The sequence below is a fragment of the Rhinopithecus roxellana genome, chromosome 10, assembly GCF_007565055.1.
Source record: "Rhinopithecus roxellana isolate Shanxi Qingling chromosome 10, ASM756505v1, whole genome shotgun sequence".
NCBI lineage: Eukaryota > Metazoa > Chordata > Mammalia > Primates > Cercopithecidae > Rhinopithecus > Rhinopithecus roxellana.
This window is the reverse complement of record NC_044558.1, coordinates 77,583,964-77,639,411: the sequence shown is the minus strand read 5'-3', so window position 1 is coordinate 77,639,411 and position 55,448 is coordinate 77,583,964. Positions and strand designations below refer to the sequence as shown.

Sequence of the window (55,448 nt, the reverse complement as noted above, 5' to 3'; positions counted from 1 at the left end):
TCTTTCACGGTGGTGTGAGAAGAACCTGGCTTTTAGCTGAACTAAAAAGAAAGGCCTCCTACAAATGGGGTCACTGTTACAGAGAGATGCTCTTAGATGCCATGCATTTAATGAGCAAGAAGTTTAGTCTTGTATAGGTTGGTCCACCCATACATTTCCCAGAATCCCTAGAGGGACTTACGGGTATCACCTTAATCACCTTACATTTCTCTGAGACGTCTTGAGATTTTACATCCTAGGTCCAGTTTTTCTGTAGGTCCAGGGGATCAACAGCCCCTTTATGCCTTGGGCCAGGATTTCACAATATCCCCCCAAGTCCACCTCCCTGTGAATCTGCGAAGTGAGTGTGTGTTACCAAATCTGTAACATAACCGATATAAGGCTCAGCTCATATCCAGCCAGGAAATCTGTTTACATTTACAGTGATAGAAAATGCATCAGCATAAATGGCCGACAATAGATTTAATAAGAACTCTTTTTTTTTTTGAGGTAGAGTTTTGCTCTTGTTGCCCAGGCAGTAGTGCAGTGGCACGATCTCAGCTCACTGCAACCTCTGCCTTTCAATTTCAAGCAATTCTCCTGCCTCAGCATCCCGAGCAGCTGGGATTACAGGCATACACCACCATGCCTGGTTAACTTCGTATTTTTAGTAGAGATGGAATTTCACCATGTTGGCCAGGCTGGTCTCGAACTCCTGACCTCAAGTGATCCACCCGCCTCAGTCTCTCAAAGTGCTGGGATTACAGGCATGAGCCACTGCTCCCGGCACATCCAATAGTTTATCATACAGTTATTAAAACCAAGTTCATTTAATGCACTCACTTAACAAATATTTTTTGTGCCCTGTTCCCAGATTCCCAAGCTGGCCCTGGGAGACAATGGTTTAAAAAAATGTCTACCTCGCCTCTGAGTAACTGATACTTGCTTTCCAGTGGGAAAGGTGAATAATAAACAAATTAATAAGCTAAATAATTACAAACTATAGTAACTCTATAAAGAAAAGGGAGCTGTGATAAGAAGTAGAAAAGACAAAGCCTATTTTCTATAGGGGTAATCAGGGAAGGTCTCTCAGAGGAGGCATTGACTCTGAGACTTAAAAAAAAGGAGGAACCAGCCATGCATAGCACAAGCATGTCCTCGTGCGCTCAGGGAACTAACCAGTTCCTGTGCAGCTGGCATGTCGTGAGTAACAGGAAAACAGTACGAGATAGAACTGAGGTGGAGGTAAGGAAGGAGTAGTCTTCCTGGTTCCTTTCCACCTCAGTAAGGAAGCACGATTTATGTTTGCTTATTTTCATGAGAATATATCACTGAAGAATAAGTAAAGAAAAATACATTACATGCATGCAAAACATGCATTATCATTCATGGATGGAAATAAATGTTGGAAAGGAATACTTCAAATATTCAAGAATATAATGGGTTTATGAGTGATCTTTTTGTTACTTCTTTCTGCCTATCTACAAGGGACATATGTAAAAAGAAAAAGACCCATAGTTTAAACACAATGACACTGTAGAAAATGTAACAGATGCCTGCGTGTAATGTGGTTGGCAAACACTGATGACTCGGCATGGGAGGCACAGGCAAATCCTAATGGAGGGCTGCTCACCCTCCAGAGAAGCGGACCTGTCATTGCTGCTCTCCCGTTAACATGTGAGGTCATGTGCACAGATCCTCAAAGATGACTCTTTAATGGGATGTGGGCACCATAATATTTAATTCTACAATTTTCATACTGTGGCTTATATGCCATTTGAAAGCTGGCAGAAATAAACTCTTGAGAACTGAAATGGCATCTCCCTAGACCCCAGAAATTTCATCACAGGAAATATTTTGATTGTGTTAATCACTATTGAATTCCCCATTCCCTGCCTTCCAATCAGCCCTTGTTTAAAGCTTATTTTCTGTGCCAATCAAAGATTTCTTTCAGATAATCATAAGAACTCTTCTTTGGGAACTAACAAATGTACTCATTGGGTTTCACTGTCTACACCTCCAAGGGAATGCTGGAAGACATGATGCATATCCTAATGCTACTCATTCTATAGCTGTGCTCAGATAAATGTGAATTTGGTTTCAATCTTCAAATGCATTGTCTGAGATGAGTTGTGTAGACCACTGCTCCATGATTACATTCGGGGAGATTCAGAGGTTCGTGACTGTGTCTAAGCCAAAAATAGTGGCAGTATGTCATGTGAAATAAAAATGAGTAAAAGATTACGTAATGGAAAATATGAAAAGTGAATCTCTCCAGGGTATGCCTTCAAGATTGCAGCCAGCCACATCTCCCAACAAGAGAAACTAAAAGCACACAGACAAAATATTTTTAAGCTTTTTTTTTCTTTTTTTTCTGACAGAGTCTCACTCTGTTGCCCAGGCTGAGGTGCAGTCGTGCAATTTCGACTCACTGCAACCTCTGCCTCCTGGGTTCAGGCGATTCTCCTGCCTCAGCCTCTCCAGTAGCTGGGATTACAGGCACACACCACCCCACCCAGCTAGTTTTTGTATTTTTAGTAGAGATGGGGTTTCACCATGTTGGCCAGAATGGTCTTTATCTCCTGACCTCGTGATTCGCCTGCCTCAACCTCCCAAAGTGCTGGGATTACAGGTGTGAGCCACCGCACCTGGCCTAAGCTACCTTTTTCAAGGCATTGGAGAGCCCTAAGGGGAGGAGGCCATGAGCGACAAAGACCTTGGTATAAAGGAGCCTGGTTGGTGTCAGCTGCTGTTTTGCACAACCTTTATCCATTTAGGCACTTGCTAGCTTCAGTGTGATGGGGTTGGGGACTGGGAATCTCAGCAGAAATCCTAGCGTAAAACAGAAGCCAGGTAGCATTCTCAGCAGCCTCACAAGGACAAGGAAATAAAAATTGGAGTTCATTCATCAAGATAGCTTGAACTTCAAAGGCTAAGATCTAAAAGAAATGGGAAAAACAGAAATGAACTCAGAGACTCTTCTCAACTCAAGGCATTTGAGAATGCCTTATTTTCACAGTGAAAGAAGCAAAGAACCTGCAGAGAAACGTCATTAAAAGACTGAAAAGCTAAACATAGCTTTCAGCAGTCTCATAGTTTCGGGGAGATGAAAATTACAGTTAATGGTTGTCTTGATTTATGACAAGAGTGACACCATAGTACAGTGGCGGAAAGAATCATTCTTTGGATGTATGGTGCTGGATCAAATGAATATTCATACAGACAAAAAATGAATCTTGAGACTTATCTAAAAGTTATACACAAAACTCTAAATTGCCTGCCCTTCTAGAAGTTACAGATAAAATGATAATCCTTCTAGAAAGGAGGATAGGAGAATCTCTTTGTGACATTGGGTCAGGTGAATATTTTCTAATTAGTTCATGGAAAGTAAAAAACTTCAAGGAAAAAATCAATTTAGCTACATTAAATTGGAGAGTCTTACTTAACAAGCAAACACCAATAATTAGCTTGACTATGGTCATTTCACAATGCACGTGTATATCAAAATATCACGCTGCACACATAAAATATACCAGTTTTTGTTTGTTGATAATACCTCAATATAACTGTTGAAATAAAAACACTGGTAGGAAAAGGCAAGCTGTAGAAACACTATAACATATTTTGTTAAAAGAGGAGATTCAATAGAAATGCTGGGAAATTTTGGAACAAGCATTTCATACAAAGAAATAAAAAACACATCCAAATGATCACTGAAAGTCAGCATAGCAGTTAGTTAATTCTGGGTGTGGTGGTGTCTTACAGGGTTGAAAAGGGGTCTTTTTAGGGGGCCAGTAGTATAGTATTTCTTAATTTTGATGTTAGTTATACAAGCATGTTAACTTTAAAACCTTGCAGAGTTCTACACCTATGATTTGTGCCTTTTTCTTTATATCAACTGTATATGTAATTTCATTTAAAATTATTTACTTAAATTTTACTTTAAAAAAGAGTAGGAACACTTCCACTTCCAACCAATATGGAGTAACGAGAGCTGCTTTTACCCATCCACCTGACACAGACCAAAAAAAAACCGAGAAGTAAAAATATTTCAAACAATAGATTGTAAGACATTGAACGTTAGCCAACAAGGGACGCTAATCCCTGAGGGATGGAAGACAAACTAGATGGATATTACAATGCTTCCAGTTTACGGCCTCAAGAGAGTATTCTTGCTGTGGTACAGGGAAAAAGAAAGCTCTTTGATTTGAGGACTCTGAGAGACCAGCAGACCAGAATCAAGAGGACATCAGACTGAAGAAGAGAGAGCAGCACTCTCTGAGAGAGAGAAATAACTCCCACATTCTTCAGAGGAGCCTCAGTTAACATGAAACAGAATTCCGGTCAGCAGAGGAATGTGAGGAACCCCCTGAAGCCAGAGGAAAGAAATACTTGAAAGAATTTACAAAACGTTGTAAACTAAGTTCTAAAACTGACAAACTATTTTTGTAAAATATAATGGCATCCCAGAACAAAAGCCAGGATTATTTCTAGTAGTGCCAAAAAACAAAAATAACCTCACCCAACTAGGTAAACTGTAGTGTCTCGCATCTGATCCAAATGTGTTAAGGCATGGAAATAAGCACACAGATATGCCTCATGCTAAGGAATAAAACAATCAGTCAGAAACAAAAGAGAACTGGCACAGACGCTAGAATTATTAGACAAATACATGAATGAAGTTATTACAACTGCATTTCATATGTTCCAAGACGTAAAGAAGGCTATCCCCTTTCTTTTCCTCTCTCCCCCACATAAACACTGACACGCTCACACACATACAGACAGAAATGCTTCTCATCTTACAACAGAGTTGTGTCCAGATAAACTCAACACTGAGTCATAAGCAAAAAATGCATTTAATGCACCCAGCCTATGGAACATCATAGCTTAGCTTAGTCTACTTCATACATACTCATAACACTTACTTTAGCCTTCAGTTGGGCAAGGTTATCTCACACAAAGCCTATTTTATAATATAGTGTTCAATAGCTCATGTAATTTACTGAATACCACACTGAAAGTGGAAAACTGTATTGTTGTATGAGTATTCAAAGTATGACTTCTACTGCATAAATATTGCTTTTGCACCAGAGTTCAGTTAAAAAAAAAAAAATCCTAAGTTGAAACATTGTAAGTCCCAAACTGTCTGTATATGTACATGCATTTATGTACACTTACATGCATATATGTTGAAATATACATATCTACATATGTGATGAAGAGACACAAATGTTTTAACATGTAGAAAACCCTATCTCTCCCAATTAAAACTTCTAGAGATAAAAACCACAATGTCGGAGATGGAAAATACCCTGGGTAGGCATAACAACAGACTAAGCATCACAGAATAAGAACGGTGAACACAAAACTGTAACAGTAGAATGACTTTATCCAAAATGAAACAAAGAAAAAAAAAAAGAGAAAACAGAGAAATAAGAAGAGCATCAGTGAGCAGCAAAACAATCCCAGTCACCTAATATTTGAGTAATTGAAGTTCCAAAAGGAGAAGATGAAGAGGGGGTGACAGAAAAAAACAGATTTGAGGATATAGTGACTGATTTTTTTTCACCTAGTTTTATCAAAACTAGAGATCCAACAGGCTCCATGAACCCAACCCAAACCCCAAGAAGCACGAAGAAAAATACACAAAAGCACGTCATAATCAAATCCGCCAAACCCAGGGATAAAATCTTAAGAGCAGTCAGAGAAAAGAAGCATTTGATACAGAGTAACAAAATAATGATGAGAACCATTTCTTGTCAGAAACAAGCTAAGTAAGAGGAGAGTTGGATGGCATGTTTTAAAAACTGGAAAAAAAATGGTTCATCTATTCGACAATTGTCTATCCCCAGAAAAATATTTTAAAAGAAAAGGCAAAATAAAGATTTTTTTACACAAAACATCGATAAAAGAATTTATCAGTGACAGACCCACACTACAAGGAATTTTAATAGAACTCCTTTAGGCAAAAATACAATGATTTCATAAGGAGATATGGATGTCCACAAAGAAATAAACAATTCTAGAAATGATAATTGCATGGATAAGTGCATAAGATTTTTTTCTCATTTCTTATTATAAAACTCTTTAAAAGATAATTGACTATTGAAACAAATACCAAAACAATGTAATGCGAGTGTTACGTAAAAGCATGGCAACAATTGCCAAAGGTTTAGGAGAAGAAATACAAGTACACTGTTTTAGTTTCTTATACTTATGCAAAGTAGTATAAATCACTTTAAAGTATGCTGTGATTGCCTTTGCCACGCCATGGATATCACTGTAGATCATCACATTAAATGAAATAACTCAGAAACAGAGAGTCAAATACAGCATGTTCTCACTTACAGGTGGGAACTAAAAAATGTGTGCACATGGACATACAGAGTGGGAAAATGGACACCAGAGAATCCAAAGGGAAGGGAGGCTGGTAGGGGAATGAGGGATGAGAAATTACTTAATGGATATAATGTATACCATTCAAGTGATGGCTACACTGAAAGCCCACACTTCACCACTGTGCAATATATCTATGTAACAAAACTGCACTTATACCCCTTAAATCTATTGAAAAAAAACTATACGGTGATAAGTTACAGTTGTTTAATGTAAACTCTGAAGAATGAATCATAATAACAAAACAAACATTTAATCAGCAAACATAGAATATAAAATGGAATAATAAAATATTCAATTAATCCAAAAGAAGGCAGGAGAAGAGGAAAAGAGGAAGAAAGAACCTTTGAGGAAACTATAATGTAAATAGTAAGATGATAAATTTAATTCTAAACATATCAGTAACTATATTACATGTAAATGTATAAACACTCCAATTAAGAAGGCAGATTTTTTTAAATATAAAAGCAAAGCTCAACTATGAAGTTCAAAGAAACATATAGGTTAACATTAAAATAATGGGAAAAATCATGCTAACACTGAACAAAGCAAAAGTAAATTGACGCATTAATATCTCATGAAGTAAATTTTAGAGCAAAGAATATCATCATAGATTAAAAAGTTGATTTCACAATAATAAAATAGTCAATGTATTGAAAGGCTATAATAATCTTCAATATTTACACTCCTATTAACAGAACTTGAAAATATACGAAGCAAAAGCTGATAGAACTGCTAGAAGCAGACAAACCTGCAATTATAATCAGAGATTTCAGTATGCCTCCCCAAAATTGATAGGTCTAATGGAAAAATCTGTGAGAATATGATATACTTGAACAATACTAATAATGAACCTGACCTAATTGACCTTCATAGAATAATCCACCAAAGAAGAGTTTCAACTGCACATACAGTTTTTTCAACTGCACATTGAAAAATCACCAAGTTAAACCACATCCTGTGCAATAAAACAAGTTTCAGTCAGTATAAAAGCATTTCAGTAATACAAAATACATGTTGTGACCACACAGGAATTAAAATTGTAATCAATAACAGATTTCAGGAAAATTTTCAAATTTTTCAGAAATTAAATATGCAGTTTTAGATTTCTACGGGTCAAAGAAGACATTAAAAGGAAAATTAGGAAGAATTTTGAAATGAATGAAAATCTTAACACAATATCAAAGACTGCAGGATGTCAATGACCCAGAATTTGGGAGGGGATGTTTAAATACCTGTATCAGAAAAGAAGAAAAGCCCCTTGATGACTTCAGCTTCCGTCTTAAGCAACCAGAAAAAACGGATAAAGCTCAAAGTAGACAGAAGAAAGAATATGCTTTTTAAAAGAGCTCAGAGTAGATGTCAATGAAATGGAAAATAGTGAAAAAAGAGGGAAATTAAACTGAAAGCTTGTTTTTAAAGGATATAAAAACTATTGATAAATACCTTTCACACTGATCAAGAAAAAAAAGGCACACAAATTCATAATACCAGGGAGCAGAGAGATGGCATCACGACACATTCTAAAGACGCTAAAATGCTAATAACAATATTACGAACAGTTATGTAGCAGTAAATTTGAAAACATATATAGAAAAAATCTTGAAAAACAAAACTACTGAAGCTCAAGTGAAGAACGAAGAGCTATCTTAAACAGCCCTATATCTAATAAGGAAATTTGCATTATTCGTTTAAAAAGTTTTTTAAAGAAAATTCCAGTTCCAGATGGTTTCACCGTTGAATTCTACCAAGTAGTTAAGAAAGACACAACACTAATTTTATAAATTTACTTCAAAACATTGAAAAAAGAAACTATGAGGCCAACATGGCCAGGATACAAAAACCAGACAAAACTTTCCAAGAAAAGAAACTTAAGGACCGATATCCTTCATGAACATAAATATAACAATTCTAAACAAAATTTTTAGCAAATTGAATCTAACAGTATAAAAGATCATAACACCTCCAGATCCAGAGTTGTTCATCTTAGGATTGTCTAGTTGTTTTAAAATTTATATATTCATCAATTATTTACTTCATATCAACAATCTTAAAATGCAAAGTCATAAGATAATCTCACTAGATGTTAAAAAGCATTTGGCAAAATTCAGCATTCATTCTTGATTAAAATATAAATAAATAAACTTCTAACCAAACTAATCATTAAGGAAAATCATTGCAATCTGTAAGAGGCATCTACTGAAAACCAGCAGTTGGCATGTTCTTACTGGTAAAGTTTGAATGCTTTCCCTATGAAATCAAGAACAAGACAAAAATGCCTGCCTAGATCACTTGTATTCAACATTGTACTGGAAGTTCTTTTTTTTTTTTTAAGACGGAGTCTCGCTCTGTCTCCCAGACTGGAGTACAGTGGCCGGATCTCAGCTCACTGCAGGCTCCGCCTCCCGGGTTCCCGCCATTCTCCTGCCTCAGCCTCCTGAGTAGCTGGGACTACAGGCGCCCGCCACCTCGCCTGGCTAGGTTTTTGTATTTTTTAGTAGAGACGGGGTTTCACCGTGTTAGCCAGGATGGTCTCGATCTCCTGACCTCGTGATCCGCCCGCCTCGGCCTCCCAAAGTGCTGGGATTACAGGCGTGAGCCACCGCGCCCGGCCTGTACTAGAAGTTCTAAAACGTGCAATAAAACAATTAAAAGAAATTAAAAGCACCCAGATAGAATGGGATTGGGAAAACTGCCTTTCTTTATACACATATAGAGAGTGGAAAAAGTCGGTGTAGGAAATCCAATCAACTGTATGGTAAACCGACTGGAACTGCTTAGAACACTTGTAGGGTCCAAGCACAAGATTCAGCAAAATCAAACTACAAAAATCCTTTCAAAGAACAGTCACATATCCACATTGAAATTCAAAGATACTACATACTTTCAAAGAACAATCAGACATCCAAATTGAAATTCCATGTATAATGCATAAAAAATATAAAACACTTAGGGATAAATAATAAAAATGGGAAAGACCTACACTGAAAACGATAAGACTTTGCTGGGAAAATTATAAAGAAAGAGATACATCATGTTCATAGGTGAGAACTCTCAATATTGTTAACATGTTGGTTTTTCCCAAATCAATTTATGATTCAGTGAAGTCCCAATCAAAATCCATGAAGACGTTTTAAATAGACATTGACAAACTGATTTAAAATTTATATGGAAAGGCAAAAGACCTAGCATAGCCACAACAGTATTGAAAAAAAAGAACAAAATTAGTACTAATCAAAATCATAACACGCTTTTTGTATAAATCACAACTAAAGAGAATAAAAATGCAAGCCACAGACTGGGTGAAAACATTTGCAATCATATCATAAATTTGACAAGAAGTTTGTATCTAGAATATTAAGAACTCTCAAAATTCAAGAAGAAAAAAATGACATGAATGAAAAATGGGAGCAAGATTTGAACAGGTGCTTCACCAACATAGATATATGGAAAGCAGGCACACAAATAGGTATTCCGCACCATTAGCCATGAGAAAAATGAAAATTAGAACCACAGAGAGAGATTACTACACATCTATTTAAATAGCTAAAATTAAAAAGACGAATGGGGCCAGGCACGGTGGCTCACGCCTGTAATCCCAACAGTTTGGGAGGCCCAGGCGGGCGGATCACCTAAGGTCAGGAGTTCAAGACCATCCTGGCCAACATGGTGAAACCCTGTCTCTACTAAACATATAAAAATTAGCCGGGCATTGTGCAGAGCAGCTGCAATCTCAGCTACTCAGGAAGTTGAGGCAGGAGAATCACTTGAATCCTGGAGCTGGAAGTTGCAGTGAGCCCAGATCATGCCACTGTACTTCACCCTGGGCCACAGAGTGAGACTCCATTTCAAAAAAATAAAAATAAAAACAAAAAACTAATGGCAGGAATGTGAAAGAAATACTCCACAATGACTTTGGAATACAAGTACTTTGGCAATTTCTTTGAGTTAAACACATGCCTATCATATGATGCAACCATCCTAGGTATTCACCCAAAATAAATGAAAAGACATATCCATAGAAGCTGGCACATGGATTTTCACTGAAGCCTTATTTGTGAATAGCCCCAAATTGGAAGCCAACCAAGTGTCCCTTAACAGGTTAATGGATGTACAGAGAGTGGTATCTTCATACAATGAATACTAATCAACAATAAAAAGAAAGAAAATATTATTAAATATTACAAAATGGCTGAAGTGTAAAATAGCCATGCTGAGTAAAAGAATCCAGGCTGGGTGCAGTGGTTGACCCCTGTAGTCCCAGTGCTTTGGGAAGTCAAGGCAGGAGGATGGCTTGAGGCTAAGAGTTTGAGATCAGCCTCAGCAGCATAGTGAGACCCTGTCTCCACAAAAAATAAATAAATAAAAATTAAAATTGGACAGCTGTGGTGGCACATACCTGCAGTCCTAGCTACTTGGGAGGCTGAGGTGGGTGGATCACTTGAGCCCAGGAGTTCAAGATTGCAGTGAGCTATGATTGCACCACTGCACTCCAGCCTGGGCAGCACAGCAAGATCCTGTCTAAAAAAAAAAAAGAAAAATCCAGACCAAAAAAATTGTACAGATTCTATTATTTCTTTAAATGATGTTTGAGAAAAATACAACCTCATTTATAGTCACAGGAGGCAGAGGAGGAGTTGTCTGAGGAGGGTGGTATAGAAGGGTATGAGGGAGGGATTACAAATCAAGGTGAAAAATCTTTCTGACCCGTCTCTACTAAAAATACAAAAATTAGACAGATGTAGTGGTGCATGCCTGTAATCTCAGCTGCTAGGGAGACAGAGGCAGGAGAATCGCTTGAACCCAGGAGGTGGAGGTTGCAGTGAGCCAAAATTGCACCATTGCACCCCAGCCTGGGCAACAAGAGAAAAACTCCATCTCAAAAAAAAAAAAAAAAAAAAATTCTTTCTGAGAAGATGGATGGGCTCATTGTCTTGATCGAAGGGAGTTTTTCACAGGTGCATACATATAGCAAAACTTATGAAATTGCACACTTTCAATGTGCACAGCTTATTGTATGTTAATCATAATTCAATAAAGCTGTTAAAAAATACTTGTCCACAATTTATTTGCCACTTTTTCTGTTAACAAACAAGATGTAATAGAAAAGTATATGCAAATAGCTGTGAGTCACCAATGTTGTGGTTCCCCAAACTTTGGAAATCTTCTTTTATATTTCTTTTGTTGGTGGGAGATGAAGCTTATTTGTTTCCTTCTTGGGCCCTGGAATAAAAATACGTTGTTGTCTGTGAAAGATACATGAACTCATTACTACCAAATTTAGCAACCATCATCAATAACATCTCTGAAATCACAGTTTTCTGGGCTAATTGTATGATCTTCAACACTCATTGAAATAAATTCTTATTTTTTCATAGTCTACTCTATTTCCTAAAAATCATCTTTGCATTACCAGTTTGATGTTCTTCATGGAACATGGTCAGAGCTTAATGTCCATAGTGTAGTGCCTGTCTCCATCTCATTTTCCTTCCTCTCTTACCTCACCTGCTCTATTTTCTCCAAATATGGTGGTAATTTCAAAAAACGTGGGTTTGTTTCTTAATTTTGACTTCTTAATATTCCAGTGGAAGGCCAGATGTGGTGGCTTACTCCTGTAATTCCAACACTTTGGGAGGCTGAGGCGGGTGGATCACCTGAGGCCAGGAGTTCGAGACCAGCCTGGCCAACATGGTGAAACCCCGTCTCTACTAAAAATACAAAAACTAGTCAGGCACGGTGGTGAGCGCATGTAATCCCAGCTACTAAGGAGACTGAGACAGGAGCATCCCTCGAACCTGGGAGGCAGATGTTGCAGTGAACTGAGAACAAGCTATTGCATGCCAGTCTGGGCAAAAGAGCAAAACTCCGTCTCTTAAAAAAAAAAAAATACAGTGGAGATTGTGCTTCTAAAACTCTATCTAAAGATGATCTAGGCTGCCTTGCTAGTAGAGTTCTAATTTGTGTCTGTAAGTGAAAGTCAGATGCATGAGGTTTAAAGGTAAAAAGCAGGGAAGGCATTGGTCTCCAGTGGCAGGTGCAGAAGTACATGTGGGCATTGGTGGATGGTGAGCATGAGGCGGTGCCACAGTTTCCTGACTTCCTCCTGGGCATCAGTCACTTGGGTGCGAACATAATTTGCAAGATTTCCATCAGCCTTTCTGACTGCCTGCTCAGTCCTTCCCTTGTTGAGTCAACCTTTAATTCTCTACATGAAATAATCCCTGCTAAAAGCATCTAATGACTTCAGATTTTTTGTCTGAATCAGTTAGTGTTTTCATATTCGGTTGGTTGGTTTTGTCTTTTAAGCCACTAAGCTTTCTGGGATTTCTTAAATTGTGGTAAAACATACATAACATAAAAATTTACTCTTTTTTTTTTTTTTTTTTTTGAGACGGAATCTCGCTTTGTCGCCCAGGCTGGAGTGCAGCAGCGCGATCTCGGCTCACTGCAAGCTCCACCTCCTGGGTTCACGCCATTCTCCTGCCTCAGCCTCCTAAGTAGCTGGGACTACAGGCACCTGCCACCATGCCTGGTTAATTTTTTATATTTTTATTAGAGACGGGGTTTCACCATGTTAGCCCGGATGCTCTTGATCTCCTGACCTCGTGATCCACCCGCCTCGGCCTCCGAAAGTGCTGGGATTACAGAAGTGAGCCACCGTGCCCGGCCAAAAATTTACTCTCTTAATCCTTGGTAAGTGTACCGTGCATTCACACTGTTGTGCAATTGATCTCCAGAACTATTTTCATCTTGCAAAACCAAACGCTGTTCCTATCTCCCCTTCCCCCAGCAAGCACCATTCTCCTTTTTGTCTCTATGGATTTGACCATTATAGGTACCTCATATAAGAAGAATTATACAATATTTGTCTTTTGTGACTGGCGTATTTCACTTAGTATGATGTTTGAACCAGTTGTATTTTGTCATATTTAATATATGGAACCTTGGCCAGAGGAATAAAGCAAGTGTTTGATTTTGTTGATATAAAATAGATTCCTTTCCTAGAATTCTAAGTAGTTCTACCCATGCAAAAAAATTCAAATGCTTTGTTTCTTACTTCTTCTGCATTTTTCTACTACCCTGATTTTTAGTGCATCCAAGGGGCTGACGATAGCTCAGGATAATTTGCCAGAGAACCTCTGCCCACTGGCAAGCCCCGGGAAACCTCTCCTTGTTGTGTTAAGTCTCTGAAATCAGGCACTCTTACCCATGCTGAGTGTTATCTAGACATAATTTCTCTCTAAATTCTATTACTGGCCTTTGGCTGCAGACAAATAAGTTAATTCACATCCATGTCAATAACTCAGTCACACTAAAATTGAATCAATGAATATAATTAGGACTCCAAGTATGCTGTAATTTGGCAGTGATGGTACTCATAGTGAGGTGGTGAGATTAATCACTGGGTGTCATAAATGAAATGTGCTGGTTCAAAAGAATCCAGCACAATTTCCCTGGCTGGGATGAGGGCTGGCAGTCGTGGGTTTTCCTGGACAGCGTTGGGCCCATACACTCTGGAGGAGCCTGAGTGCGCTACCGTGAAAAGATGGGAGCATGAAGAATGTTCGCCATCACCTGGAGATTCAGGGTCAAATGAGTCAGTGTTCTGTTTTGGCTGCCCAGGTTTTGGGGGGTGCTAAATGTCTTTACCAGCCCAGGAAACCTGTGGTCCCCGAACTATCCAGGACAATGGAGGAAAATTCGAAATGAAAATACTTCGTGCAAACTCGAAAGCTCATCCATGAGAAACTAACAACTTGTTCTGCACATGAATCTTCTGAGTTTGGTTTTCTGGTTTACAAATCCACAGCGGATCAGAAATAGCAAGTTACAAAATGAAACAGAGCAAACTATACATGAAATAACAATGGGCAATGAGGAAACTCTGGAAAATAACACAAACACAGCAGACATGGGACCTCCAAGAACATCTCCGTTTGGGCCATTAAATGTAGGAGCAAATAGCTCTATGGACTGCAGCAGGTCTTATGTTTATCTACAAATTTCACCACCACACACACCACACACTTACAAACATAAGCAGGTCTTATGTTTATCTACAAATTAAGAAACATGTTCATAATTACGATGTTCAGGTGCCCTGAGGAGACTGATAATCCTTGCAGTTTATGGAGTCAACGGATGCAATAATATGTTTAAGCACAGTCCTATCTCTCACACATATTAGTGGGCTCATACATGGTTCTTAATATGTAACAGGCATTGTTATCTAGCATTTGACGGTGCTCATTTCAGACAAAGAAAATGAGGCTCAGAGAAATTGACTAACTTTCTTAAATCACAGGGTCATTAAGTAATGAAGCATGAATTCAAACCCCAGCAGCCGAGCCCCAACCCTGCTTTTAAGTACCACAACACATAGCTCACGTGTGACACTTCCAGATAGCCAGAAGCTTTATTCTATTGGAAACACATCCTACTGCGCTCTAGAATAAAATTATTGGAAATACGTCTTTAAAAGGAAACTAACTAATGTAACTCTTTGGAGCCTGGGGGAGCCTGTGCTATTCTCATTAAGCAAGAGTATTAATGAGTTGATTTCAAAGTTTATTAAATGACTAAGTGTGGGAAACAAATTAGGAAAGAAACTATTCAGAGGAATAAAACTGACAGAAACAGAAGTTTTAAGGTTATAATGTCCTCATGTTACAAAGCATGTGTCTGTAGGCTGATATAGGCCCAAATCTATTGAATTCCTATGGACTGATGGTTTTGCACACACATTAGATCTCTTTTGGAAAAAATAAACACATACATTTGATAAGGAAGGTTGGTAGTAGTAAAATAGATTGTGCCGTTGAGTGCAGGTGATTGTCACATTCTGTGGTATAAAGATAACCAGCTATGGAGTAGAGGGCTGGATTTGATTGCTGTCTCTACTATTTGTAAGCTCTTTGACTTTGTGCAAGTTAACTCCTTGTATCTTTCATTTTCTTATCTGCAAGGCTGGGAAAAGAGTAATATGTGCTTGCCAAGTTATGAGGGAGGATTAAACGAATTGGTCTTCATGTATTTCTTAAGACATGGTACTAGATCAGAGTTGGCGAGCTCTTTTCTGTAAAAGGTCAGACTTTGAAATATTTTCAGCATTCCTGGCTACCAGGACAGAACTGCAGCCACTAAATTACTGAATTCTTTTCTTTTCGTGGGAAAATAGCCATACAAAATACAGAAATTAATGAGCACAGTTGTGTTACAATGAGCCTTCATTTACAAAAACAAGCAGTGGGTCAGACCTGACCTCAGGACTGTGGTTTGCTGACTCCTTCACAAGACACATGAGGGTTAATATCATCAAAGGATTTTGATGAGAAGTCATTGGCATACTATATGAAAAGTATGTGGTAGAGTATCTTGCCCGTGAAAGGTGTTTAGCGAATGATAGTTATTATTATAAGGCAGATACTTTATATGTAACCTAGAAAATTACATACGACTTTCCAATCATCAGACCCTCTGTCCTTGCTTCTTAATTTTCATCAAGGAAGGTTAAGAGACAAGGTTAACTTAGCTAAGAAGTAACTATGTGCAAGAATAAATGCAAGCAAAATGACAGAATTTGATTACAGTTCCAAGATTCCTAGTTCAAAACAGAATAGGAAGAAAGGCTAATTTTCTCCTGATGTGGCCTTCCCTGACCTCGCAATATCTCCAAAGAAGGCTGTAGACCCTTTCTCCTTTATAAAACATTAAATGTGACTACCTTATATTAGTAACAGGTGTATTAATGGGGGTGCTGATGGCAGGCAGGGAACAGGCTGAATGACATGAATTCTTCCCTTCATAAATGGGCGTCTTTCCATGAAAGCACAACATCATTTGTTGAATTTCAAGTAGACTAGAATTTCAGACCTGGAAACATTTGCCTTGAAGCATCAAAATAATTGAATACTGTAATGGCTCAGCACCTGGTTTAAAGTTATAATACCAGGATTTACATTATTCTTAGCCACAGGCATATTTTTCACCAGCTTTTAACAACCCACCTCCTTTTCCCCTTCCCTCCCACACAATAACTGGGATGACTTGTCTAGATCGTAGGCAAAAATTCACTTAGCACATCAGCTCCTGGAAACAAATGCACTTAACCAGAAAAATAGGGACATCAACCAGCCAAGATGCATCCTCATTTAATAGAGCTTGAAACTACTATAATCTGTAAAGTACAGTGAGAAGAAGAAGTTTCACCTGCCTGCACATCAGTCATTGATTCTCCATTTGATTTGGAGGGACTCTGAGGGACCGACCTGAGCCTGAGAAGAGGCAAGATTCCCCTTCAAGGACACACCGGGAACTTACGGACCTCTTTCTCCATGGTGCAGAGCACAGAGGTAATTACATAATTGTCTGTTCAATTACTTTTTTCAAGAGTCACAATCTCAAATTGCATAAGCCACCAGAGAAATGGCATCAGTGAATGAAGCAGTTCATTTCAGGGACTTCAGTTAATGGAAAGGGGTGTGTCTCAATAAAGACTCATACAGTCAACTGTTTCCATGCTGGCATACCCCACTGTTAATTGATTTCCCACATGTTCAAGGCAGCAGGAAATGTCATTTTTAATACTTTTATTTTTGGCTTTACAGAATTACTGCAAAGATAGTACAAAGTTCCTGAAAATCCAATGGGGATACCCAGTGCCCCTATTATTGACATCTTACATTAGGATGGTATATTATTATTATTATATATTAGTATAGTATTATATATTAGTGTAGTGTTATACATTAGTATAGTGTTATACATATGCATAGTATCTGTGATATACATTATTCATTACTATTAGTGCTACTAATTATTATACATTAGTATGTATAACAATACATACTAATAATATATATTATACATATGTATAGTATTATACATTGGTATTAGTATTAGCAATAATTACTGTATGTTAGTATGGTATATTATTAGTATGGCGTAGTTATTATTATTAACTGAAGCCCATATTTTAACCAAAAGTATAAATGGTAAATGTTCTGGTATTTCAATATTGATCACTGTGATAGGCAGAATAATTGATTCCCTCAAAGATGTCCCAAATACACAGGCAGAATAATTGTTCTCCAAACATTTTGAAGACGTTCCAATCTTTGGAACCTATGAATAGCCTACCTTACATGGCAAAAGAGACTGTGAAGATGTGACTGAGATAAGGGTTAATCTAATGGAGAGACTGGGAGCTTGTCCTGGACTATTCTGGCGGACCCACGGGAATCACACATGTCCTTATTAGAAGAAGGCAGGAGGGTCAGAGTGAAAGGAGCTGTGATGAAGGCAGCAGAGATAGGAGTGATGTGGCCATGAGCAAAGGAACACTGGAAGGGAAGCTTCCGGAAATGGAAAACAGTCAGGAGATGGATTATACCTGAGAGCCTCAGAAGAAATTGAGCCTTGAAGACACCTTCAGGGGATAATGATGTTGACGATTCTCTTGCTAGTCCAAAATTATCTTTGTTCAGATTTCAAATCATGAGGCACATGTCCCAGGGGCCCAGCCTAGACAAAAGAAAAGCTTCATAGATAAAGTCTTATTAAGAGAAATCAGAATAGGCCATTGAGGATTTTTCTTTAGACCCTTGAAATTGAACAGACTGACAATGCACTCTGAAACGGTGCTCTCTCTGCTTGCATAATTTTCAAAAGCATAGTCACCCCATCTGTAATGACACTTCACCTGCAAACCCAGTAAGACCCATTTTAGATTTCTGAACTGGAGGATAATACATGAGTGCTGTTGTAAGACTATGCTAGTGGTAATTTGTTGCAGCAGCAAAAGGAGCTAACACAGGCATCAATTCAATGAGAAAGAAATACTCCGTTCCATCAAACACAGACTCATCTGCTAGGCCCCCATTGTGCAGAGGGTGTATGTCTGCTGTGTGACACTAGTCTTAAAGGGGACTCAGACTGTGCCCCCTCTGTATCTGAGACCTTAAAACAGCACTTGACACAGAGAAAAGACTCATTATATATGGATTAAAGTAATGCTTTTTAGCCCTTGAAGAACTGCTATATCAATGGTTGTCTTTGATATGCTATGCATTCTTTATTCTTCTTTGGCAAGAAGTGTGAGAAATATCAACTCTATTTATCTCTGTCCACTTATGGCTCCTGAAGTACTTATCCTTATTTCCCAGCAACTTTAAGTATGTCTTTGGTTTCTTATTATGGAACAAAATGAGATACATACTTAACGGTTTGCAGATTAAGTATCATTGCAGATGGGGTGACTATGCTTTTGAAAATTATGCAAGCAGAGAGAGCACGGTTTCAGAGTGCATTGTCAGTCTTTCACTTTCAAGGGTCTAAAGAAAAAAAAAAAACTCATTGGCCTATTTTGATTTCTCTTAATAAGACTCTAATTGTGAAGCTTTCCTTTTGTTTGGGTTGGGCCCCTGGGATAAGCGCCTCATGACTTGAAATCTGAACGAAGATAATGTTGGACTAACAAGAGAATCATCAACATCATTATTCTTTAAAACTCTGCAAAGCCCAGTGTGTTTGCACCATTAGACTTCAGTTTTCCTCTGCAAAGAGAAATCAAAGGCGATATGAGAAGACCACACACACACACACACACACACACACACACAAAGCACAGAAATGGGAATCTCAGGATCAATACATTATTTTTTTCCCAGAGAGGTTCTGATGGGAGAAAGGGCTTTTCTGCATCTGTTTCCCTACATCTTGCCCCTCTTGCCCACGCTTGTCCTTTCCCCCTGCACAAACACACTGTAGACCTAGCCATTGGACACCACTGCCTGTGTTTTCCCTGTTTCCTCTTTGACACCTGAACCCTGGCAAGGAAGGCATAGGCTATGCCATCCTGGGTAATTATAGTTTGAACATTTTCCCCCAAGTGTCATGTTGAAATGTGATCCCCAATGTTGGAGGTGGGGTCTGGAGGGAGGTGTTTGAATCATGACGGCAGATCCCTCATGAATAGCTTGGCACCATTCCTTTGGAGATGAGTGAGTTCACAGAAGAGCTGATTGTTGAAAAAAGCCTGGTCTCCTCTCATTCTCTCACTGTCTTGCGCCTTCTCTCTCTTGCTCCCACCCTCCCCGTGTGATGCACTGGCTCCCCTTAGCCTTCCACCGTGATTGTAAGCTTCCTGAGGCCCTCACCAGGGCACTATGCTTTGTGTACAGCCTGCAAAACTGTGAGGTAAATAAACATCTTTTCGTTATAAATTATCCAGTCTCAGATATTCCTTTTTAGTAACATAAAAATGGCTTAACACTCTAAGCCGGTTTTGAGCACATTCCATTGAGGTCTGCTCACAGGTGATTGTCTCCTCCACACACCCCTGTGTTCTGTGCTGTTGCTGTTGGTGCATCCCTCTCATGATGTCGCTGCTGCGGACACAGCCTGCCCCTCCTCCCCAGAGTTACATTTCCATAGACCTTGCTCTTCCTATATATTCCAGAAGCAACTCAGTTGGGGTGTGGCCAAGAAGGGTGACAATCACAGAAATGGTTTCTCTCTTCTGCCTCCTTCAGGAAAATCTGGGCTGCAAAATCTGCTTCTACTGATACCTGGCTGTGGCCAAGGTCTTTCCACCCCTCCAAGGCCTCCATTTTTTATCTTCATAAGACAGAACGATCCAACCTGCCTATCAGTATTGTGAGTATTTGATGGCTCCCCTGAAGTCCTGCAAGTTCTTGACTGCAGGTTCCCAGGAAATGGCAGATGTGACCAGCAATGATTCATTCATTGTTTCATTAATCAAGCCAGCTTCCACTGACGATCTACTGGGTGCAGGACTCTGGCATGGCAGGCTGTGCATTCTGCCCGCGCTCAGTTCACATTTCAGCCCGGTCTTTTGCTGCCTGGGTGAGCTGGGCTGAATTACAGATCCTTTGCACTTCAGTTTTCTCCCTTTTAAAATAAGTGCTATGGTGGCATTGCCCTCAGAATTGTTTTGCAAGGAAATCAATGAGTGTCTTGCACAATGTGTGCAAGACACATAATTGGCCCTAGAAACTTTTAAATAATAATAATGCCACTATTAAATTTATCGAAGGGCTCAGACAGTGTGAGTCCCGAGCTGTGTGTTAACCACTGTAATTATTACTAGTAATGATGTTATTTTAAACTTGTTTAATTATTCCTATATGTACACAGTAGTGTCCCCTTATTTGGGGTTTAACTTATACTGGTTTTAATTACCAAAGTTCAAAAATAGTAAGGTATTTTGAGATAGAGAGAAACCACATTCATAAGACTTGTGTTACAGTATATTGTTATAATTGTTCTACTTTACTATTAATTATTATTGTTAGTCTGTTATTGTGCTTAATTTATACTTCTATAATTTTAATTTTTTTGTAGAGATAGGGTCCTACTATGTTGCCCAGGCTGGTCTTGAACTCCTGGCCTTAAGCAATCTTCTTGCCTCTGCCTCCCAAAGCACTGGAATCACAGACAAAAACCACCATATCCAACTTCCTAATTTATAAATTAAACTTTAACATAGTTATATATGTATAGAAAAAACATAATATATGTAAGGTTTATACTATCTGCAGTTTCACCCATACACTGAGGGTCTTGGACTGTATCTTCTGCAGATAAGGGGGAATGACTGTATACACATATATGTACCTCTATGTGACCATACACATTTAGATGCAGGAGTAGGTGCAGGTGGATATAGGTACGGGGTATACACAGACAGACATAGAGATGTATTTTTCCTCTTCAAAGAGCAAGGACTTAGGAGAAAACAGAACTAACAAACTGGAACATAGATTCGAGGAAATTGCCCAGAACACAGAGAGACAAAGCCCTGAAAAATATTCTACAGAAGTTAAGAGACATGAAGGATAAAATAGGCAGGTGTTCCATAAGACGAGAGAAGAAGAATGAAGAGGAGCAGCATTTGAAGAGCTGAATCTAAGCATCATCTAAAGTTCATTTTTTTGAAATGCACCTTCAGATTCAAGAATTTACATCAAAACCCCAAGCAGAATTTTTCTAAGCCCGTGTCTAGGTAGCACTTGGTGAGTAAATTCAAGCAAACTTTAAAAATACAAAATAGTGGCCAGGCGCAGTGGCTCACACCTTAATCCCAGCAGACGTGATCACGAGGTCTGGAGTTCAAGACCAGTCTGGCCAGCATGGTGAAACCCTGTCTCTACTAAAAATACAAAAAATTAGCCAGGCATGGTGGCATGTGCCAGCTACTTGGGAGGATGAGGCAGGAGAATTGCTTGAATCCGAGATGCTGAGGTTGCAGTGAGCCGAGATCGCACCACTGCACTCCAGCCTGGACGACAGAGCGAGACTGTGTCATATATATATATATACGTGTATATATATGTATGTATACATATATACGCGTATATATATACACATATATGTGTGTGTGTGCGTGTGTGTGTGTGAAAATAATAAAAATTATGATAAATTTAATGATGATTAAATTTAAAAATATTAAAAATCAAATGACACTAAAATTCCAAGTAATAATAATATATAATTCTAACAATTTGGCATTGGATATTCTGTTTATGGTGGTTAAGTACATATAATTTGAAATTATGTTACAGTCCCCTAATGCTTAGATTTTTTTAAAAAATCAAGCATACTACAAAAGTCACTTAAAGATAAAATTATATATGTCCTTTTCAGGGACATAGATGGAATTGGAAGCCATTATCCTCAGCAAGCTAACGCAGAAACAGAAAACCAAACACTGCATGTTCTCCCTTAAATGTGGGAGCTGAAATGATGAGAACACATAGACACATGAGGAATAACAACACATACCGGGTCTTGTTGGAGGGGGAGAGTAGCGGGAAGGAGAGCATCAGGAAGAATAATTAATGGATGCTGGGCGTAATACCTCGGTGATGGGATGATCTGAGCAGCAAACCACCACGGCGCACGTTTACCCATGTAACAAACCTGCACATCCTGCACATGTACCCCAGAACTTAAAATAAAAGTTGAAGAAAAAAATACAATGATATAGACAGAATACAAGAAAACTAATGGAAAAAGTATGTACAATAAATGCCAACCAGGGAAAACCTGGTAAGGTTTTATTAAACATCAGAGAAATAGTATTCTAGGCAAAAATGTTCTGGATACAAATAGAATACTAAATAATGACATAAGAAACAACCTACGAGTTTGTAAGAAATCTAAAATTGGAAGTAACTAAGAACACAATTGGAATGTAAGTTGCTATCTGTACTGTCAGAAATATTAGGTGAATTTCACAAATAATTTTAAGAGTAAGAAGGTTTATCATACCTTACTTGGAAGCTGATGTGCCAAACAGATATGAATGAGGAGGAAGAGCAATACAGGAGCAAATTTTAACTAAAGGACTTATTTAAATGAAAGAATATGCATTTCCTCTTAACACAAAATATCATTTCTAATGATATACAAAATCTTTAAACAAATAATATAAAACCAAACGCTTTTTTGAGCAGTTGATTTCATCCATATAGATTCTTGTTATTTAATTATTAATTTATTTATTTATTTATTTATTTATTTATTTATTTATTTATCTAACTTTTATTTTAAGTTCAGGGGTGCATGTGCAGGTTTATTATATAAGTAAACTTGTATCATGGGGGTTTGTTGCATAGACTACTTTATAATCACACAGGTATTAAGCCTAGTAGCCATTAGTTGTTTTTCCCGACTCCCTCCCTCCTCCCATCCTTCACCCTTTAGTAGGCCAGAGTATGTTGTTCCCCTCTATGAAGACGTTTTTTGTTTTTTGTTTTTGAGATAGGGTCTCACTCTCTCACCCAGGCTGGAGTGCAGTGGTGCAATATTGACTCTTGCAGCCTCCACCTCCTGGGCTCAGGTGATCCTCCCACCTCAGCCTCCCAAGTGGCTGGGATTACAGGGCCATGTCATCACACGCAGCTAATTCTGTATTTTTTGTAGAGATGGGGTTTTGGTATATTGCCCAAGCTGGTCTCGAACTCCTGGGCTCAAGTGACCCCCTGCCTCAAACCTCCCAAAGTGCTGAAAACACATTTTTAAATCAGAAAAATATTAAAAGTAAACCAAATCTTCATAGATTTGGGATTTATATAAAACAGGAAACTATAATACAAATGAGAAACATTTAGAGTTGAACCACAATGAAAACAAGGTCTACAGATCCTGGCACAGGTGCGGAAACGATGTGTAGAAGACACATCACCATACATGTGTTCTGGAAGTGAGAATTTTAGAAAACAGAACAAAAGAGTAACAGTGAGTAGAGTAAAGAAAGCAATTAGAAATAGAGAAATTAGTTTGAAGGAAATCACAGGAGCCATTGAAAGAACCAGTAAAACCAACATGGAATCTTCAAAGAAACCAAGGAAACGGCAAAACCATTCGAATGATCAATCGAAAGAAACTGTGTGTGTATGTGTGCGTGTGCGTGTGTGCATGTGCTGTGTGTGTGTGTTTAATAATAACGGTAAAGACAAGAGAAGGGACAGCTATAGATAAATTATCGTCTTTGGAGAAGATCAGAGATAGTTTTCCTCCTCATTCTTGAACTTCCTTCTCAGCTTCAATAAGAATGGTGACTCTCTTGCAGGGCGTGTGGGAAGGAATTAAACTTCAGTTTTGTTCAGACTTTCTAAAAAACAAATAAGTAACAGCTGTATGAGAGACAAAGCTAATAAAATGTGTGGCATTATGAAACGATTGAGATCACATCTGATATTAGGAAAGGCATTGTTAGAAAAATATGCAAACACTGGCCTTTGCAAACTTATCTCTACTGTAAGAACCTATAAAAACAAGGGTAATGTTGTCAGAACTTCTGAGCCAGCATTAATGAATATCCTATTTTTGTTTTTGTTTTTGAGACAGAATTTCGCTCTTGTTGCCCAGGCTGGAATGCAATGGCGTGATCTCAGCTCACTGCTACCTCTGCCTCACGGGTTCCAGCAATTCTCCTGCCTCAGCCTCCCAAGTAGCTGGGACTAAAGGCACCTGCCACCACGCCCAGCTAATTTTTGTATTTTTAGTAGAGATGGGGTTTCACCATGTTGGCCAGGCTGCTCTCGAACTCCTTATCTCAGATGATCCACCCGCCTCAGCCTCCCAAAGTGCTGGGATTACAGGCGTGAGCCACCGCACTCAGCCTTTTAATGAGTTTCTGACAGAAAATTTGTCTTGCAACCAAATCAGGTTGTGTGTGGACTTCCCCTTCTTGGTGAGCCTCCTACACTCACGTGAACCTGCGTGTGCTCTGGTGCCCACACTCTGCCCTTTATGTATTAGTAGGAGCACAGCTTTCATGGTGGAGATAAAGATTGAAGAAGAAGGGATTAGCGAGTCTTGAATGAAAAGAACTTGGTAGTAAGAATAATTTGTAAAATATCCTATCTGATCATTTTTACAGTATCAAATTTGGTCCATCTGCTGTTACATGCAGGGGCTATACAGAAGTTTGTTTTTCTGAACAAGAAGGATTTATTAAAAAGTAATTAACATTTATAATAATATTGTTATTATTTTAAGCGCCCATTAGGGCAGATGTCTAAAAAATAGTTATAATTTATCTCCAATCTTTACAAAATCACAGCAAGGGAGATATTGTTATACCCATTTCACAGATGTAAAAGCTTGAGGCAGTCACTAGTTATAGCAGAGCCAGGATTCTCAGCCATGTCCCTCCAGAACTAAAGTCTAGCTCTTTAAAATTCATTGTTATCTTTCCAATTAGAGGGAAAAAATGTGTAGACTGACAGGTGACTTCTCAACCAAAATCATTGAAAGTATCTCAGCAAAAATATCCTTTAAGAATGATAGTGAAATAGACTTTTCAGACAAAGAGAAACTGTCTTTGTTACCAGAAGACCCACATTAAAGAAAATATCAAGGGTTGTTATTCAGGAAGAATGAAATAATCCCAAATCTTGGCCAAAACACACACACATGCACACGCACACATACACACACACACACACACACACACACACACACACACACACACCCCAAAACAACAACAATAACAAAAGACCAAGACGGAATTAAATCATCACAAAGGGTGAATATACAGAATGAATAATGACCACATAAAACATAACACAAATACAAATTATCACGTGAGAAATTTAATGCACACATAAACAGAATTAACATGCATGGCAAAATGGCATTTAATTCAAAAAGTGCATAAATGAAGTTAAACAATTCTAAGATTTGTGCCTTTTCCTGGAAAAGAAGAAAAGCCACAATTAATACAACCATTAATATTTCAGTTATCCATATTGCAATCTTTATGATAATCACTTAGACAGAGTAATATTATTTATAATTTCCTAATTCATAGGGAAAATATGTAAATAAACATTTTCTAATTTGGAATAAGAAAAGACAAAACAGGCAAGACAAACAGAAAAACAAAAGCAGATTAAGCTGACAGTCCAAATATATTAAGAATTGCATTACGTATAAGGAGACTGAATCTAACAATTAAAACAGAAATAAGCATCTCTTTGGATTAAAATAAAATTATAGGAGATTCACTTAAAACAGAGACAGAGAAAGATTGAAAAAATTAGACCATGCAAGCTATACCGAAGAAAGATTTTGTGACCAGAAAAATATCTGACAAATTAGTCTTTAAGATAAAATGTACAACTAGAGATAAAGAGACTTCGTAAAAGTTTAAAATCATTGATAAAATAGAATGATTCTCAATGTGCTTGCACCTAAATAGTTTAGCCTCAAAAGGTGGTTATTTTGGGTGACATTGATTGTATGCTTCTATATGTATTCTGCTTTATGTTTTTAAATCTATGTCTATTAGTCTGTTTTCACACTGCTGTAAAAATACTACCTGAGACTGGGTAATTTATGAAGGAAAGAGGCTTAATTGACTCACAGTTCCACATGGCTGGGGAGACCTCAGGAAACTTACACTCATGGCAGAGGGCGAAGGGGAAGCAAGGACTTTCTTCACATGGTGGCAGGAGAGAGACGTGTGAGTGCAGGAAAACTGCCATTTATCAAACCACCAGATCTCATGAGAACTCACTCACTATCATGAGAACAGCATGGGGGAAACTATCCTCATGATGCAATCACTTCCTTCCCTTGACACATGGGGATTACAATTTGAGATGACATTTAGGTGAGAACCCAGAGCCAAACCATATCACTGTATTTTTAATTGTTCACAATAAATATATGAGGAACTGCTATAGGATTAAATAAGAAACTACTCATATTTGTTCGACATGCGATTAACCCCTAGCAAGCATTCAGTAAATGGTAACTGGCATCATCACACATATCACTATCATCATTAACATTTTTGTAATTGAAACAGAACAATGGTGAAATAGGAAAAAGTAGGAACTGGAGTCCTACAGAGCCAATTGTTTTTCCTATAATTTATTCATAAAAGCAAAGCATGAGAGTCATTTGTCTCACGCAGCATTTATAAGCCATCCTCCCTGAGACATTTAGGGCTCATCTGCTGCAAGTCATGGAAGATACGAAAGTATAACCACTATTTAGTATTTCCATCACTCCTGTAGGCCCTGTCTTTGATCCAGTTTGACTTAGTTGTGTTTCCAGAACTCCAAGTACCTGATCATATCTTGGGGTCATGTGAGGGAAACTTGGCCTTGAGGAAAGGGGCTTCACAGACAGGCCGTTTATTGTTACTCTCCCAGGAAATTCAGTCCGGAGCCCAGAGCCTAGGCTTCCATGAGTAACTCCTGACATCTGCTGGCCAATGTGCTCCTGGCCTGTTCACTGCATGCTAAGAGCCAGAGAATGCTCCCTCGGGACAATGTCTGTGTTGGATTTTTTTAAAAAAAAATATTTAGAGAACTTTATTATAGTGTTTATCTCAAAGAAAGAATAAAAAATTCAACTATTAAAAGGCCAGGCATTCTCTAATTTTCATGAACTGTAAGTAGAAATGATAAGGAAAATAAATGTCCAAACACGCAAATAACCATCAGGTTAAAGTAGGAATTAAAATCTCAATTACAAGCTATTTAGGAATTAACAAAATGACATTGCATATCAAACTATAGAAAGGCAACAAAACTGCAACCAGAGGCTGACTCTTATGACTAAAAAACTGATAGATTTTTTTTTCCTTGTGGTTACGTTGGTAAATTCTTCGGTGGTAATTTCTGAGATTTTGGTGCACCTGTCACCTGAGCAGTGTGCACGGCACCCAATATGTAGTCTTGTATCCCTCACTCCACCTCCCAACATTCCCCGAGTCCCCAAAGTCCTTATGTCATTCTTATGCCTTTGCATCCTCATAGCTTAACTCCCACTTACAAGTGAGAACATGCAATGTTTGGTTTTCCATTCCTGAGTTACTTCACTTATGCATTTGAGAGAGCTCACAGCTCAATTCACCCTTCAGGCTTATGAGTCCAGAAGCTTTTGCGCAGCCAAATTGAAAAAAAAAACACTGATACTTATAAAGTGAGAGGAAGCCCTGATGGGAGATTTGCCTAAAGGGTAGGAGCCTGGATGTTGAAGTCTGTCTCATAAACCTATGCTCACCTCCTAGTGGTACATCTGTATCCCAGCTAAATAACACCTTTGTGCCTCAGTTTCCTTGTCTGTGAAATGGGGCTGAAAATATGACCTACATGATAAGATTATTATGGGATGGAAGCAGTTCAGGCACATATATATATATAATATATATATATCTATATGGTAGAACAGTTCCTTGAAAAGAACAATTTCTTAACATATGAACATTGTTATTAAACCTTAAAATTGTGACTTATACAATCTAATAAAGCTATTAATCAACCTAATTTACTGCACATTTATTTTAAAAATCCCTAAATTATGGGGGCTATTTCCATTCTGCCAGCACTGCAGGAAGCTGCAGATAGCTCTGGAAAATAGTAAATGTGCTGTATATAACAACTTCTTTTATACCCTGCTTTTATTCTAAAGTATGAGACGTCCTGGGCATAAATCTGGCTGAGAAGTCTTTTATTGTTACTATTAACGTGAAAATGAGCTTGTGTAATGCACTCTGATTGTGTCTAAATCATCCCAGCTCCTGGTCTGTTTCACATTGTCTCAGACAAAGAACACTGGGCCTTATATAGTAATCACACATTAATAGGCATTAGTTGTGGTACAAAGAGCTTTTTTAGTGGATTAATTGAAACTCTCGCTGTGCAAGCTTGAGGACCTCAGCTAGTGACATTGAACATGCACTCTTACAATTAATGATAAAAACTAAATATTGTCCTGGATCCCACTGCCAACATTTTGCTTAGGAAATCACCAGCCTGAGCTATTCTCACGTTAGAACTTGGAATCCCACAGATGGGCTGTACAGCATAAAGACTGAAGCATGGATCCTATATGCAAGGCAATGAGGTTTACATGCTGGTTCTGCTAGCTACTAACTATGTGACCTGGCGGGAGTCAGGGGTGCTCTCTGAGCATCAGTTTCTTCATCTGCAAAATGACAATTACAGAAAGAGTCCCTATCTCATTCAGTCACCGTGAGGACAAAGTGAACCAGCTTGTGTGTGAACGCACCCATCATAGAACCCGGCATGTAAAGAGTGCAAAGTAAGTGTTAGTTGTTATTATTATTATTAGTGTATTAATTGGGTCCTCACAGGAAATACATGGTACACTCAAAATGGGATTGAATTTAATAAATTTAATAAAGATAGTAGTTAAATAGATTGGACAACATTAAATAAATGGGAGATGGCACTGCACCCAGGACCTAGCAACAGTGGGAAGCCATCACACTAACTCCGTACCACTACCCCAACCAAAGGAACAAGAGGAGGGGACAGTTGCCACATCATACAGGAGCTTTGGCATTAAGAAGGCCTTGACATCTGACGCCACGTAAGCTGTGGCCTCCATAAAAGGAACACAGACAACGCCAAGTTGTGGAGAGCAGGGAGAGAGGGAAGGTAATAAATCTCTTGACTTCTCTCTTCTTTTGCCCCTGAAAACCCAGCGTCTCCAGTCAGAAAACTAACCAGAAGCCAGAGAGCAGAGGAAGCCAGGTGATGCAATATGAAGAGGTCAGCCTACAGGTTAGAGTAGTGCAGGGTGCGCTAGGGTTAGGAATACATCTGGAGGGGAGATTGGCAAATATCAGTCCCCAAGGAGAGTGGTCTTGGGGCCATCTATATTATGCATGCAATAAGTATGAATAAACTGAGCAAATATTACCAATATAGCTGCATACCCCATTGCCAAGAAACACCAAGGGAACAAATATAACTGTGGAAGTGACTCAGTGCCTTCGAGTCTGGTTCTGGACTGCGAACAGGAAGAGTGATAATCCTAACAAAAACAACTGAATAAAAATAGTAACAGCAACTGGCATTTCTATAATACTTTGTAATTTTCAAGTTGCTTTCATGTATATAACCACATTTCAGCCTCGTAATAACTCTATTGGAAGGTAGGTATTTATTTCCATTTTAAAATGAGAAAATTGAGGATGAAGTGTTTAGTTGGCTGAGATCAAAATCCCTTGTGTAATTCTTGCTTAAATTTCCTAGAGGATGCATGAAAAATGTTGATATTACATGTTAGTGTTCAGGAATACAAGATGTGGAATTTACTTGTTTTACTCATGTGTTGTGAGGCTTGTAATGTGTCAAGCTCTGTTCTAGACACTGGGGATGCAGCAGTGACCAAAACAAAGCCCCGCCTATTTTTGAGCCGCAGTTACTTTGGAAGAGTCTGGAAGTCCTTCCAAAGTCCTTCTTACCTGGAAGAGTCAAGAAGTTAAAAGAGTTATTTATGACCCAGAAGTCCCAATAGAAATGAAAACATATATCCACAAAAAACCTTGGACATAAATATTCATAGCAGAATTGTTCATGATCGCCAAAGTGTGGAAATAGCCCAAATGCCTATCAGCTGAAAGATACATAAAATCGTATATCCACACTGAAATATTACTTAGCAATAAAAAGGAATGAAGTACTGATTTATACTACAGGAAAGAATCTTTAAATGATTACACTAAGTGAAAGAAGCTGGTCCCAAAAACTACTGATTATATGATTCCACTTGTATGAAAGATCCAGGTTAGGCAAATCTAGAGAAAAAATAAGTAGATTATTTAGGGCAGGAGCAATGAGTGAATGAGAATATTGGGAGGGTCAGTGATAGCAGCAGGAGGCAGCCAAATGCCCAGACAGACAGAGGTGGGACCCTGTGACCCCATCTCCAAGCTGAAGACAGTTGAAAACCTGAAAGCTACAAGTTAAATCCTTGGGCTGGATTGAGAACTTGTCTTCCTGTTTGGCACACTTTCCTCTGATTCATGCCTGCTCTTCACCTGTTTTACATATAGCCACCCTTGCCTAGTTGGTTTTCTACACTATCATGCCAACCTTTGGATGGTGTTGTCACTTTAACCTTTTTTGCATACTCACAAGCGAATCAGCACACACTCCCCATTCTGTGCCTATAACGTCCCCAGACTCAGTCAGTATTGGAGAATATGGCCTGACTTCAGGGAAAGAGATGGCCTGACTTCAGGGAAGATGACCTGTTCTTCTTGCCCCTTCTCGAGCTCCCCTCTCCATCTCCTCTCTCCACTGAGAGCTGTTTTCATCACTCAATAAATTCTCCACCTTCACCATCCTTAAATTGTCTGCATGACTTCATTCTTCTTGGATGTCACACAAGAGTTCAGGACCCACTGAGTGTGGGTACCCAGAAAGGCTGTCACACTAGCCCTTTGCCTTTGCTGGCAGAAGGCAACCACCCCATGGATGAGGCAAGGGGCCAGTAAGCTGCTAACATGCTGTGGACAGTTGAACTAAAGGAGCTCTGTAACACCTCCTCTGGGGTTTCAGGATCATGGGCACCCTCACCTGGGAGCTGCCACATTCCCCTCAAGGCAACATGCCTGGACTGGCCCCAGGTCCCACTCAGAGCTTGCTCCTCTGTTGACGCCCAAAGCAGCCAGCCAGGTTCTGCACTCGCTCACTCACTTGTTCCCTTCTGCAGGGGGTTAAGCACGGCAGATTGAGTAGATGGGCACCCCTCCCACAAGTCTGGCAAAGGGGGCTGAGAAAAATCCTGCATCAACAGCTAAATGATGTGGGGTTTCATTTTAGGGTAACAAAAATATTCTAAAATTGGTCATGTGATAAATGCATAATTCTGTGGATACTAAAAGTCAATTGCCTGTACACCTTAAACGAGTGAAGAGCATGTTATATGAATTGCATCTTTTTTTTTTCTTTAGACAGAGTCTGGCTCTGTCACCCAGGCTGAAGGGTAGTGGCACGATCTCGGCTCACCGCAACCTCTGCCTCCTGGGTTCAAACGATTCTCCTGCCTCTCAGCCTCCCAAGTAACTAGGATTATAGGCGTGCACCACCATGCCCAGCAAATTTTTATATTTTTAGTAGAGACTGAATTATATCTTAATAAGGCTTTTCTTTTCAATGCACTACCCCTTGAAGCCTGAGATTTTTATCTGGTGAGATGTTGAAACTTTTAGCCAAACTTCTCTTGGTAAACTTCATATACTGTACTTGACCCAAAATATAATTGTGAGATATTTTGGATGTTCGTCCCCACCCAGATCTCATGTTGAATTGTAATCCTCAGTGCTGGAGGTGGGGCCTGGTAGGAGGTTTCTGGGTCATGGGTGTGAATCCCTCATGGCTTGGTGCTGTTTTCATGATAGTGAGTTCTCAGGAGATCTGTTCATTTAAAAGTGTATGGCACGGCGGGGCGCGGTGGCTCAAGCCTGTAATCCCAGCACTATGGGAGGCCGAGACGGGCAGATCATGAGGTCAGGAGATCGAGACCATCCTGGCTAACACGGTGAAACCCCGTCTCTACTAAAAAATACAAAAAACTAGCCGGGCGAGGTGGCGGCGCCTGCAGTCCCAGCTACTCGGGAGGCTGAGGCAGGAGAATGGCGTGAACCCGGGAGGCGGAGCTTGCAGTGAGCTGAGATCCGGCCACTGCACTCCAGCCTGGGTGGCAGAGCGAGACTCCGTCTCAAAAAAAAAAAAAAAAAAAAAGTGTATGGCACCTCCCCCTGCCAACTCTCTCTCTTGCTCCTGCTTTCACCATGTGAAACCCTGCTCCCACTTCACCTTCTGCCACGATTGCAAGCGTCCTGAGGCCTCCACAGATGCCGATGCCAGAGCTATGCTTCCTGTACAGCCTGCAGAAGGGTGAGACAATTAAACCTCTTTTCTTTATAAATTATCCAATCTTGGGTATTTCTTCATAGCAATGCAAGAATAGCCTAATACAAATTAGATTAGAATTTTTACATAAGCAATCACCCTGGATGTCCTGCTGAGCTGTATCTTTCTGGAGTCATTTATGAGAAAAACTGAACACACACACACATATTCCTAGACCTGATTCTTCCTCCAACTTTGCATCAATTTCAAATTAATAGAACTATGATTTGTTGAGATGATTAGGAACCTTTGCAGGAAAACAACTTCCTGAGCAATGCATGTTCCTTCTGATATTCTCATCAGCTTCATTTCCAAAGAAAAGGTGCCTGTTCTTTTCATGTGCTCTTCACTTTGTTTTATTTCACTCTTTGATGCTAAAAGTTAAAGTGTCTTCAACTTTTGTGCCGATTTCTTTGTAGATTGTATCACTTGCCTTGCTTAGAGATAAAACATACCTCTATCTCTGGCCTTAGGAAAATCTGAAAGCTCAGGGCTGCTCCCCAGAGCTAAGCTTTTATGGGCACATCTGCCTTTCACTGTCTTGGAAGATCATACTTAGGCCACCATGTCCCCCAATCATAGGGGTTGCATCCTAATGCCTACAAATAGCTCTATTAGATCCTCTTCCTTTGGGGGGTTTGGGATAAGAAGATGGGCATTTACTGTCCCTTTGGAGGGAACAGAGGTAACAGCACAATTGATTTTTCAAAGATAATCCACCTCCAGGAATCTTTCTTCCTCATCTCTCAAAGCTTCTAAAGTCTTAAAGCAAATAAAATATTTCAATAATTGTGAAAAAAGTATTTAAAAAAAAATCCATGTGTAGCAGATTCAGCATATTATTTCAAAATTTCTCATCTTTCTTGACACGTGGATGGAACCCGAGTTTGGCATCACTGTGTGCAGCTGCTTCTGCATGTTGGTCTGTCTGTGCAGCTGGGAACAGGGAGTACAGACTGTGGGTGGGTTTCTATGAGGGTCTGTGTGAGCATAGGGTCCATAGACTGTGGAGAGACTCAGGAAAGGCGGAAATGCTCCTTTTTGATTCCCCATCAAGAGGGAACCTGTCAAATCCAGGGCAGTTAATAAAATCCATCAAGTTGGAAGTTCTCCTTCAAGAGCCATGGAAGTGTGAGTGAAGTATCTGTCTCATCTTCAGGGCAGTCCATCCTATATAATCTCATTATGCTGGACTCACAAGCCCTGTGTCCACTGCCAGAGAAAGAGGTCCTGAGGAGCAACAAAGGTGTTCTGGTTCATCACATTCTATTTCCTTCAGCCTCTACTTGGGGCCTAGCCCAGGAGTAAATGCACAGTGGATACAGAGAGTGGAATAATAATAGCTTTGCATGAATATATTCATCCAGAAAAAAAGAAAGATACCATAATCAATGAACTAAATGTTCATGCCATGATGTTATTTTCAAAAACCAGCAAGTCGCAGAAAGTAACTTCTCTTGAAAGTAGAAAATATTGAAGGAAGAAAATAAGGACAGAAATATGTGAAATAGAAATAAAATATACAATGGTAAAAAATCATCAAATGCAAAAGGTATTTCAGTGAGAAGACAAATGAAACTGATTTGAATCTAAGAAGACTGATGAAGGAAAGTAAGAGAATGAATAAATTGCAAATATTCACAATGAAGATAGGGCATCATTAAAGATCCTATGTACATTTAAAAGAATAAATCTATAATATAAGCAGTATTATTTTTAAAGAAAAAAATTCAGGTAACAGTCAAATTCCAAGAAAAATACTGAGAATATATAATGAATTTGATACAAGGAGAAAATTGGAATATATCTGTGTTTAATAAATGAACTGCATGAATTTTTCTTAGAGCCTTATCTAAGCTAGCCCTAATTCCCTAATTATCTTCTATTATCCAGTTTTATTTTTATAGCAGTTATCACTACCTAAAATTATACCATCTTCTATATATCTACTGCCTGTCTCCTTTCACAAAATATAAGTCTTTTTAGAGTCTTGAGACATTGTGGATATACTTTATTGTTGATTTTAGGCAGTGGAGAAATCAGTTATATTTTTTATGGGCAGATAGTCTATTATATTTTTTAAATCTCCAGACTATGTGTTTATGTCATTATATTTATTATAAACATTTGTTTAAAAGTATTTTATTTTGATCCTATTGAAAAACTAAGTAATAGGGGATAAGAGTCCTCTCTATCTTGATCAACTCCACAATCCTGGAATCTAGAGTAAGACTGACTCACATTAAGTACTCAAAAATATGTTTAAAAAACAAAAGCACACAGGAAGAAATAAATTTATTCACATTATAACTAATTTCACCATCTGAGAAATTTTTATGGCAGGAAATCTTGTTACCAGTGTACAGTGGTGACCACAAATAGAGAAATGAGAAAATTTCCACCCAAAGAGGTGACTTTCAGAGATTCTTTCTTCTCCCTGTCTTCTACATTTTTTGAAGTTTCCTTCCAAAATACTCTCTTGTAAATTTTCGAATATATTAGATTTTTTAATACTTCATTATTGGGTGAACCCACCCCAGTATTTCAACATAGGCTCCTTTCTACTTTCCCTAAGTGTTGGCTGGTCTGAGAAATAAAGGGAAAGAGTACAAAAGAGAGAAAATGTTAAAGCTGGGTGTCTGGGGGAGATGTCACATGTCGGCAGGTTCTGTGATGCACCTGAGCCATAAAATCAGCAAGTTTTTATTAGCAATTTTCAAAAGGGGAGGGACTGTACGAATAGGGTGTGGGTCACAGAGATCACATGCTTCAAGGGCAACAAAAGATCACAAGGCAGAAGGTCAGGGCGAGATCACAAGGTCAGGGCGAAACTAATGAGTCAGGGCGATTACTAATGAAGTTCCATGTTCTGCTGTGCACACATTGTCATTGATAAACATCTTAACAGGGTTCAAGAGCAGAGAACAGGTCTGAGTAGAATTCACCAGGCTGGAATTTCCTAATCCTAGCAAGCCTGGGGGCGCTACAGGAGGCCAGGGTGTGTTTCATCCCTTATCTGCAACTGCATAAGGCAGACATCCCCCAGAGTGGCCAGAGGCCCCCCCCTCAATGGGAATGCATTCTTTTCCCAGGGCTGTTAATTATTAATATTCCTTACTGGGGAAAGAATTCAGCGATACCTCTCTTACCCATTTTCGGTAATAAGAGAAATATGGCTGTGTTCCGCCTGACCCACAGGCAGCCAGACTTTAAGGTTATCTCCCTTGTTCCCTGAAAATCACTGTTATCCTGTTCTTAAGGTGCCCAGATTTCATATTGTTCAAACACACATGCTTTACGAACAATCTGTACAGATAACACAATCATCACAGGGTCCTGAGGCGACGTACATCCTCAGCTTACGAAGATGACGGGATTAAGAGATTAAAGACAGGCATAGGAAATTATAAGAGTATTGATTGGGGAAGTAATAAATGTCCATAAAATCTTCACAATTTATGTTCTTCTGTCACGGCTTCAGCGGGTCCTTCCGTTCGGGGTCCCTGACTTCCTGCAACATTTCATGACATTAAGCCCTTTTCTCACCAGACTACTTGTGTCTCTAAGTCTGTCTCCTCTGTCAGGAATTCCTGGGGGTCCCAGTGAAAAGGGTCCTCACCAGCATCCCCCTGGCCTGTGAACCCATAGGATCAACAGTCAGGTGACAGATGGAAGATGTGGCTTCCTGAGCTCTCCTGTAGGGCTGCACCTCATAAAGTCATAGGGGAAGGCTGCTAACATTGAAACGTTTTAGCATCTATTCTGGACTGTGGTTCTCAGAACTCAGGACCAAAGTTGGGCACTGTGTGTCAAGATACCTGCATAGAAAAGCCATCCTGGCGTTCAATGAGGAAAGAAGAGAAATTAGCAAAAATATGCAGTCAGGTCTTAGTATTAAGAATTGTATTTTCTCCCTGCAAAGGCTACCTGAGAATATCCAGAGACTACAGAGGTCGTCAAGGTGACGCATCAATGTTTACATGTAAGTCATTCAAGATGTATCTCACTAGTTTGTGAATACTATACCCCTATTCTTTTGTCTCTCTTGTGCTTTAGAAATATTTCCAATAAACCAATTTATCAAGGAGGGACCAGAGGAGGAAAAGGCCAACCCTTCAGCACTGCATTCCATTTTTGGCCATACTCCCAGAAATTATAATTATAACCCCAAACAACAATCCACTCATTAACAATCTGCAAATAACATGCAGTACAGGATGAAGTTTCTAAATTGCCTTCAGCCAGAGGACTCTCCAAACCACTTCATTGTCACGATCAACATGGAAAATCAACTTTCAGAGCAGTCTGAAGAATGTGCATATTCTTCTTCTAAATATTGTGAATATTTAAATATTGTATTGAATATCCTAATATTTAAATATTGTATTGAATATCCTAAGAGCATATTTTGAAAGTTTGTTTTTCTGTAATACATTTAAGTATAGAGAGTTTCATGATTTAGTCATAAACACTAAAAGCAAACAATTATAGCACTTGTCAAATAAATACATAGAACAATTATGCTAGTGGTTCACCAATCCCGCACTGAGAAGCCTTTTTTTTTTTTTTTTTTTTTTTTTGAGACAGAGTTTTGCTCTTGTTGCCCAGGCTGGAGTGCAATGGCACGAACTCAGCTCACTGCAACCTCCACCTCCCAGGTTCAAGCCATTCTCCTGCCTCAGCCTCCCGAGTAGCTGGGATTACAGGCATACACCACCACACCTGGTTAATTTTATATTTTTAGTAAAGATGGGGTTTCTCCATGTTGGTCAGGCTGGTCTTGAACTCATGACCTCAGGCGATCCACCCACCTCGGCCTCCCAAGAAGCCTTTTAATTAGGAGAAGAAGAAGCCAAACGGTGGTCTCCTGCCCTCCTTTAACTCCCCATCTCATGAATTAGATTTTGTTTCATGAGGGCACCAAAGAACTCTCATCTCAGTCCTTTCTTCATCAAGGGCTAACCTTGTTTTAGGGACTTAGCAGAGGCGTGCTAAGATTACAGACTCTGAAGTCAAAGTGCTCTAAGTTCAAACATCAGCTCTTGTACTACTTAAGATCTTTCTAAACTCAGCCGGTCGTGGTGGCTCATGCCTGTAATTCCAGGACTTTAGGAAGCTGAGGCAGGCAAACCACTTGAGGCTGGGAGTGTGAGACCAGCCTGGCCAACATGGCGAAACCCTGTCTTTACTGAAAATACAAAAATTAGCTGGGCATGGTGGTGTACACGTGCAATCCCAGCTACTTGGGTGGCTGAGGCACTAGAATTGCTTGAACCTGGGAGGTGGAGGTTGCAGTAAGATGAGATTGTGCCACTGCACTCCAGCATGGGCAAGAGAGTGAGACTCTGTCTCAAAATAAATAAACAAATCCATACAATTCATGTTACCTCCTAATATTCCATTTCCTCATCTGTAAAAGAGGCATTGAACATATTGTACAGTATAATTAGATTACAATAAAATAATGTGGGCGAATCAGTTGGCACTAAATAAAAGCTCAGTATATTAAAAAACTTACTATTTTTGTTTGTCTCCGCAATTCATGAAATTAGGAGCGAGTAAGTTTTGGGCTGCGATTTGGCTGTATGCTGTCTTATTGGGAAACGCCTGAAACATTTTTAAAGTACTTTATTGTTGGTTATAGAAAGTGAGGAAATCAGATTTTTTTTATGGGCAGATATTCCACAATATTTTTTAAATCTCTAAACTATGTGCTTATGTTATTGTATTTATTACAAATATTTATTTTTAAATATTTTGTCTTATTTTGAAAAATTAAGTAATAAATGAAGAAGCTCGCTAGATTTACTGGGGATGGGAACTGAGCATGGGGGGTTACTGAGAAGAGCTGCAATTTACTGCACACAACTGACACTATCCACTGGTCAACAGCCACACAAAGGCTCATCTAAACATGCCACCATGCCCTCCTTACCGCTGGCTCAGAAAGCCTGCTTCTACGAATCTGCTACTATTTATTATATTATTGTTTTATTGCTTGAAGAACAGAAATGACAACCAATATTTGGAAAGCCCTAACTGAAATAGATAACTAGGGAAGCATGACTTTCCCTTGTGTGTCCAGAAGCACCAGGTATAAAGTACACAGGACACAATCAGGGGTTAAATGAGAAAGAGACATGTTAGATTTGGTGGTTTGACATGGAGTACTGAGCTGTCATGAAGATAACAGTGCACTAGATGCAGCATCACTGTGTTCTGAGAAAGTGATCAGATGGATCAGGCCTGTGAGAGGAGAAATCTCTGGGCAGATCCTGTTTAAGTCTGGAATTATTCATTGTCCAACCAGAAATTCCAGGTCCTGCTAACAATATGCTGCCTTCATGGATATCCAGAAGCCAAGTGGAAAGGGACTCATTTGCATTTAAATTAAATTTGTATAAATATTTTAGTAAAAATAAATAGAGACAATCGCAGTCTTGCCTAGAGTTGTTCCTCTTTGGCAGGAGAGGGAATAGAAATTGCCTATGTTATTGTGAGCTCTCTCCAGGCACCCAGAGAAGGGCAAGGGGACCCAACCTCTGAAGTAATGCATTTTCCACTGAACTGCATTGTGAGACAGAATGAGTTCAGACTTTCCTTTCCTCTACTTTTTCAAACCAGAATGAAAGACAACCCTATATATTTTCTAGAAATTTCTCAAAATTCTAGAAATGACCTCAGTTAGAACAGAGCGAAATGTGGATCTACTTAAATTCAAGAGATGAGCAGGTGGAGGCAGACTACAACAAGAATCAGCAATTCAGTTTGCAGTTGAAGCCACCGACTAAGTGCCTGTTCCTGGAACACCAAGCTCATTTCCACTATCTGCTCACAAAAGGACAGGAGCGTTCTAACATAGCAGAAAGAAAGCTTAACTTCAGGTTAGGGAGTGAGGATTTCAACAGGAGGGCAGAGGAAGTCTAGGGTGGGGTCTTGGTCAGGGAGACCCTCTCTGGAATGGCTGTAACAGGGTCTAACCAGGACAGACAGTAAATCAGGTGATTGACAGCTTCCAGATGAGCGAGACCTAAAGGATTTCCAGCCCAGAGGTGTGAGCTTAGGGCTGCCAAGGGTGCAGATGCAGGGCCAGGGCAGCCTCACTCACATCTGCAGCAGTCCATTCCCATAAATTCTATGTAAATGGCGCCCCCCGGAGTTGTGCTAGGTGTGGGCGAGGTCTCTGTTGGAAACTGAACATGGCATAGTCTGGCAATTTTGTCTGAGATGGTGGCAGTTAAATATCTTCTTCAACCTTCCTTCCAGCTCTGTACAATCAATACTTCTCAATTTCCTAAATTCTAAGTACTCAACTTTCCCCATAAACTGGGTCTTCAATCACTACATCTTGACTTAAAAGATTCCCTCTAACAGGGAAAATGTGTGTTCACTGTTATTGATGGAAAAAGTCAAATTCTATAAAATATTTAAAAAGGTTCATTCTGAGGCAAATATGAGTGACCACGGCTGGCTCAAGGCACAGCATCAAGAGTTCCTGAGAATATGTGCCCAAGGTGATTGGGTTATAGCTTGGTTTTATACTATACATTTTAGGGAGACATAAGACATCAGTCACTACATGTATGGTTTACATCGATTTGGTCCAGAAAGGCAGGACCACTCAAAGTGGGGACCTGAGGGTCATAGGTGGATTCAAAGATTTTCTGATTGGCAACTGGTTGAAACAGTTATTATCTAAAGACCTGGAATTATTACAAAGGACTGTCTGACTTAAGATAAGGGGTTCTGGAGACCAAGGTTCTTATTATGTAGATGAAGACTCATAGGTGGCTATGCTTTGAGGCAATAGATGGCAAATGTTTCCTATCCAGACCTTTAAAATGTTCTGGACCCTCTGGAAAAGACCTAGTAAAGAAAGAGAATTTGCTACAGAATGCAAGTATCCCTCACAAGAGACAACTGTGCAGGGCCATTCTAAAGCATGGCAAAGAAATACATTTTGGTGTAAAATACTTTGATTTCCCTCAGAGCCTGCTATCTGTCACGTGATATATGAAAGTCCGGTTGGAATCTGGTAACTTATTGTTACAGAGAGTCTGCTCTGTCAGTCTTGAGATACCTGTTTTAATGTTAATGCTGGTCAATTGTACCTGAACTTCAAAGGGAGGAAGGTATAATGAGGTATGTCCCACCCACCGCCCCCTACTCAAGACGGAGTCTCACTCTGTTGCCCAGGCTGGAGTGCAGTGGCCGGATCTCAGCTCACTGCAAGCTCCGCCTCCCGGGTTTATGCCATTCTTCTGTCTCAGCCTCGCAAGTAGCTGGGACTACAGGTGGCCTGAAGTAGTTTTGCAGTTTTCTTCGGAATCCCCTTGGCCAAGAGGGAGCCCTTCCAGTTGGTTGGGGGCTTAGAATTTTATTTTCGGTTTTCACCCCTCATGTTTGTTCATATTGAGGTCTATTTCTCAAATATGTCGATGCTCCTGAAAGTCAAATGATAGGAACATGGCAAATAGCTATGCATTTGATGAGGTGGTGTTTCAGATGGCAGTGAATTTTTCAAATTTTCCATGTAGAGGCAATGGCCAGCAATGTGAATCTTCATGTTTCCATTTTGAAATGAAGATATGTGCCTGTCATATACTGGAAAATCCACAAAATTCTGTTGAATAAATGTTGTGCAAAGAGGTTTGTAAACATTCAGAGGAAAGCTGAATTTTCCTGAAATGATCCCTATTTCAGTTCCAAGGGCTTTATGTATTAAAAAATATCAAATATTCTTCTATTTTTTTTTCCATTACAGCTCACACAAATGCACATGTGTTCTGAGAATCAAAGGGTCAGCCTTGGACACATCTGGCATATCAAGTAAAGGATTTCTCTGTAATTTTTGAAGAGATCTGGTGTAATGTGTGCTCCAATGTTCTGAAATGTTCATGAATCACTTAACTTGTGACTGACTCTAGAATTGTTTGTTATGTTTTCCATGAAAAGTGTTGTTTACGCACACAGAATCTACTGCCTGCTCAAGCCTGCCTAGCTAAGCCATAATGTTTTCCAGGGATTCACTTCTCACCATTACAGCCTTGGATGGGGCAGGTCTGCTTGACCCTGGAGTATTCTAGTTCCCTTGCAGTCACTGTTCAGGAATGTATAGACCTATGACCTTACTAAGATGAACAAGATATAAGGAGAATTTTACTAGGGGAATTCTAGTAAAAAGCTTTGCTCTTCTAAAAAAGACATGTAGGAAGCTACCTGCTGCCTTCCTTATGAGGAGCCTCCTACCTCGTTTGATGGCACTTGACATATCAGGTGCTACCTTACCACTAGTCTAAGGGAGACACCATTCTGAGGAGGATGGTTGTGCAGAGAGATGAATGGAACCTGGGACAAGTTGACATTGCTGAACTGTTGACTTTGCCAACTTAGCAACCCCACTCCCTGCTGCTGGATCTTTGGGCTTTCTAAGAGAGAGAATAAGACCCTTCATTGCAGAAGTCTGATGAGCCAGGATTGTATTTTGTGATTCACTGGTGCTCAGAAGCAGGCATAGTGAGTCCTTGTGATGTTGTTTTGTTTAGTTTGGTTTTCATTAAATTTGGGGATAACTCGTGGTATTCGTAAGGCCGCCTCTTCAAGTATGCTATAGCAATTTTCTGTTTTGCACTCTGAAGACAATACAGGTGAATAGGATTTGAATCTATCCCCATATAACTTTAAATATAGTAGAAGAGGCAGATGTACACACAAGGTAGAATCCATGGAAAAATAGGAAATAGGAAGACCATTATGATATTTGCTATCAAGCAGAATTGAGTTTATCTGCAAATAACCGTGAAATGAATCGTAATGGCTTAAACATTAGAGATTGTTTTTCCTCACGTGACAGAATTTCTAGAGGTTACTGGAGTTAGTACAGGAGTTTAGAGGAATCAAGAGAATGTTTTGGAATCCTTCGGCTTTTTCCTTATCATTGAAAAGTGACCGCTGTATCTCATGCCATCACATCCTAATCAACACAAAAATATCTAGAAGAGATGATGCCAGCCGTATCTCTCCTATTATCCATAAAAGTTTGGCAAGAAATGCCTCACAGAGATTTATGCATAGACTTGTAGTTTAACTTAGGTCAAACAATCACTCTCATCTTTAAAGATGACCTGACAAAAGGAGAGTAAGTCTGTCAGTCACCTTGAGTTAGCCTCACCACTGCCCAAACCAAGAACGGGCAATTTTAAGCTTGAGAAGTAAAAGGGACTGAGAAAATAGACAGCTATTAGAGAATGCCACCTACCTGATGTATGACATTGAGCTGGAGCCTGGAAACAGTTGAGGCTGGAGAGGGAGGTAGAATGAGATTATGATGCTGTGGCTGGGCTGAGCAGCTTTGTCTATTCTCCAAGAGCAAAGGGGAAGAACATGGTCCCATGATGGTACACCCTGGGCACACTCAAAGACTGTGAGAAGGAAAGAGGAATTAATTTCATTTAAACATCATCACTTGACAAGACGTCCACACTATGATATCTACAGTAGGTTTTATATGTTTTGTCTTGGAACTTGTCTTAGACATTTAGGTATTGAAAACACTAAGATGAAGAAGACAGAGAATTGCTTCATGCTTTTATTTCCCCCCCACACCCCCAAAAAGGAAGTTGTTTAATAAAGTTGCTCTCCTCTAGAGGAATAAATTGTAAATGGGATTTAAGTTTTCATTAGTAGTGTATTATTGGGTAGCTATGTAGAGGTAAAGAACTTCAAGTTTAACCAGGACATTATCTGAGTTTCCCAAAATACCAATTTTAAACAAAACTCACTGTTACATGTTTGAAAATGCAACTTCACAAATTAATTGGGATATAATTCATAGACCACACAACCGTGCATTTAAAGGGTGCATTTAAATGGTTTTATTAGGTTCACAGCTACCAGCAAAATCTGATTTTAGAACATTTTCACCCCGCAAAAAGAAGCACTGTGCCCATTGCCAGCCACTCCCATGACCCTCCATCTCCACCCTCCCGGTGCTAAGTAACGACTAATTTAAATTTCGTGTCTATAGTTTTGCCTGTTCTTGACATTTCAAACAAATAGAATCACATAACATATGATGATCTCTTGGGACAGGATCCTCTCATTTACCATAATGTTGTTAAGGTTCATTTTTGCTGTAGGATGCATCAGTAATTCATTTTTTTTAATGGATGAATGTTATGCTGTTGTCTAGATAGACCATAGTTTGTTTATGCATTCAAGTGGAGAGACGTTTGGGTGGTTTTCATTCCATGATTGTTATGACTATATTGCTCTGAAAATTCTTGTACAAGCTTTTGTGTGCACACATTTTCATCTTTCTTAAGTGCATACCTAGGTGTGGAATTGCTGGGTCATTTAGTAACTGTGTTTAGCTTTTTGAAGAACATCCAACTCTTTTCGAAAGTGGTTGCACTATTTTATATTCTCACCAGGAATTATGAAGTCTTCCATTTCTCCACATCCTGGTCGACGTTAGTTATTACTTGTCTTTTAATTGTAGCCGCCCTAGTGGTTGTGAAGTGTAACCTTACTGTGGTTTTGATTTGCATTTCCCTAATGGCTAACGATGTTGAGCATCTCTTCCTTTGCTAATTGTCCATCTGTGTATTTTTTTAAAAGAGAAATACCTTTTCAAATACCTTGTTGGAGAATGACATTCACTGGGGCAGGAGGCAGGGGTGAATGACGCTAGAGATGGAAAGAGCTATGCCCACATCTGAGCTTGATAGGATCTGTCATGTTTTGTCCACTTCAGGTATTCTCACTGGTGACTTGCACTCTAGAAATTTTTTCTTTTTTTTGGGGGGACGGAGTCTCGCTCTGTTGCCCAAGCTGGAGTGCAGTGGCCGGATCTCAGCTCACTGCAAGCTCCGCCTCCAGGGTTCACGCCATTCTCCTGCCTCAGTCTCCCAAGTAGCTGGGACTACAGGCGCCCGCCACCTCACCCGGCTAGTTTTTTGTACTTTTTAGTAGAGACGGGGTTTCACCGTGTTAGCCAGGATGGTCTCGATCTCCTGACCTTGTGATCCGCCTGTCTCGGCCTCCCAAAGTGCTGGGATTACAGGCTTGAGCCACTGCGCCCGGCCCACTCTAGAAATTATTGAGGACCCCAAAGATGTTTTGTTTCTATACCTCAGGTGCATCTATATTTAATACATTATTATAACAATATTATATGATTATTATACTAATATATAACATTATTAATACAATATTAAACATTGAGATATTCAAAGTATTTGTTATTTCACTTAAAACTAACAAAAACAAACCTATTAAAAGTGAATATACATAAAATATTTTTATGAAAATTACATTTTTCAAAAGAAAATTACTCTGAGGACAGCAGCATCATACTATATTTTTGCAATTATGCATAATGTTTTCTTTAATAGAAGACAGCAGGATTCTCATCTCTGCTTCTGCATTCCATCTGAGACAAGATGTTGGAATTGAAGCAAATGAGAAACATAAAAAAAATGAAGTAAATAAAGAAGCTACGGCTTCACCCCAGTATATTGTTGGCAGGAGAAACAGCGGCAAATGCAGGAAGCTAAAGGAAAATCAGTGTTGCCAGAGAGAGATACGGAACTGGAGCCTGGAATGAGGTGAGGCTGGAGAGGGAGGTAGGACAAGACTTTGAGGCTGTAGCTGGGCTGAGTGGCTTTGTCTATTCTCCAAGAGCAAAGGGAAGAACGTGGCCCCATGGCAGCGTGTTTCGGGCAAATGAGACTTCTGAACTGGGGACCTTGAAACAGGAGGGCCCACATTACCAGCGATGTAGGAAGTGTCTGTTCAGTGGCAGAGTGCAAAGAGGATGGTGGGGGCACTGCCTCCCCGTGTAACCGCAATAGGTCCCTTACCCAACACATGCAGCAAGTCAACACCTAGAGCCATGAGGTTGCAGCACAGAAAGGGCTTCAATCATAAGGCCACCAAAGGAGGACATGGGAGGAAACCTCAAATCCATCTCCGCCAGGAATTTGGGGCTAGGGTTTGAAGAGATTTGGTATAGGCTGAAGGGTAGAAATTGTTGATTGGTTGAAGAATGCAGGGCGAAGCCACGGGCCTGGGGAGAGAAAGAAGCTGTATTCTCATGCTGATCTCATTCCTCTGTGGGGGGGTCTACACACTAGTTGCTAGAATTTGGGGTCTGAAAAACATCCTAAGCAATCCCTAAACAAAAGCCCCATGAGCTGATGGTCAGAGGTCCTGTCGACAGGAGCAATGGGAATGCAAGTCAGTCCTTCAAGGGTCTCATGACCCTGTGTCCAAAGTCCTGCCTGTAGGAGGAGCAACAGGAAAGCACCGGGTGAGGACCTGGTGCTACTGGGCTTCTAGCAACAAGGAAGGGGCCAGAGTACAGCCTGAGGCATCCTTAGCTGTAACTCTATTTCTGTCCAAAACCTTGTATGCAATTCTTATCAATCCTGGGGGGATGGCTTCACCCAGGGCCTGACATGGGAAAGGCTGCTGAGGTCAATAGTGACAGCAGCGGCAGCCCTGGCAGTGGAGGAAGTCACCATGGGTGACTGAGAGGTGTCTCTTTCCAAGTTCTGTGCTGAGTGCACATTGCAGTTTGGTGTTTTTGCGGGAAGGAGATTCTGAAATTGAGTTTAGCATGCAAGACATTTATTTGGGAGTGTCCTTGATATAAACATCTATGGGAGAAGGGGGAGAAAGCTGGCAGAGCAGGATGTTGTGCTGGGAGGTGGTCCCGGAGGCCTCAGCCCATTCTGTTTGTGCTCAGGAGCCCACATGGCCTGTTAGAGCTGGAGCTGTGCTGCATCGGGTCAGGTATTTACTCCTCAGCAATGATAACTACCCAAGGGGTCCACCTTGCCCACTGCCTAAACACAGTGGATTCATCAAGACAGGGGAATTGCAATACAGAAAGAGTAATTCACACAGGGCCAGCTGTACGGAAGACCTGAGTTTTATTACTCAAATCAGTATCCCTGAGCATTTAGGGAGTAGAGTTTTCAAGGACAACTTGGTGGTTTGGAGGAAGCCAGTGAGCCAGGAGTGCTGACTGGTCAGGGATGAAATCACAGGGAGTCGGAGCTGTCTTCTTGCACTGAGTCAGTTCCTCGGTGGAGGTCACAAGATCAGATGAGCCAGTTTATCAATCTGGGTGGTGCCGGCTGATCTATCAGGTGCAGGGTCTGCAAAATGTCTCGAGCACTGACATCAGGGGCAGCTTAGGGAGGGTCCGAATCTTGTAGCCTCCAGTTGCATGACTCCTAAACCATAATTTCTAATCTTGTGGCTAATGTGAGTCCTACAAAGGCAATGTAGTCTCCAGGCAAGAAGGAGGTCTGCTTTGGGAAAGGGCTGCTTCTATCTTTGTTTAAATTATAAACTTTGTTTAAACTACATGAAACTATGTCCTTGTTTAAACTGTAAACCAAGTTTCTCCCAAAGTTAGTTCAGCCTAAGCCTAGGAATGAACAAGGACAGCTTGGAGGTTAGAAGCAAGATGGGGTCAGGTTAAGTTCTCTTTCACTGTCTCAGTCATAATTTTGCAAAGGCGGTTTCACAATTATTACTATTATTGACTGGGAGCCACCCCTAAAAGGGCACGACCTTGGTGGGAAAGATTTTCTTCATTGGCAACAATGCAGGCAAGATTTGAGGGCTGTCTTCCAGTCATTTGTGACCTAAAGCTGAGCTGCATGTGTGGGATCAGGCGGTCTCAGATCCACATGCCCCTGTCACCGTGGTATTTTAAATACTTCATCTCATTTGCTCTTCATATCAGCCCTATGAAGCAGTGACTTTATTTTCCTCTTCGACAGGTGAAGAAACAGACTCAGAATAGTCCTTGAGCTTGCCATTGGGAAGTGAAAATCAATCGCTTGAATAAATGTAAGGACTCAGGTAAGAGGCATGGGTACAGACCAAGACAGCTCTAATGTCCCCTCTTGGTTTAACTCTTCTTGCTGCCTCCAGGTCCCTGGTTTCCCTGTTCTTAGAGCATTTACTTTAGAGGATTTGCCACTGGGGCTCTTTCTCTGCCCCTTGGAGATGCAAATCTGTTCCAAATCCTCCTGCCAGAGTTAAAAACCTGGCCTATCTTTCTCAAGGACCTGGGAGCCATTCCTTTGAAATGTAGTCATCCAGGAACACGGGCTGCCCTATCTGTCTCTGTGGGAGGGAAGGAGCCTAACTTCAGCAGGAGTCTTGCTCCAAGTGTTAAAACTCCCTCTTGTCGTAAAGATACGAGAAAGTTCACTTTTCCTTTGGGGAAAGCCGATTCCCCAAGAAGGATGGCCTACATTTCCCTGACCCCAGGTCTTCACACACACACACACACACACACACACACACACACACACACACACACATTCTTCAGAGGAGCTGTGCTCAAACTGAGTTCTGGTCTCTTTACCGTATTGCAGTAGCTTTGAATGAAGCCTTCCATAACTCTGCCCGGTGCAATTTAGTTTTGACAGTTCTGTTCAAAATCATGGGCTGGAAGATACACTGGAATCAGGTTTAGAAACTCTAATGCATAGGTGAATGAGATAGGCAAGGAGAATTTGGCCATATACAAGATGGAATGGGGAAGATGCTGGAAGGTGGAGACCCCACTAGAGGAGTGAATAGTGTCCCCCCAAAATTACTTCTGACACCCTGGCACCTATGAGCCTTATTTTGGAACTAGGATTTTTGCAGGTGTAATTGAGCTAAAGATCTTGAGATCAAACCATCCTTGATTTAGGGTGGGCCCTAAATCTAAATATTAGTGTCCTTATAAAATAAAGCAGGGGAAGATTTGAGACACAGGGAAGGAGGCCTGTGAAGACAGAGGTGGAGACGAGAGTGCAGCTGCCACCAGCCGAGGCAGGAAGACCTGGAGGCAGCACAGGCAAGGGAGGATCATCCACTAGAGCCTTCATAGAGAGTGTGACTCTGCCGGCCAAACTTCCGGCTTTCTGTACTGTGAGAGAATCAACCTGTATTGTTTCAGGCTGTTACGTTTGTTGCATCTGCCTCAGGAAATGAAGGCACCCATCTAAAAGCTCCACGGTCGTTACTCTGAAGAAATGTGTTAGTAGATCCCTTAGATTTGCCAAAAAGTGCCAGAAGTCTGTCGTTTGCTGTCAGATCCTTTCATTTTTAATTTTTTTTAATTCTTAATTTTTACTTTTTATATTTTATTATTTATTTATTTATTTTGAGACAGAGTCTCACTCTGTCAACCAGGCTGGAGTGCAGTGGCAGGATCTCAGCTCACTGCAGTCTCTGCCTCCTAGGTTCAAGTGATGCTCCCACCTCAACCTCCTGAGTGGCTGAGACCACAAGCACTCCCCACCACGACAGGCTAATTTTTTGTATTTTTGGTAGAGAGGGGATTTCACTATGTTGCCCAGGCTGGTCTTGAACTCCTGAGCTCAGCAATCCACTTACCTCAGCCTTCCAAAGTGCTGGGTTACAGACTTGGGCCATCACACCTGGCCTTAGATTATTTTTAAATGTCAGCAAACAACTGATGTTTTTTCCTCAGTTCTTTCCAGGCCAGCATGTAAGGGGCAAAGGCAGGTAAGAAACAAGTCTCCGGGGGCAAGCACAGGCTCCAAGTACCCCATTAAGAACCTAGACTTGATTTCGAATTTGAGCTACATTGAATTGTTCCAGGTGAGCGGTGACTTCTGCCTGATGGGGTGACAGTTGTTGGTCCTGAATATGTTTACTGTCCTCCTAATTCAAGGTCAGAGGGGGCATCTTTTTTTTTTTTTGAGACAGAGTCTTGCTCTGTCACCCAGGCTGGAGTGCAGTGGTGCAATCTCGGCTCACTGCAAGTTTGGCCTCCTGGGTTCACGCCATTCTCCTGCCTAAGCCTGCTGAGTAGCTGGGACTACAGGCACCCGCCAACATGCCCGGCTAATTCTTTTTGTATTTTTATTAGAGACAGGGTTTCACTGTGTTAGCCAGGATGGTCTCAATCTCCTGACCTTGTGATCCACCTGCCTCGGCCTCCCAGAATGCTGGGATTACAGGTGTGAGCCACCACGTCCAGCGGGAGCATCTTTTGCTACTTAAGACGTGGACCTGTGTCTCAGCCTAGAAGTGTGGAAGAATGAACCTGGATAGTTGAGTAGAAGGCACATCACACAAAACACTGAAACTGCCTTTGCAAAAATTAGAGCAGTGAGGGAAGTCTTGTATGGCTGACTCCATCTTGCCTCAAGCCTGGCAGGCCATTTATCTTCACTCATTCTGGAGCACAGGCCAAGCTAAACATGGGAGGAATTTATAGTTTAACTGAGAGCAAGGATGATTAATAGTGCCTTCCTAAAACTAATTCCTTCTTGCTCAGGGACCAAAAACTGATGAAAGGCCTGAAGATGAGGATCATGGGAGGAGTCTGAATTCTGCTAAAATGTAGGCATCATTTCTATCATTCTTACTACTCAGGAGTCATGTGGTCAGAGGTCACAAGATTTGAGCCTCCCCCAATTGCTCCTATGGATAACTTCACTACTGTAGAGCCTAAGATTGGTCTCTCAAGATGCTTTTTCAGACCTTTGCATTCTGGTAATCAACTGGCTTCACTTGGACTCGTGAGTCATGACTGAACCCATCCTGTGGCCCCACGTGGCGATAAACTCAGCACACAAGGATCATTTTCCACACTTCTATGATTTCATATCCAACCAATCAATGGCACCCATTTTCTAGCCTCCTGTTCACCAAAGCATCTTTGAAAAATCCTAACCTCTAAGCCTTTGGGAAGACTGATTTGAGTAATAACTCTGTTCCCTGCATGGCTGGCCTAGTGTCAATTAAACTGTTTCTTTACTGCAATACCATGGTCTCAGCGAATTGGTTTTGTCTGTGCAATGGGCAAAAAGAACCTGTCTGGTGAGCATCTCCACACATTCAGGAATTGTCTATCTAAGACAATGGAGTTATTTTCACCCTCAACAAATGTCTCAACTCTGTGACATTTTAAGCAAATCTTAACTTTGACTTATGAATTCAAGAAGGAAAAAAAAGTAAGAAACTGTGATTGTAATAGTTCCTCTGGACATCCTCCCCACTGGAGACAGGCTCCTTGCTGTTGTGTGGTCACTGTTCCCATTAACCTAATGAAATCTACACTTGTAAATGAAGTCCTGGGGTCCGGACTAAATGTTCACAGTCTGGCCACATGCTAGTATTTCATGTGCTAGCCCATATCTTTAAATAGACTCATGGAAATGTGTTAAATGATATAACAGAATAAAAATCAAGCTTAACTTAAAGATGACTCTCTTTTTTTTTCTATATGAGGAAATAAAGCAATTGAACATTTCTTTGCACTTTATGTTAAATTAAATTCTAACATGTATAGAAAAAAGAAAAAATGCACTCTGATGATGAAGGAACTGAGTCAAATTCACAGCCAGTGTCTTTTTTTTTTTTTTTTTTTTTTTTTTTTTTTTTTTTTTTTTTTTGAGACATAGTCTCACTCTGTCGCCCAGGCTGGAGTGCAGTGGTGGTGTGATCTCGGCTCACCGCAACCTCTGCCTCCTGGGTTCAAGCGATTCTCCTGCCTCAGCCTCCCGAGTAGCTGGGACTACAGGCAAGTGCTACCATGCCTGGCTATTTTTTCTATTTTTAGTAGAGACAGGGTTTCACTGTGTTAGCCAGGATGGTCTCGATCTCCAGCCAGTGTCGTTTTAGTGAATGAAAAGAGTGAATCAAAACCCACAAAAAACCACTTTTAGCAATCAGTTGGCTTTTATTGTATTTGAAGATAATCAGCCATTTGCTTTGCATTGGAATTCATTTTGTTTTTATCTATTTTGCTAACAAATCAGACATTCAAGGTTTGCACACCCCAGGGGCAGGCAGCACACCGGTTTTATAAACCGGTGTCTACCCATTGCTTTGCAGAATACCAGACACGGGTGCTCCAATCCATGTAGTGTTGAGGCAGTGAAGTTTGTGTTCCAGGGACTTCAGAATTCCTGAATGTACTGGTGTTGATAAAAGGTGATGAGGTGAAGTAGAACGACTGTAAACTTAGAGGTTGGTAACATGTGTCCTAGCCCCTTGTCTGCAGTAAATCTCAGGAAAACAACATGCCCTTCTTGGGTTTCATTATCTCATCTGTAAATGAAACTGTTAGACAACGTCAGTACAGAGGACACGTGCTTTGGCTGGAATGTGAGATAATTTTAGGTGTTATCAATCTTAATATTAAATAATATGGCCGGGTACAGTGGTTCATGCCCGTAATCCCAGCACTTTGGTAGGCTGAGGTGGATGGATCACGAGGTCAAGAGATCCCGACCTTCCTGGCTAACATAGTAAAACCTCATCTGTACTAAAAATACAAAAATTAGAGCATGCCTGTAATCCCAGCTACTCGGGAGGCTGAGACAGGAGAATTGCTTGAACCCGGGAGGCGGAGGTTGCAGTGAGCCGAGGTCGCGCCATTGCACTCCAGCCTGGTGACAAAGTGAGACTCCGTCTCAAAAAAAAAAAAAAAAAAAGTTAAATAATATTATGAGGAATAATTTCCCATTAACATCTTCTTTTTTCCTTCTGGTGATACAAAAGGATCGTCTTTTTTTTGTAATAGCATTTTTTTACACTTTTTGAGCTCCTATTTAAAAGAGCAAATCCATGTTCAGAATTTTGGAGATATGATTATGCAGGTAGAGCTCTATGAAATTGCTCATCTTCATTATATTTATTTTTGTGGCAAGATGTAGTCATTTTTTTCACTTAGAGTTCAAGAAAAGGTTCATTTTTAAATAGATGAATTTAAACGCAACAGTGTGTCAATTTATAGATAAATATTGAGAAACAGAATAGGTAGAACTTAGGAGTGGCAACATTTGCTAGTAGTGCATAGGTCAGTGATATTCATGGGATCCTGCAGGCTGGTGTGTCAGGACCCTTGTCATCTTAAAATTGGACCTCTCTGTCTATTGTGTATTCAACTTTCTTTCGAAAAGTGCTGTAGTTTTCTTGGAAGTGGAAAAATAAATATACCTAAACACACACACACAAACAAAAACTGCATGGATCAATTTCTCTTGCAGGTAGACATCACCATGTGACTCAACAGCAGCCAATAAGATGGAAATAAAGGCTATGAAGTTATCGGATGGCATCTACAAGGAATACTTAGATAAGGAGGTGACTCTGGTGGCAATTGTTCTTTTGTCTTTCTCACCTTCCTTCTTGCCCTGTCTGGGATGCTGAAGGGATGGCTGGTATACAGATGCCCTCTTGTGATGTTGAGATAAACATGAGAATAAAAGTCAGTGATTACAGATGGCAGAGAAGAGAGAGAAAGATAGGATGTAGGTGGATATTGATGGAACTAAGTTTCTATTAAACAAGTTCTACCATACCACTAACCTCTGGACTTTATGATATGTGAGGGAGAAATAAACTCCTATTTTAGAAGAAAGAGATCTGTTACCTGCAACTGAATGGAATGCCTAGTTGGCACATCCTATGTGCTCCAAACCTTCCTTAATTTCTATGTGTAAGGCATACTTAGCCTTTACCCATTATTCTGCTCACATCCATTCACTCAAACGGCCTCCCAACTCTTTAGTAAAGAGTTTACTATAGTTTACTTTATTACTAAGGCAGATTCTGGAGCAAGCCCCCAAATCATAGACTTGAATATCCACTCATCACAAGAGAGAGATTTGAAGATACTTCTGTCCAAACACATTTTAAATTTCCAGCATCTTTGGTGGACGTTCATGGTGGTTGATAGGGTTTAAATGACTTGTGATTCAAGCTCCATATTATAATGTAACAGAGGAAAAGTTCAGGGTTATTTTATTTTATTTTATTTTAAGTTCTGGTATACATGTGTAGAACATGCAGGTTTGTTACATAGGTATACATGTGCCATCGTGGTTTGCTGCACCTATCAAACCGTCACCTAGGTTTTAAGCCCCACATGCACTAGGTATTTGACCTAACGCTCTCCCTCATCTTGCCCCCAAACCCCTGAGAGGGCCCAGTGTGTGATGTTCCCCTCCCTGTGTCCGTGTGTTCTCATTGTTCAACTCCCACTATGAGTGAGAATATGTGGTGTTTGGTTTTCTGTTCCTGTGTTAGTTTGCTGAGAATGATGGCTTCCAGCTTCATCCATGTCCCTGCAAAGGACACAAACTCACTATTTTTTATGGCTGCATAGTATTCCATGAGTATGGATTTGGTTATAGATCGAGCTGGATGTGCCTTAGCTATATCTAATGGGTTTTGACATGTTATATCAATTTATTACTGCTTTTGTAAATGAATATATTAAGAAGAAAAATTACAAATGAAACTTTCTTTACAAACTTTTAGGATAAGCAAGTTCAGTTATTAAAAAATGGATGTTTGCAACATACAGAGTAATTCTTTTCAGGAAATTAAAAATGATTAAAAATTATAATCATTTTGATCCCATTCAGATATCATATATTTAACTGTGAGAAAATTCTCAGAGATAAATGTCAACTTTTTAAAAATGTTAAATAAATTAAATCAAAATGTCCACTCTAAAATAAAAAATTTAAAATTAGCTCCGATTATTTCTTCTTTTTAAATTTTTCCTTATAGTTGTAAAAATAAAGTGAATGTTTTGGCTCGTTTCCTCATTAAAGTTTGACTTTTCCAGTCACCAGTGTTCTGTTCTTTCTTACAAATGTTTATGTGCCTGGAATGAGAACATTACCCTGTAGAACATTTGGTGGTGGAAATCTTTCCAATGAGGGAGCAAGCAGGATGCCAGCTTAGAATGATTATAGAGGCAACAAACTCAAATGTTAATAGGTGTTGAGGAAAGGAGTGTGAGTGGGTTTGGAGGGTTGATCATAAAGCAATAGGGTGTAGTGAGGACTGTGGCAAACAAGGGAGCTTCTGCTCTGCCTAATGTAGGGCACCTGGGACACAACTTCAGAGGCTTCTTTTTTTTTGTGACATCTTTCAATATGTAGGGAAGAGTGAAAAAAAATCTTGTTTTTTAAACTCTGTCATAACAGCAACATAAAATACACTTCTGTGACCTATATCCAATCTGTGTGTCTGTACAGGACTCGGTGACCTCAGTCCCCTTAGGACTAGTGAATTATCAGAGATGTCAGGAAAGAACAGGCTGGGTACAAGTGGAAGTTGACTTCTGGTATCAGAAGAATAAAAACGACAAACAGATGAGATCCCATCTTTCAATGTACCTTCTGTCTTTGAAGTGAGTCTAATAGCTGGAATAGAGAATGAGTTAAAGCTAATAAAAGTTAGAATGTTATTAATCCAATTTTAATTGTTACCAGAAAATAATGCCATTCTTAGTTATCACCAACCTTCCAATATAAGAATATTTCTCCTAATTTTCTTCCTCTCTGCCCTTCACTAAACATAAATCCAGAACCATGAAAGTCAATTACTTCTCCCTGGCACTGCTACTCATGACCCATATTAAGTATTCAAGTCTTCTCAATTATTTTACTCTCCATACAAAGAAAATAGCATTAGTATTTATAAGTGAAGACAACTCCAAATATGAATGACAAAACTGTAACTCAACTTAACCACAAAGATACGTCTTTTTTCACCTAACAAGAAGTCAAGTAGGAATGACTTTGGGGGAAGTTGATCCAAGCGCTAAATATTGTACCCAAGGCCCCAAGTTCTTTCCATCTCCCCAATCCTTCATTCTTGGTGATGAGTTTGTCCTCACAAGGGCTGCAGATGGCTGTAGCAATCCTAAGTGTCTCATTCAGACATAATAGCAGGCACAAGAAATGACTATTTCATCCTGTGTCTCTTTCTTAGGAATCTGGACCTTTCTCTCCCGGGTACCCACAAACAGAACTTCCTTGTCATTGGCCAAAATTGGGTCAC

General features: G+C 39.9%; 1 long non-coding RNA gene across 1 annotated transcript; it reads left to right on the top strand.

Annotated features, from left to right (window-relative positions):
• The first annotated feature begins 16,457 nt into the window (after window positions 1-16,457).
• Window positions 16,458-54,228, top strand: LOC104662467. Its single transcript, XR_004059744.1, has 5 exons — window positions 16,458-16,730; window positions 36,517-36,576; window positions 47,393-47,474; window positions 51,480-51,614; window positions 52,637-54,228. It is a non-coding gene; the product is annotated as an uncharacterized LOC104662467 (long non-coding RNA).
• The last annotated feature ends 1,220 nt before the right edge of the window (window positions 54,229-55,448 follow it).